This window comes from Miscanthus floridulus, chromosome 3, assembly GCF_019320115.1.
Source record: "Miscanthus floridulus cultivar M001 chromosome 3, ASM1932011v1, whole genome shotgun sequence".
Taxonomy (NCBI): Eukaryota; Viridiplantae; Streptophyta; class Magnoliopsida; order Poales; family Poaceae; genus Miscanthus; species Miscanthus floridulus.
In genome coordinates, this window is record NC_089582.1 from 122,520,281 (window position 1) to 122,590,375 (window position 70,095).

At 45.9% G+C, this 70,095-nt stretch overlaps 6 protein-coding genes and 1 pseudogene across 15 annotated transcripts in view; 3 read left to right on the forward strand and 4 right to left on the reverse strand.

Annotated features, from left to right (window-relative positions):
• Positions 1-8,953: 8,953 nt before the first annotated feature.
• Positions 8,954-11,314, forward strand: LOC136546738 (ALA-interacting subunit 5-like). The gene is made up of 7 exons (XM_066538710.1): positions 8,954-9,098; positions 9,581-9,639; positions 9,759-9,833; positions 9,935-10,051; positions 10,147-10,217; positions 10,287-10,587; positions 10,707-11,314. The coding sequence occupies exons 1-7, from the start codon at positions 9,008-9,010 to the stop codon at positions 11,010-11,012; spliced, it is 1,020 nt and encodes a 339-aa protein (XP_066394807.1). The 5' UTR covers positions 8,954-9,007; the 3' UTR covers positions 11,013-11,314.
• Positions 11,315-22,546: 11,232 nt separating this feature from the next.
• LOC136546739 (uncharacterized) lies at positions 22,547-25,884 on the forward strand (annotated as a pseudogene).
• A 2,697-nt stretch (positions 25,885-28,581) lies between these two features.
• Positions 28,582-31,451, forward strand: LOC136546741 (uncharacterized). Its single transcript, XM_066538713.1, has 8 exons — positions 28,582-28,864; positions 28,984-29,133; positions 29,541-29,717; positions 29,821-29,909; positions 30,010-30,074; positions 30,192-30,294; positions 30,734-30,844; positions 30,969-31,451. Exons 1-8 carry the CDS (start codon positions 28,717-28,719, stop codon positions 31,095-31,097), a joined length of 972 nt encoding a protein of 323 aa, XP_066394810.1. The 5' UTR covers positions 28,582-28,716; the 3' UTR covers positions 31,098-31,451.
• A 19-nt stretch (positions 31,452-31,470) lies between these two features.
• Positions 31,471-34,089, reverse strand: LOC136546740 (extensin-like). Of its 2 annotated transcripts, none has more exons than XM_066538711.1 (3): positions 33,424-34,087; positions 31,775-33,199; positions 31,471-31,610 (listed from the first exon to the last, which is right to left on the reverse strand). In XM_066538711.1, the coding sequence occupies exons 1-3, from the start codon at positions 33,542-33,544 to the stop codon at positions 31,579-31,581; spliced, it is 1,578 nt and encodes a 525-aa protein (XP_066394808.1). In that variant the 5' UTR covers positions 33,545-34,087; the 3' UTR covers positions 31,471-31,578. The 2 variants fall into 2 exon arrangements, with proteins under 2 accessions (XP_066394808.1, XP_066394809.1); XM_066538712.1 differs by having other exon boundaries at positions 31,546-31,654; positions 33,424-34,089.
• A 325-nt stretch (positions 34,090-34,414) lies between these two features.
• Positions 34,415-38,834, reverse strand: LOC136542282 (protein SUPPRESSOR OF FRI 4-like). 7 transcript variants are annotated; one of them, XR_010780641.1, is made up of 8 exons: positions 38,439-38,834; positions 37,715-37,812; positions 37,259-37,379; positions 36,724-37,136; positions 36,256-36,371; positions 35,119-36,151; positions 34,957-35,044; positions 34,415-34,846 (listed from the first exon to the last, which is right to left on the reverse strand). XR_010780641.1 is itself a non-coding variant. In XM_066534644.1 (7 exons), the coding sequence occupies exons 1-7, from the start codon at positions 38,627-38,629 to the stop codon at positions 34,775-34,777; spliced, it is 1,065 nt and encodes a 354-aa protein (XP_066390741.1). In that variant the 5' UTR covers positions 38,630-38,834; the 3' UTR covers positions 34,415-34,774. The 7 variants fall into 7 exon arrangements, 2 of the variants coding, with proteins under 2 accessions (XP_066390741.1, XP_066390740.1); XR_010780642.1 differs by having other exon boundaries at positions 34,938-35,044; XR_010780638.1 differs by having other exon boundaries at positions 34,415-35,044.
• Positions 38,835-67,223: 28,389 nt separating this feature from the next.
• LOC136542285 (protein CURVATURE THYLAKOID 1B, chloroplastic-like) lies at positions 67,224-69,327 on the reverse strand. The gene is made up of 6 exons (XM_066534649.1): positions 68,920-69,327; positions 68,695-68,792; positions 68,484-68,570; positions 68,310-68,372; positions 68,173-68,210; positions 67,224-67,624 (listed from the first exon to the last, which is right to left on the reverse strand). The coding sequence occupies exons 1-6, from the start codon at positions 69,011-69,013 to the stop codon at positions 67,564-67,566; spliced, it is 441 nt and encodes a 146-aa protein (XP_066390746.1). The 5' UTR covers positions 69,014-69,327; the 3' UTR covers positions 67,224-67,563.
• A 594-nt stretch (positions 69,328-69,921) lies between these two features.
• LOC136542284 (tetratricopeptide repeat domain-containing protein PYG7, chloroplastic-like) overlaps positions 69,922-70,095 on the reverse strand; it is a 3,747-nt gene continuing 3,573 nt past the window's right edge. For all 3 annotated transcript variants that reach the window (XM_066534645.1, XM_066534648.1, XM_066534646.1), the window contains exon 5: positions 69,922-70,095. This exon is cut by the window's right edge and continues 286 nt beyond it. The gene's annotated coding sequence lies outside the window, so the exon portion shown is untranslated.

Consider the following 70,095-nt stretch of genomic DNA (forward strand, 5'->3'; position numbering starts at 1 on the left):
AATGATACAGGAATCCATCTGTGCTCACCAGAAAAATCCTCCACACAAGAGTTACTCCTCAAGCTACACCTGCAATAGGGGTAAAATAAACCCTGAGTACACAATGTACTCGCAAGACTTACCCGACTAGTGGGAATTGTTTCCCGACTCTCAAGGATATGATAGGTAATGTGGGTTTGCTATTTTCTTTTTGTTTGCGAAAGACATTACTAGAAGTACGTCCTTAAGATCAAGTTTAATTAGTAGTCATGATTACTTCATTAGCTAACCATTCTAGGTAAGCACCTATTCTACTTTCAAGCAAGGGTTAAACAATCAGAACCATTTCATCATCTTTCATCTTCCAGTTCTTACTACGGTGCTAGGCCGTAGCAAAGTCATACCGCCTCACCAAAACGGTGATTCACGAACCAATGTATCCTAGCTAGGTACCCCAAAACACATGCCCCATTTGTACCCAGGCACAAACAAGACCAACCCATTCCACTCCTGTCATGGGGTCTAGGTCCCCATCTAAACTTAGACTCCAAGCCCCCACACTTGAGACCTGGTCTCAGTATGGTGCTTAGACCTCCACCTTTCCTTGCATCCAACTAGTCGGTCCGGAAAGAGCCAGAACCCACAACAAGAGTGTAACGAGCCTTCCCACTTCTATAACCAAGTATGTGCTTAGGATAATAAGTCTGTGACCTAACTACCATCCACAGCAACGAACGGTCCTTAATCGACATGAACAGGGAAAACAGTGTAACCAAGCTAAGCCCCGTTGGCCGTGAGACACAACCTATTACACCCATCAATACCCATACCATATCCCTATCCTATCTCCATTTTTTCTTTCATCATTTTATTATGAGAGTAATAATAATCCCCTATTGTGAGTAATGGCAGGTTACTTACGCTACCAAAAACCTAAGCATAGCAGCTACTCGAACCCGCACCAGGACTTACATAGAATTCCTATAACGTAAATGCATGTGATTTCCATAGAATTCCTGTAACGTAAATGCACAACACACATATATACGGTGAATTATAAAATAGAGGTTATGCACCGGGGCTTGCCTTGGGCAGGCACGGTGCTAGCTGAGTCAGTCAGTGGTGGCTCCGGGACCTCCTCCACATACTCCTCGATGATCTCCTCAAACTCATGATCACCGGTGGTCACGATCTCCCCAAACTCGTTCTTGAAAGCTCTAGTTTGGTTTTGGTGAATTGATGAAACCCTAAGTGCTAACCTAGTTTATCAAAGTGATTATGAGATAGGTGGCACATTCCAAGTGGTGGAGCAAATGAAGATCATGACATGATGATGGTGATGCCATGGTGATGATCAAGTGCTTGGACTTGAAAGAAGAAAGAGAAAAACAAAAGGCTCAAGGTAAAGGTATAAGTGGTAGGAGCCATTTTGTTTCGGTGATCAAGACACTTAGCAAGTGTGATCACATTTAGGTTTGATAGCCGTACTATTAAGAGGGGTGAAACTCGTTGCATATGCATTTAGAATATAGTGGAGTGCTAACACCCTTGAAAATGCATTTAGGATATAGTGGAGTGCTAACACCCTTGAAAATATTTGTGAAAATATGCTAACACACATGCACAAAGGTGATACACATTGTGTTTAGCAATTGGAAGCAAGGGTTCAAAACTTCATCGGTGGAGTGTCCGCCCGTATAGAAAAGACAGGGTTTCACAGAGTGGACCGGATGTTGGCCTCAACTGGACCGGTGCGTCCGATTAGTGGAAGCAGTGAAGACGCTGGCATCGGTCTTTGACCGGACGCTGGGTCACTTCATGACCGGAGGCGGAGTGGATGCGTCCGGTCCGGCTAACATGGCAGCGCAGAGAAGAGGAGAAGGACCGGACGCTGTTGCTGCGTCCGATCATGACCGACCGAACACGTTCGATCATAGTTGAGCAGCTCTGAGAGCTCTCTGGACTTGACCGGACGCTGCCCCTCCTAAGTCCAATCATGATCGAACTGACACATCTAATCGTGACTGGAACCTTACTAGAAGTGACTGGATGGTGGGGTCCTATGTTTGGTCCTACACTATAGAGCGTCCGGTCATAACTTAAGTGCACTGATGACCGTTAAGATCGGGCGATCAACATTTAAAGCAGGGGCCATGTGGTGTGCATCACACAATCAGACGCTAGGGTCCTACGTTCGATCAATCTGACCGGCGCATCCGGTCGCCCCAACTTTTTAGGGTATAGAGAGCCAACGGCTCTATTCGTGGGGGCTCTCTATTTAAGCCCCATTGCCAGCTCTAGCTCACTCTCTTGGCCATTTGCATTGACATAGCAACCTTATGAGCTTAGCCAAAGCCCTCCCACTCATCTCCATCATAGATTCATCATCTTTGTGAGATTGTGAGTGAATCCAAGTGCATTGCTTGAGTGTTTGCATCTGGAGGCACTTGATGTTCATGTTTCACAGCAGGATTCTCTTGTTACTCTTGGTGGTTGCCGCCACCTAGATGGCTTGGAGCAGCGAGGATCATCAAGCGGAGATTGGTGATTGTCTTCGGCTTTGATCATGGTGATTGTGAGGTGTTCTTGACCTTTCCCCGGCAGAGAACCAAAAGGTACTCTAGTAAATTGCTCGTGGCTTGTGTGGTCCTCATCTTGTGTTGGTTGTGCACCCTATTGAGGGTTTGGTGTGTGATGCCAATTAGTGTGTGAACCTCCAAGTGAGTGAATCATCACAATGAGGACTAGCTTGTCGGCGAGCAAGTGAACCTCGGTAAAAAATTATTGTGTCATCTTGCTCTCTCTTTACATTACCACAAACTAGTTGTCAAGCTCTTTAGTGTAGCTAGTTGTGAGAGCTTGTTAGTTTGGTTAGTGTGGCTCTTTAATTAGCCTTTGAGAGCACACTAACTTAGTGTAGTGACATAGCCATTGTGTGGATAGAGACTATATAGACTAGAATTATGATAGGTGGCTTACGTTTTTAGTAGGCTAGCGCAACACTCACTTCACCTCATATTTGTCTAACCAGTTTGCTAAGTGTTGTTGTAGAAATTTTTATAGGCTATTCACCCCCACTCTAGCCATTAGGACCTTTCAGTTCTTTACATGCATGCGATGATGATGCAACACTCAGCATTTATGCAACAACAACTCTTAAACTAAGAATACGCATACTAAGCTACTAAGCTAGCTCTAATGACTAAGGTACTAAGCTAACTATCACCTTTACCAAACAAAGTGTTGAGTTCAACTAACAAACACCTAGCTTTACAAATGAAGGATATATCTTTATTTCTACTAATGATTTAATGTATATTGAAACAAAGAGCATTTAACTACCCTATTGCTTAGTCTATTCTAAAGCTACTAAAATTACAGTAAGCACATAATAATACAATGATGCTACCATAAAAATTTCAAGACTAAATTATCACCAATTTACCATGAAAATTCCTACAATGATTCATTTTAATAATATGAAGCACTTTTAAACGATTTAATAGCTCCTAGTATCAACATGTATATATATAAACTAAATACGCTAATAGATAGATCACAATTTTAGAAACTTAACAAATTTTGTTTCACAATTTTTGGACACCTACATGATTAGAAAACCATTCACATTCCTAGAAAAAGAAAAACCAATCTCCCGCGTGGCCCACACGTGCGGCCCACGTGACGCGGCGCGCGCGCACATAGCGGCCCGCTTTCGCGGCCCACGCGAGGCTGGCCCATGGCGGAGAAGCCCGCACGCGCTAGCGCTTTTGTAGAAACACCCCCGTGCTATCCTCTATTAACACGATGACTATGCACACTATTTCTATAGACAACTTTTATGCAAGAAGGCCCTCGTATTAACCCATCTTTGCATCGGGAGGTCCCTGACGCTTCCACGCTCACCAGCATGGCATTGACCGGCACTGGGCCGCTATGCTCACCAACTCAGGACTCCCTCGACCCATCTAGAGGACCAATGCTCACCTACGGGCCAATGCGCAACAATGGGCGGCGATTCAGAGACCAGAGATGAAGTAGGGTGACTTCTCCAGGTCTGCGGGCAACCTGCGGTGGCGACAACAACGTTCCAGTGAGCCACGACGCTAAGGGAGCAGTAGAGATAGCGGGTGAGCATCAGCGACTCACCAAGGACCTGGTCGAGGCGATGGTTCGGTCGAAGATGACCCAAGCAAGGCTAGCCGTGTACACACGGCGAGCTCGGCGACGAGCCATGGTGGACACGACCGCGTCAATAGCGTTGGAACAACGGTGGGGGTATGGCTCAGGTGCGCATGGCGAGGAGGGGTTCGAGATGAGTCTAGCGGTGCAGCCAATTTAGCCCGAGGTGGTCAGATGGAAGCTGCCCTCGGTGATGGGCGGACTCGGCCTTATCGGCACGATGGTGGGGAAAAGCTCCAAAATTGAAGCTCGACCGGGTGCCATTCAAGGCGGGGTGGGGGTGTGTAGCTAGGCAGCTAGGTGACGGAGCCAGCAACGCGATGAATCGGGCGATGGTGACTTCTCCCTGCTTGTTTTAATGGCGCGGCTCAGTCCACCATGGCAGCAGCGAAGAGAGAGGGGAGGGGGTAGGTCAGAGCTCAGCTCGTCCTCACCTTGGCGGGACACGAGTGGTGCGATCAGGACACACACGTGCAGGAGCTACGGACAAGGCATGCGCGAGTCCGCGACCGACACGGCACGAGCGGCTGCCGCGCCTTTATGGGTGAGGCGACAGCAAGTCTGGCCATGTGCCGATGCCATGGATACGCCAAGCGCGCGTAGCAGCGGTAGGGCCAACGATAGGGCGGACAGCGGTGCAGAGCCGCAGGGGAGTGCGGATGCGACGGCGAGGCGACGGCAGTGAAGCATGACCGTGGTAGCACCAATGGCGGCCGCGCGAGGCAGGGCAGCAGGGCATGGGGCTAGTGGCTCGCTGCGCCTGGCCTCGGACATGCCTAGGCGGGCTTGACCGACCAAGCATGGCGACATGGGGTGACCACACGCACGGTGAGTTCACCAACTATGGTTACCAAAATCACGCATTATAGCAATTTAACCATGAGGCTTTCCTTGTGGTCTGTCAATCCCTATAGCGCACAGTGAACACTGGCCTGAAACAACAGAATCTACTATCTAGCAAACCCATCAAATAATTAGAACAAGATTCAAATATGAAATCTAGACACTCTTCTAATCTTTCTAGCCAAAATTAAACGTCCATCCATGTTTGAACCGTCTTTAGCAGCAGTTGTAGCAGGATGTGGCATCAGGATATCAGGTGCCCCCCTAGATATTACTACATGTTCGGATCACAATGAATGTTGTTGTTCTATATATGAAACCTGACAAAGTGAGCTAACATATGAAACCTGACAAAGTGAAAGTTGCTGTTCCATATATCCAAAGGAGGCCTTAGGAGAATTACCAATCGGTGATCTGAAATGAAGTTGGTCATGGGCCGACCATAAGATAGCAGCTTATTATGCCTTCTCTCTGATCCTCTGTTGTAGCTAGCTAGCAATTCCTTTTCTATTTAGGCATGTATCATTCCAATCTTGCAGTACAACTAAATACTAACCTGATAGGGCTACTACCGGTAGGTATAGAGCTAGATAACAGTGAGTTGTAGATCATTTCGTTGTGGTATTCTACCACAAGATACAATTGTGTAAACAAGATTCTGGTAGTTTCTACCCACTCTGGCCATGTTTGGAATACATGAATTTCTTGTCAATTTCTTTGTTGGCATCTAGATAGAGAAAAAGGCAACGGGTTCTCATGTATATGCATGCTTCTGATCTACAAAATTTGCAAATGATGGACACTAGCTTTCAGTTTACAGATACAGAAGAACAGCTAGTTCGACCAACATAGTCTCAGCAACCCAGGTGCCACGTGAAGGAACATCCAATGCTACAATGCTACAAAAATGCAACGAAACAGAATAGCAGAGCAGCGTGGACCTTGAATGGGAGAAGTGATGCCTCTTGTTGCAAGATCTGGGCGACGTGGGCGCCGACAGCGCCTGCAGTAGCGGCAGACGGTGGTGCTTCCTGCTGAGGGGCTGGCGCGGGGGGCAGCGTCAAGGGGGTAGGGCGTCGGCGTCTGGCAGTGGGGCCGAGGGCACAGCGGCCGCCGCGATGAGCGAGTGAGAGGGCAAGGCCGCCTGCGCGACGCCGTGCGAGGACGGTGGTGGCTACAGTAGGGCGAGCACGCGAGCCAGGGATTTTTAACTTTTTGCCGACACTCATTCGTTTGCCACTTTTATACGCGCTCCTACACAATTGCCATCGCAAATAGTGAACCTCCTACATTTTTGCCATTTTTGCTGACATGGCACGCCAGCGTGGCAGTGAACTTGAGAAGGCCTACAGAGCATGCGAAATGACCTATTTACCCCGTTGCTTCTCTCTCTCTACTCGCTGACGCATGGGCCCCACATGTTAGCTTTGTCTTCAACCTCCAGCGACGGATGGGAGCATGGCACCTCCAGCTTCATCTCACACCTCCAGCACCTGGATGGGAGCCAGGCACCTCCGGCTTCGTCATCACTCCATGGCTACCGAGCAGCCGAGGACGACGAGCAAGGCACCGCGCACGAAGTCGATGGAGGAGTATTGCGGCAAAGAGGGGCTGGTGGCAGCCAGCAACGGGTAGAAGCGAGGCTCTCCGGCGGAGTGCTTCGGTTGAGGTGAAAGACGCCACTGCGGCCATGGATTGACGCTGAGATGTGGATAGACGGCCGCCGTGGGTCCTTGCGGTGCCAACGAAGGAGATGGGGAGGCAAGAGCTGCTGTGTATGCGGAGATCGGTGAGCTCGACCTCGGGACGACAATGGCGGCGACGACGGTGGTTCACGGCGATGGGGCGGGGGTTGCCAAACGACGAGTAGCGGGGTGAAGTTGTCATGCCACTGCGAACTCGCAGAGCCTGTTGGGGGTAGCAGAGACGGCTGGATGGGGTAGATCGATGGTGACGATGGAGCTCCAGTCATGGCCGCAGCTCCGTGCAAGCTCCAGTCTTCTACCCTGCCTCCATGGAAGCTGCAAATAGGAGCAAGCGCAGGGAGCTTTTATGAGGCAGCAGCTCTGTAGCAGCACGGCCTAGGTGCCAGCGCGTCGCTTCTCCTCCCTCCACCGCCAAAGCCCGCTCGCCGTTGAGCCGCTCGGCTTCGGGTGATGGCTGGAGGTTAAAGACAAAGCTGACGTGTGGGGCCCACACGTCATCGAGTAGAGGGAGAGAAGCAACTGGGGTAAATAGGTCATTTCGCATGCTCTATAGGCCTTTTCAGGCTCACTGCTATGCTGGCGTGCCCACCTGGTGTGCCATGTCAGCAAAAATGATAAAAACGTAGGAGGTTCACTGTTTGCGATGATAATTTTATAGAAGCACATATAAAAGTGGCAAACGAAGGAGTATCATCCGTAAGGATGGCAAAAAGTTAAAAATCCCCGCGAGCGAGGTGCGTGCGATTGGGGGAGACCGGCGAGTTCGACGTGGGGTCCTGGGGCGGGGGCGGGGGTGAGCCGGTGGGGAGTGAGAGGGCCGCGCGCAATGACGATATTGCCCTTCGACGAATAAAATCGACAAAAATGGTTATTTTGCGGAGGCGGTGAGAGGCGATAGATCTCTATTTACTTTCCTAGTCCGCCGATCAACGTTCTTTACTTTGAAAGCAACAACGTATGAGATCCCATTTCTCAGCTCCTGCACCGGTTGTTTCAGATTTCTAACATTGATCAAGAAAAGGCAATCCCTGGCACTGAACCAAATGAAACTCTACGCACATTTCGGTCTGGTGAAGTGCTGCGTCCAAGCCACAAAAATAAACGGCAGGTAACTTGCAAAGTGTCTTTCTTCTCAGCGGCCTTCCTACTTCAAGATGTTCCGTACTATAAGTAGTAAGGTTCATAACAGCCAAACTCACTGAAGACTCACCCAGCCACCATATCACTTTATCGATTTTTGTAGGTGTACTTTGGGCAAAATCTTGTCTGCAAAGAGTCCCTGTCAGCTGAAGGCAAAGGAAAGGCCATCAAGGTTGGCGATCCGGTTTATGTTGTGCAGTCATTCTCTTCTCATGATGAAGCTCCAGCCTGAGTCATGGCTATGTAATAGCTAGGACTAGGAGTATATGTAACAACCGGTTTCCTACTTCCTGACATACACTCATACTGTGTGTGGAACGGACTACCAACTAGATGGATTATTGGTGTTAGTAACAGCTATGTACTGCTTATTCCAAACAGAGACCATATATATATATATATATATATATATATATATATATATATATATATATGGCAGGAGCTCTGCCTTTAACAGAGACCATAATAACGCGCATGTGTGCTGTTGTCTGTCCAACATTCAGACATGTTGGCTGCTCAGAGAAATTCAGATATTCTAGGTTGTTAGGTTGCCTTGCGGATGCACACGGCCGGCTCCACCATTTTTAGGTTGCCACTGCGAAATTCAGACATGTTGACGAATGTATTAGCGGGATGCTCTAGGTTTGTCATACGGGATATCATGCTCTGGCTTGTCGTCGGTTTCTCTCTAATAAATTGTGTGGTTATTAGATTTTCAGGACCAGTTTTACTTATAAACCGTTTCAACTCTTTTCTTCTTGAGTGAAATAGAAAGAGCTCTGTCTACCCTCTTCAAAGTTCAAACATGTTTCTTTAACAAAATATTTACATAGAACACCCAAATATTTTTTTTTGCAAAGCAGTCCCCTTTATGCAGATTGATCCTTACCTTACCAGGATAGTTTCCCAAGGCTCAGAAGGACAGGACGACAGGTTGTCTCTCTATCCCTTTATATATATTCCTTGCTTCATCTATGCTCGGCTGCTCCTAAACCTGCTTGATGCTTTCCCTCCTTTTGAACTCTCCTGTCCTGTGAAGCTTTTCTGAAACTAATACATAACCATTTGCTTAGGTCTAACGTTTTTGGGGGTGGGTTCAGTTCTTCAAGTCTGCAGGACTGGTTCATCGAGACCAGCTATCTTCACCACCGACAGCTATGCTGCCGATGAATGTTGATGCGGCCGTATCAAGCTCTTCACAGCAGGCTGCTCTAGCAGCCACCACGGATAAGCGCAACAAGCCTCGGTGTAATTTCTCCTCAAATAAAGAAGCAAAATTTTGTATTTCTTTCTCCAGCTTGTATTTTTCTGATCAGCAGCAACTGCAGTTACTTGATTCTAGTAGCATTGTATATGAATGATCTCTTTTATAGCTTTTGCAATTTTTCTGTTTGCAAAGGCTTGCAGAATTTGGGAGAACATCTTAGCTCAATGCTGCTAGGCTCACCAACTTTTTTAATGGACTGGAATGTTCGCTCCCATTCTCTGCTTAACAGACTGTAGAAGCATACCTTGTTCTGTTATAGATTATCAATAATATTAAATATATGACTTGATGTGCTGCAGATTAAATTTAAAAAAATATATATTTCCTATTTTCCAAATTAGAGGAGTGTGATTCACAAAGCTAGCATAAAGTAATCTATTCAATGGGATACTTTGGTGTTGCCTTAACTTTGTGGTATACATTTTGAAAAGTACTTACCGCTATCTTTTCTGTTGATGTTAAGACCATCCATTTACTCAGCAGCAGCTTCCAGTATGCCATTGTATACTTAAACCTCCGACTGTGAGTTCAATTTCTTATTCGTATAGATTTCATTACTTTTTTGTTCTATCACAGCACAGATATGGTTTAGTAATTCAGTATGTGATGACCATCTGTAACTTGTGTTTGCGGGTGATCAGGCGATTGCTGCAATTGCGTTGGTGGGCATAGTTTTTATTCCGATAGGTCTTGCCTGCATGGCAGCCTCAAACAAGGTATGTTTGCGCTGTGATGTGAGTTACATAAATCTGTAGCAGAGATCCAGTTCCAAAAATCGAAGTTTGGAGTGACTTCATTTCTGATATGAAATATACAGGTTGTTGAAGTGGTGGATCAATATGAAACCGCATGCATACCGGAGAATATGCGTGACAACAAAGTTGCTTATATCCAGAATCCTTCAACGGACAAGTCCTGCCCAAGGTTGCTCAAGGTAGTAAAACAGTTGTTGACGAATGTCTTGTCCTGTTTTCAGTTGGCGGTGAAAGTTTCCATAAGATTTGGCTATATATGTTCTTCTCTTTGCAGGTTCATGCGCACATGAAGGCGCCAATTTACGTATATTATAAACTCGACAAATTCTACCAGAACCATAGGAGGTAAATAAAGTCACTTCTGCTGACGAACTTCCATATATGGAAGCTAAACTACGGCTGTTCACTTCACAGGTATGCAAGGAGCCGTAGCATCAGCCAGCTGGGGTCCCCAAAGATGGCCAAGGACACAAAGACCTGCAGCCCTGAAGCCACCGCGAACGGAGGAGGCCCCATCGTCCCCTGCGGGCTCGTCGCATGGAGCCTGTTCAACGACACCTACTGCTTCGCCCGTGGAAACGAGACGCTGGCGGTGAACAGGCAGGGCATCTCGTGGAGGAGTGACAGAGGCCACCTGTTCGGCAACCGTGTGTACCCAAGGAACTTCCAGATCGGCGCTCTGGTTGGCGGCGGGACGCTTGATCCGAACAAATCCGTAAGCACTTTTTTAATTTCCTGGAAAGATCGGTGATACGTACCAAATGCTTTATGAGATTTCTTCGGTTTGGGTTTTGCTTTACCTTGGGCATTGCAATATATGCAAATTTGCGACAGCTGAGTGAGCAGGAGGATCTGATGGTGTGGATGCGAACGGCGGCGCTGCCGGCGTTCCGGAAGCTGTACGGGAGGATCGAGGTGGACCTCTACGCCGGCGACCAGATCGCGGTGATGGTTCAGAACAACTACAACACGTACAGCTTCGGCGGGAAGAAGGCGCTGGTGCTGTCCACCGCCGGCGTGCTGGGCGGCAGGAGCAGCTTCCTCGGCCGAGCGTACCTGGCCGGCGGCATAGCCTGCCTCGCCCTGGCGCTGCTTCTCACGCTGCTCTTTCTCCTCCCGGTGCGAGCGCCCGCGTCGTAGAAAGTCAGGCGTCGCTGCAAGTGCAAGGCCACCAACCTTGTTCTCACCTCAACCTGTTGCTCCATCAGAGTTTCAGATTCTTCCGTCTGACTAGGTTGCAGACTTGCAGTTTTCCTGTTGGTTTTGCTCGCAGCAAAGTGGAATCTCCTTCGCCCGGGGCTGCGACTGCAAGATGATGATTCCAATGATCCAATCCAATCGTATATATATATATGTATGTGCTACATTGAGATACAGATATATAGATGTTCTGTTCGTGTCAATTTCTAGTGGTTGCACACATGTACATGTATCACAACCACTCGCGGGTCATCCTTTTGCTGTGCCAGTTAAGCTGTAACCTGCTTCCTGTTCCAGTTGTTTGGCTTCAAATCAAATAGATAATATGCTTGCTAATGTAAATTTCAAATAAATGTGCTCTTGCGCGTGTTCTGTTGGATATATTTATATTTTTTTACAAAGACTTCTGTTGGATATTATGGAAGTCACAACCGGTGATGTCGTGGCGCACGATTTCTCTCGAAAGAATGAACTAAATCTCTTATATATTTTTTTGCAAAGGTCCTCTTGTATTTTTTAATATGATAATGCTCCCACGTGGGTGTCTGTCCGTCTCGACGCCGCGTGGCACACTTCGCCTCGCCGCTTCTGCCCGTGCTGCTCGCTCCCACCTATGACGCGTGCCTCATTCGTGACCGTTGCTCCCTCCCGTCGCTCGCCCCGCCCATCGCGCGCCTGGTCCACGCAGATTCGACCTCCGTGTCGTGCGTCGCGCAGCCCGCCTGTCGCACGGCCCGCCTTCCGTGGCCATCCCTCGCCGTGCCCCATCCCGCATGCGCTGCCTCTGCTCTACCCATCTCTCGCTTTCTATCTCGCATCCGCTGATAGCAGTGCGCCTCCCCAGCCTCTTCCCCAACCCCCAACGCCGTCAGGATGCCTCGCCGCCGCTCGCCGCCCGACGGCCAAAATCGATCGGCCCAGGCCTCCCCTCCTCTATGTTGCAAATGCATGTTTCAAGTATTTCAAACGTTTTAGAGTTATGTTGTGTGGTAGAACCGTCCGAAATAACACGCTTTTAGAGACGCTCGTCTTCCATTAGATACTAAGTGCCCTGAAAGTTAGCTACACCGGACAGTTCCATTGAGCGCACCCCACGGGAGAACTCGAAACAATCCACGTTTTACATCCAGAATCCAATAATGAGTACGAGCTTACAATACTTAGTCCATTTCATACAACAAGAGTTCTTGAAAATTATTTATTACAATACCAGAGTTTAGAGTGCGATAATTAAACATTAGAATAAAAATAAACATCTAGCGAAAACGATACAATGATCTGTTTGTGTCCACCAGAAAAATCCTCCACACGAGAGCTACTCCTCAAGCTACACCTGCAACAGGGGTAAAATAAACCCTGAGTACACAATGTACTCGCAAGACTTATCCGACTTGTGGGAATAGTTTTCCGACTCTCAAATATATGGTAGGCAATATGGGTTTGTTGTTTTCTTTTTATTTACGAAAAACATTACTAGAAGTACGTCCTTAAGATCAAGTTTAATTAGCAGTCATGATTAAATCATTAGCTAACCATTTTAGGTAAGCATTTGTTCTACTTTCAAGTAAGGGTTGAGCAATCAGAACCATTTTATCATCTTTCGTCTTCTAGTTCTTACTACGGTGATATACCATAGTCAAGTCATACCGTCTCACAGAAATGACGATTCATGAACCAATGTATCCTAGCTGGGTACCCAAAACACATGCCCGGTTTGTACCCTAGGCACAAACATGACCAACTCATTTCACTCCTGTCAAGGGGTCCAGATTCCTGTCCAGACTTGGACTCCAAGCCCCCACACTTGAGACCCGGTCTCAATATGGTGCTTAGACCTCCACCTTTTCTCGCCTCCAAGCAGTCGGTCCGGAAAGAGCTAGAACCCACGACAAGAACGTAACGAGCCTTTCCGCTCCCATAAGAAAGTATTTGCTCAGGATAATAAGTCTGTGACCTGACTACCACCCACATTAATGGACAGTCCTTAATCGACACGGATAGAGAAAACAGTGTAACCAAGCTAAGCCCCGTGGCCGTAGGACACAACTCGTCAAACCCACCCATACCCATACCATATCCCTGTCCGGACTCCATTTTCTTTCCTTTCATCATTTTATCATGAGCGTAGATATAATAATCACTTATTGTGAGTAACGACAGGTTACTCACGCTACCAAAAATCTAAGCATAGCATCTACTCGAACCTACACTAGTAAGATTCATAGGATAAATATATCTATGCATGTGGTTTTCATAAAAAATCCTGTAACGTAAATGCACATCACATATATATATTCAGTGATTATAAAAAATAAGGGTTGTGCATCGGGGTTTGCCTTGAGCAGGCGCAGTGTCGGCTGAGTAAGTCGTCGATGGCTCTAGGACTTCCTCCCTCACGAGGATCTCCTCCTCATATTCCTCGACGATCTCCTCAAACTCACAATCGTTGGTGGTCACTATCTCCACCAACTCGTTCTCTACATGCATACGATGATGATGCAATACTTAGCATTTAGATAACAACAACTCTTAAAATAAGAATATGCATACTAAGCTACTAAGCTAGCTCTAATGACTAAGATACTAAGCAAACTATCATCTTCATCAAGCAGGGTGTTGGTTTAAACTAACAAACCCTTAGCTTCGTAAATTAAGGATATATCTTTATTTCTTCGAGTGATTTAATGTATATTTAAACAAAGAGCATTTAACTACCCTAATACTTAGTCTTTCCTAAGGCTACAAAAATTACAGTGAGCACGTAATAATACCATGAAGCTACTATAAAAATTTTAGGACCAAAGCTAGCACCAATTTACCACAAAAATTCCTACAATAATTAATTTAATAATATAAAACATTCTCAAACGATTTAATAGCTCTTGGTATCAACATATATAGATATGAAATAAATACACCAATAGATAGAGCACAATTTTATAAACCTAACAAAATTTGTTTCACAATTTTTGGACACCTACATGATTTTATATTAACTGCCAAAAATCAGCTCAAAAATTAAATTAGAAAACTATTTCTAATTTCTTATGAAAAAGAAAAACAAATTCTCCCACGCGGCCCACATGCGTGGCCCACGCGACGCAGCACGCAGCGGCGAGCGCGTAGCGGCCCGCGGTGCGTCCCACGCGCGGCCAGCCTGCAGCGCAACACGGCCCGCGGTGGGAGGATCCCATGCACGCTGGTGATTTTGTAAAAGAGACCTCAAACTTCTCTTGAATTACAACTAAGTACTAACACTATTTTCCCCTCTCTCAAACCTTTTTCACTTAACCCCCTAGCTTTCTTGGTATTCCCCTACGCACACTCCCAGCGACTCAGCGCATGGCGACGCGCCAGCCGGTGACACAGCGCGACTGCGCCAGCTACCTAGGACCTACGGTAGACCACCTAACGGGCCGATCACCAGCTCCAACCCGAGCGGCTACGCTAAGCGGCGGTGCGGGGTGACACGACTTGCTGGGGAAGGCTGCAGTGGCACGTGGGCATCCACGATGTCGGTGCCACTATTTTAGTGAGCTGGGTAGCTATAGACCTAATTGATTAGCGTGTAAGCATCAGGAGGCTACCATGGATCAGGGCGGGATGATGGTTGGGGTGGAGGATAACGGAGGAGGGTTGGTCACGTGCGACCGAGCCATGCGGTGGCGCACCGCGGTGGCACTATAGCGTCAGTAACAACGGGGAGGCGGTAGTGGTTCCACTAGCATTTGTAAGGTAGAGAGGGAGGCAAGGCGAAGCTAGTGATGCATGCGAATTGACTCGGGAGGGACGGTAGGAGGGCTACCCTCAACCATGGTCGAGCGTGGCTTTAATGGCACGACGGTAGGGAAATCTCCAAATTAGAGCTTGGTCGTACTCGCTTCAAGGCTGGGTAGGGTCGGGGGGTCAAGTGGCTTAATGGAGAAGTCAGGGACATGATGAATCGGGCGATGGTGACTCAACCATGCCTAATTAAGTGAGCGGGGTCAGCCGGTCGCGGTGGCAGAGAGAGAGGAGCAGGTCTAGCTCAGCTCGTCCTCGCCTTAGCGGCAAGTGGTTGGCTAGACCCGAGGCAGCATCTGCATACCCGCTACATGACAACATGGCCAGACCACATGTGCACACACGGAGGTAGGTTGGGGTGCAGCATGCGCGAACGCAGCGCCATTAAGGCAAGGCATGCCGGGATAGCCTACGTGCGCGCGGGGACAAGGCGAGCGGTAGCGTAGCACAACGTCGTAGTGGTGTCGGTAGCGGCAATGTGAGGCATAGCAGTAGTATAGACGCGACAACAAGGTGATGGCATCGGCATTGGCTCCGTTGTGGCATGGGGCGGTGCAAGCGGCAGCAACAGTGGCTCCGCGCGGCGGGGCTAGCGGCGGCTGAGCCACAGCTAGGACAGAGGTAGCCACGACCGGGCATGCACGGCAGCACGTGCACCCACGACTAGTGCAGTGACGTTAGGCGCCCAAGCTTGGTGACCGCGTTCACCCGGTGAGCCAGCCCGAGAACATGTCGTGCTCGAATTTTAAAGCGTCGATAGCAACTAAACGGTTGAGGTTGACACTAAATCGCCTGCACTATGCTAAAGAGGGTCTATTAAGCTACCAATTCGAGCTAAAACACAACATCACCTCTTAACTCAATTTCACAAAATAAATCCCCAAACCTGGCATTGTCTAGCTGTCAATAAACTTAAAGCATCTTCTAAGTCTTGGCTGAATTCAATTTCAAGTTCTATTTCCAAGCTACTAGAATTACTAGCTAGCATTGTTATTTCTCTATAGCAAAATTTGCATTGTCATCTACAAAGTTTGTACTTCAAACTTTATTTAAGTATCACACACTGTTCTATAGTATTTTTGCTTAATAAAAATTGGTTTTCAACCCTACTTGATATACACGAGCTATTGAATCAACTTTCATTTAACATTTTTATTTATCATTTTAAGTTACAAGAAATTATTTCTACACATTCTATCACATGCATTATCACATAAACATAATGCTCTTGACATGTTTTAGTAGTTGGTTTAAGGTGTAACACCGAGCGTGTTACAGCTCTTCCCCCTTAAACAAAGTCTCATCTCGAGATTTCATGTGTGTGCCTAGTGTGGGAAAATGGATAAGAATAAACTTTTACTTAACCCATTACCTCGATACTTCAGGGAGAAGATGGGGATAATGCTCCAGAATATAACTCTCTTGTTCTCAAGTTGCTTCATCCTCCGAATGGTTTTGCCACTGGACTCTATAAAATTTCATCACTTTGTTCCTTGTGACTCTATCTTTTTCATCCAAGATTTTAACGGGATGCCCAATATAAGAAAGATCAGGTTGGAGAGGGAGTCCTTCAATTTCCACCACTTTCTCTAGAACTCGTAAACACTTCTTTAATTGAAAAACATGAAATACATTATGTACTACTAATAAAATATCCGGAAGTTAGAGATGATAAGCAACAATAACACACCGTTCCAAAACTTTATAAGGTCTGACACAACGAGGAGCTAATTTTCCTCGGACTCTAAACCAATGCACTCCTCTCATTGGGGATACCTTTAGGTACACATGGTCACCAACTTCAAACTGCAAAGGTCTTCTCCTCTTATCCGCATAAGCTTTCTGATGATTCTAAGCCGCTTTCAAGTGACTCTAAAGAACACTGACCTGTTCTCTTGCTTCTTTAATAAAATCAGGTCCAAAGTAACCACGGTCACCCACTTCCACCCAGTTAAGAGGTGTTCTACATTTCTTGCCATATATGGCCTCAAAAGGTGCCATTCGAATGCTCTCTTGATAGCTATTGTTATAAGAAAACTCAGCTAGAGTCAAGCATTCGTCCCACTTTTCTGGATAAGAAATGACATAAGTTCTCAACATGTCTTCAAATACTTGGTTAACCCTTTCTGTCTAACCATCAATTTGCGGGTGATAAGCTGAACTTCTGAGGAGACTAGTACTAAGACATTTCTGGAGTTGCTCCTAGAAATGAGAGAGAAAGACTGACCCTCTATTGGAAACAATGGTAAGAGGAACTCCATGTAGGATCACAACCCGATCAAAATACAACTTGGCATACTTCTTGGCTGAATACCTTGTATCCACTGGGAGGAAATGAGCGGACTTGGTAAGGCGATCTACAATGACCCAAATAGAGTCATACCCCTTTATTGTGTGGGGCAAACCCACAACAAAGTCCATGGAAATATCCTCCCATTTCCAAACAGGATAGGCAAGGGCTGTAGAAATCTAGGCATACGCATATGGTCTGCCTTAACCCTTCCACAAATATCACATTCTGAGATGTATTTAGTAATATCCTATTTTATATTTGGCCACCAATACAAGTGACGCAAATTAAGATACATCTTGTTACTTCTCGGATGAATGGATAATTTGGAGTTGTGAGCTTCATCCAAAATTTTTCTCCTAAGCTCATCACTTGAGGGAACCACCAATCGGTTCTTAAACTTCACCACACCTTGATCATCAATACTAAAATGAGGACCACGCCCTTCGGCGATTAGTTTCTTGATATGTGGAATTTTTTAAACATCTTGCTTTTACTCTATAATAATTTGCTCAAGTAGATCTGAGACTAGAGCAATATGGGCTAACACCTCTGAATAGTTGAGAGACAAAGATTCTTCTTCAACTTGATGTGACTTCTGACTTAAGGCATCAGCTACCATGTTAGCTTTTCCAGGGTGATAATGAACTTCTAAATTGTAATCCTTGATTAACTTGAGCTACCTCCGTTGCCTCATATTCAACTCGTATTGAGTGAAAATATATTTGAGACTCTTGTGATCCATGTAGATATGCACTTTATTTCCAAATAGGTAATGTCTCCAAATTTTTAGTGCGTGCACAACTGCAACCAGTTCTAAATCATGAGTGGGATAATTCAACTCATGCTTTTTCAGCTGACATGAAGCATAAGCGATCATACGTCTGTCTTGCATAAGCGCACATCCCAGTCCAGTCCTAGAGGCATCATAGTACACATCAAATGGCCTATCAATATCTGGTTGGGCAAGAATAGGAGCAGAGATAAGAAACTTCTTCAGGGCTTGGAAAGCTTCTTCACAATCTGGACTCCATACAAACTTGACATCCTTCTAGAGTAACTTGGTCATTAGTTGAGCTACCTTAGAAAACTTAGGGATGAAGCACCGATAATAACCAGCAAGACCAAGGAACTGACGAATCTGATACACTGACTTTGGAGATTTTCAATTAAACACATCATGCACCTTGCCAGGATCCACAGAGATGCCTTCAGGTGTGAGGACATGTCCCAAAAACTGCACTCGATCCAACCAAAACTCACACTTCATGAATTTGACATACAACTTTTGTTCCCGCAATTGAGTCAGGACTATGTGAAGATATTGTGCATGCTTTTCATTGTTCTTAGAATATATCAATATGTCATCAATGAACGCCACTATAAACTTGTCTAACTCCAGCATGAAGACTAAATTCATGAGATACATGAAGAATGCAGGAGCATTGGTGAGACCAAAAGACATAACTAGGTATTCATAGAGGTCATACCTAGTAGAGAAAGTTGTCTTTGGTATATCTTGTGGCCGGATCTTAATTTGGTGATACCCAGAACGAATATCAATCTTTGAAAACACCTTGGCACTAGCCAACTGATCGAACAAAGTATCAATACGAGGTAAAGGATACTTGTTCTTAATAGTTTCCACATTGAGAGGGCGATAATCCACACACATTCGAAGAGTGTCGTCCTTCTTCTTTACAAAAATAGCTGGGCAACCCCATGGTGAAGAACTTGGATGGATGAATCCCTTTTCCAACAATTCCTCTAACTGTTTCTTTATCTCGGCCAATTCTTTTGGAGCCATGCGGTAAGGACGCCACAAAATAGGAGCAGTTCTAGGTTCTAACTCAATGGAAAACTCCACATCCCTATCCGGTGGTAACCTAGTTAGATCTTCAGGAAAGACATCCAGAAACTCACAAACCACATGAATAGACGCAAGATCAGGAGAAGCTTCAGTATGAGCAATAACTGGTAGGGCGGAAACTAAAGGCATAAGGAGAGACATTCTATCCTCAGAAGAAGGAAGCTTCAACTCAACAATTCTTTGTCTAAGGTTCAAGACTACCCCATAGTTTCTCAACCAGTTCATTCTCATAATTGCATCTATGCCTTACGTAGGCAGCACCATGAACTAGAGACAATAAGAGTGAGTGGCTAGCACAAGCCTCACTGTGTCCGTCCGAGTTTTAACACACAATTGCACACCCAGGGTTCTGATTCTATAGACAATAGGAATAGCCATAGTAGATATATTGTGCCTTTGTGCAAACTCCATACTCATGAATGAATGTGTTGCAACAGAATCAAATAATACATATGATGGGTGGGAATCAATGGTAAACATACCCAGCCATCATAGGATCTCCCTGTTGTATCTCCTCAGCCTCGGTGAAGTTAACCTGTCCCGAGCGGCTCACGGGCACCATCTCCAACCCAAGCGACTACGCTAAGCGGTGGTGCGGGGTGACATGACTTGATGGGGAAGGCTACAGCGGCACGCGGCCATCCGCGACTACGGCGCCACTGTTCCGATGAGCTAGGGTAGCTATAGACCTAATTGGTTAGCACGTGAGCATTAAGAGGCTACCATGGATCAGGGCGAGGCGGCGCACCATGGCAGCACGGTCGCATCAGCGACGATGGGGAGGCAATAGCGGTTCCACTATCATGCGCAAGGTGGAGAGGGAGGCAAGGCAAAGCTAGTGGTGTAGGCAAATTGGCTCAGGACGAACGGTAGGAGGGCTACCCTCAACCATGGCCAAGCGTGGCCTTAATGGCACAGCGGCGGGGAAAACTCTAAATTGGAGCTTGGCCGTGCTTGCTTCAAGGCTGGGTAGGGTCGAGGGGTCAGGTGGCTTAACGGAGACGTCAGGGATGTGATGAATCGGTCGATGGTGACTCAACCATGCTGAATTAAGCGAGCAGGGTTGGCCGATCACAGTGGCAGAGAGAGAGGAGCAGGTCTAGCTTGTCTCGTCCTCGCCTTAGCGGTAAGCGATCAGCCACACCCGAGGCAGCGTCTGCGCACCCGCTAGGCGACAATGCGGCCAGACCACATGCACACGCGGAGGCAGGTGGGGGAGCGGCATGCACGGCCACAGTGCCATAAAGGTGAGGCGACCGTGCGAGACAGCCGAGACAACATACGTGCGTGTGGAGACAAGACGAGCGGCATCACAGCACAACGTTGTAGTGGCGTCGGTAGCGGCAACGCGAGACAGGGCAGCAGTGCGGACGCGATGACAAGGTGATGGCGCCGGCAGCGGCTCCGTCGCAGCACGGGGAGGGCCAGGCGGCAGCAGCGGCGACTCCGCGTGGCGGGGCTAGCAGCGACCGGGCCACAGCCAAGCCAGAGGAAGCCATAGCCGACCACACGCGGCAGCACGTGCATGCACGACCAGCGTGGTGACGCCAGGCGCCCGAGCTTGGTGACCACGTCCACCCGGCGAGCCATCCTGAGAAGGTGTCGTGCATGAATTTTAAAGCATCGATAGCAACTAAACGGTTGAGGTTGACACTAAACTGCCTTTACTATGCTAAAGAGGGTTTATTAGGCTACCAATCCGAGATAAAAACACGACACCACCTCGTAACTCAATTTCACAAAATAAATCTCCAAACCTGGCATTGTCTAGCTGTCAATAAACTTAAAGAATCTTCTAAGTCCTGGCTGAATTTAATTTCAAGTTCTATTTCCAAGCTACTAGAATTACTAGCTAGCAATGTTATTTCTCTACAGCAAAAGTTGCATTGTCATCTATAAAGTTTATACTTTAAACTTTATTTAAGTATCACACACATGTTTTATAGTATTTTTGCTTAATAAAAATTGATTTTCAACCCAACTTGATATACATGAGTTATTGAATCAACTTTCATTTAACATTTTTATTGATCATTTTAAGTTATAAAAAATTTATCTACACATTTTATCACATGCATTATCACATAAATATGATGCTCTTGACATGTTTTAGTAGTTGGTGTAAGGCGTAACACCGAGGGTGTTACATGTTGCAATTGTTTTATATGGATGTTGCAAAAGTAGATTGGGGATGTTTGCACATGTTGCATATGTTGCAATTGTTTCAGAGGCATGTTGCAAGCGTTTGTTCATAACGTTTCATCTATTCCAGACATACGTTGCAAGCGTTCTAATCTGAATGTTGCATATGTTTTACACATACGTTGCAACAATATGTTCTAAATGTTTCAATTTTATGTTGTAGTAAGTGTTTTCATGAGTGTTTAATCTGAATGTTGCATATGTTTCACACATATATTGCATGCATATGTTTCAAATATTTTATCTCTTTCAGACGTATGTTGCATCAAATGTTTTTATGTTGCAAGTGTTTCATGTTTTAGAGATATGTTTAGAGAGTCGTGAAGGCACGGCCCAGGCACCAGGAGATGGGGCGTGACGAGCCGGGGGGCCTGCGGAAGGGGCGCTAGTGCCAGGAGATGTGGCGCGCGACGTACTGAGGGCTGCAGACGGGGCAGGCTGAGGGCCAGCACGCGCTACGCTTGTGGACGGGCAGGCGCTATGGAAAGGCCGAGGTGAGTTGCTCGTTTCGAACAGGCTCTATGGGTGGGTAGCTGCGTCCGGACGCGCTGCTGGGGTCGGACGTCTGGGTGCTAGTGCCTCCGTTTTAATAAAAAGGAAACGAGAATAAATAAACATGTTTCCCGTGCCTGCGACACCCGTGGCCTACGCCCGATCGCGCCTGCGCTACTACCGCAACCCCACGCACGCGCGTAGCCGCACCCCACCAGAGACGAAGACGACGACGACGACGGCCTCCCTTTCTGGCCTCTCCCCCCACTTTCCTCTCTAAATCTGGTGGGCAGGCCAGGCGGTGGGGACGGGGGCAGGCGGCTTCGGGTCCTGGCTGCAGTGGAGGCGGCGGGGGTCAGGCTAGGGTGTTGGTGTCGCGGCCGTGCTCGCTGGAGTTAGAGAAGATAGCGGCGACGAGAGGGGAGAGGGGAAGAAGGTGGTCGCGCGGGCACGGTAGGGTCTCGTTTGCGCCGCAAAGGCAAGGACGAAGAAAGCGTGCGGACACAACACGAAGAAGAAGAATAGTGCGCGAGCTACTCCAGCCACACGGTGAAGATCTGACGGCTGTGAATCGTCACATGAAAGGTGGAGAAAAATCAGACGCCTCAACGTTAGCAAATCCCATCAATATAAACTAACAAATGCACGAGGCGAATAAGACACGCGCTGCGCAGCACAAGGCTGAACCTCAACCGCTCAAGCCTTGACGTTGACGTGTTGCGATTGCGACTGCAAAGAAATCTTCTCGTCTACGACAGCGGAGCTGATCTCTTTGACCTCCACTGCAACTGCACTTGCCTGCAGCACTCTGCTGCGCCTGCCGTGCCGCGCAGCCCAATGGAGAGGGCCGCCTCATTCCTCTCCTCGCTCCTCGGCGGCGGCGGCGGCTCCGGGGCACCGGTAGCAACGGTGAAGTCCGTCCTCGTGTAGGGGGATGTCCGTGCCCCAAGCCCCCATCACCGCCACTGGTACCTCGCCTCTGCTAGCTGCTCCTGTTCCATCCGCCGCGCCCTCTTCGCTCCCTCGCTCGAAAAGATGCGTTTTTCCCTCACTTGGCTTGAAATATAAAATCTTGGCAAGCAGGGTTCAGGTGGGATCTCCAGTGGATGCTCGTCAACTCCAAAGGGAGAGCATACACGCAGAGGGTGGAGCCAGGCTTGCTCTGGTTGAGGTCCAGTTGCCGCCGGAGACCTTTGACGAGGACTGGCAATCCACGCCCGACGACCACATGGGTATTGTTCGTTGGATTGCTGCTCATTTCTCTGATTCTCTCTGTGTGACTGCAATTATTCTGCCAATTGTAACAACAAATATTTTTTTAAAGAAATCACCGCACAACATTAGTAGAAGAAATTGTACTACGACCTTGCTGCCTGAAATTGAAACGTCTATGCAAAAAAATGAGAACAGAAACTATGGCTAATTTTACTTGTGAGATGTCCTGTTACCTTTCTAATAATTCAAGTATTCCTCTTGTTGCCAGTTAATTGGTTATTGGTCAAGCAGTGTGAGCCAATGAGCCATTTTATTTGTTTTCAGAGAACTGTTCTAAAGTTGCGATTTATGTTCAACCCACTACATGGTGCAGTTATCAGAGCACCTGGAATGGAACCACCGAAGATCCCTCTTTCTGTGGAATGTGCCACGATCAATGATGTCTCTGTGTGGGAGTGGGCTGGCTCTGCTTATGATGAAGGACCTGAAGCAGCTGAATGGTTTTCCACTTTTTTGGGGTGCCCAACTCGACTGGTGCGCTTTAACGAAGGTGCACACCTTTTGTTTCTTACATGCCTTTCCATTTACCTGGAATATATTGCTAGATGAGATCTTCTGCATTACTTGTGGAGAACATTGATTTTACTATATGTTTTAACAGATTCGGAAACTAGGCTGACTGACCCTGACTACGCACGGGGTTACAAAACCATGTTTTCTGATGGCTTCCCTTATCTGATAGTCTCTCAGGTGTTGTCTTGCATATATTCCATGGTTTTCAGATAAATGCTATCTGCAAATGTTGCTAAACAAAAATCTTTACCTAATGCAAAGCTGTTTTCAGGGCTCATTGGATGCACTAAATGAGATACTCAAAGAGCCTATACCAATTAACCGCTTCAGACCAAAGTGAGCTGCGCATACTGTGCGCTTGTGTTTGACTACTTTCTGAATGACTTATTTTGGGTTGGTTATTGTGGTCGTGGACTTGTGGTTGATAATAACAACTACAGTTGCTTAGCGGGAGCTTTCACCTGCCAATAGTGTAATTGTTGTGCTCGCTTTAGTTCTTACAAGAGTAATTTCTTTCGACAGTATTTTAGTGGAGGGGTGCCACCCATATGCAGAGGATCTGTGGAAATCAGTGAAGATAAACAAGTTAACATTTCAAGGTGTGAAGTTATGTGGCCGTTAGCAAGGTAAAAATACAAGGCCAGGGTCCCAGGATCTGATTTCAAGGGTCCCAGGATCTGATTTCAAATATGTTCTTTGCTGTGTGGTTAGATTTATGTGATAAACTGATAATAAAGTTAATTGGTAGTTTACAATGGTTAGTCAGCTTAGTTCTGCTCATGAAGTAATCTTCATAAATTGTCATATAATTCATGGAAACTATAATTTCCAGGGACATTGAAACCAAATAAATTCAGTACTATGATGTGCACTGTTAACTTCAGCAAGCCAGTATGGATAGGAAAAAAAATCTTAACTATTCACTTTGTGCTGGCCGATTCAGGTGCCTACAATTAATCAAGACACTGGAATACCTAGCCCTACTGAACCAACTGAGACTCTGCAGACATATCGGTCTGGTGAAGTGCTAATTCCTAGCCACAAAAACAAACGGCAGGTGACTGTTGCTTGCATCTTATCTGTGGAACTTGGTACTCCAAATGGTGGCGAAATAGATTCATAATGGCCTAAATCATTGGAACTCATGCTTTTCTCGATTTTTCTAGGGTCCAGTTTAGTTTCCTCCCAAAATGCCAAATTTTTCAAGATTTCCCGTCACATCGAATCTTTGGACGCATGCATGAAGTATTAAATATAAATAAAAAATAAAACTAATTACACAGTTTAGACGAAATCCACGAGACGAATCTTTTAAGCCTAATTAGACTATGATTGGACACTAATTGTCAAATAACAACGAAACTGCTACAGTGTTATTTTGTCAAATTTTTCGCCATCTAAACAGGCCCTAGGTGTACTTTGGGCAAAATGCAGTCTGCAGGGAATATCTGTCACTGAATAGCAAAGGAAGGATCGCCAAGGTCGGTGATCCGGTTTATGTTACACAGTCGTTCTCTTCGTCTGATGAAGTGCCAGCCTGAGTGACTGAATCAGGGCCGGCTATGTAACAGCTACTTGTTCTATGTTGAGCGTGCAGAGACCATGAACTGTTTGGGGGAATTGTCGGTATCAACAGCTGTGCTTACCCAATACGGATCATACTGATGTACTACTCAAAGAAGTTCAGATGATTACCTTTTATGGAGTCGAGCAAAACACGAGATATCGGCGGTAACTCAATAGGAGTATTGTGACAAACAAAAGAGAGAAATCACTGTGTTTGTGCTGGACAGCGTCTGAGCTCGCTAAAATCATTAGTTTCTAGAGTGTCTTTGGGCTAGGACGTCGCTAAAATCGATTTCTAAAATCATTAATTTTAGAGTATAGGTTTCCTCTATGAATAAGAGCCTCTTTGACACGGATCCTACCGGCTCCAGCTCCTACATGCAAATCTACTGGAGGTCACCGTTCACTCATGCCAGATTTCTCTCTCCTTCTCCCTCTTACCGAGCTGGTAGGAGCTTTTTTTTTTTTTTTTTTTCCTTCACCAGCTCGTACCGAATCTGTGACAGGGAGAGGAAGTAGAGAGAGAAATCTGACTTCAGTAAACAGTGCTCAACAGTGGATTTGCAGATGAGAGTGGAGCCGTTCGAATCCGTGCCAAAAGGGACCAGGATCGCATGCAGTAGCTACTACTACTGCAAGTTAAGCAGTAGAAGCATCTAAGCCCTCCAAGGAAGCATCAAAGGCTAGGATGAAAGACCTTTTTTCTTTCTCATTTTCCCTCCCCCACGTGCTATCGATCTCACTTTTTGGAGGGATGGAGTACTCAGCATAAGAGGGTTGGCATTATTTTTGTGAGTCACCGACAGTGTAAAAACTCAAGTCAAGTATGAAAATTACAGAAATAAACACTATGGAGCATATATTTTGAAAAATACAAAAATATATCTAGAGCAACTAAAGCTCAAATATATATATACTCCCTCCGTCCACAAATAATTGCACGTCTCGTTTTTTAGGTAGTCAAACCATTCTAACTTTGACTAAGTGTACATAAAAAAGTAATCATATTTATGATGTGTAACAAATATTATTAGATTGATATTAGAATATACTTTCATAATAGATTTATTTGAAAATATAAACATTGATAGTATTTTCTATATACCTGTTTAAAGTTAAAAGAGTTTGACTCTTCGAAAAATAAGACATGCAATTATTTGTGGACGGAGGGAATAATAGTACCGCAGCTTTTTTTTTTGTCCCACGAGCAGCAGATGAAGCAGTCTACGCCTCCTCCTTGGGTCTTGTTTAGATTGAGGTTAGGAATCAGTATTTGGCACTGTAGCACTTTCATTTGTATTTGACAATTATTGTCCAATCATAGCCTAACTAGGCTCAAAAGATTCGTCTCGTAATTTACAATCAAACTGTGTAATTAGTTATTTTTTTATCTACATTTAATACTCTATGTATGTGTCTAAAGATTTGATGTGATGAAGAAAGAGTGAAAAAACTTGCAATCTAAACAAGACCTAGGGTCGTCATGCTGCCGCATTCTTCCAAGCTGACACCACCGTGTCCGTGTTGTTCTCATGCTCGGCCATGTTTGCTAGTAATACGAAGTCATCTATTGGTAGAACGATTTTTCGAAAATTATTCCACCAAAAAATGACTTTAGGTAAAACCACTTGGGAAAAATAATTCTATTTTCACTTAAGCTTGTATATTGAGAAATTATTTGAATGGATCAAAATTATTTTTGAGATTTAGTTGTTCTAGGTAATTTTTTGTATTTTTCAACATATATACACCGTAGTGGTATATTTTTATATTTTTGTACTTGAGTTTGGCACTTCTGGTGACTCATAAATAGCGCCACTCTTTCTGTGCTGACTGTGCTTTCTAAAAAAAAAAAAGAGATCGATAACACAAGGGGGAGAAAAAACTGAGAGAGAAAATGGTCTTTCATCCTAGCCTTTGATGCTTCTTTGGAGGGCTGAGATGCTTCACTGCTTAACTTGCAGTACTAGTAGGTACTGCACGGGATCCTGGTCCTGCCAAAAGAGGCCCTAAAATCTGAACTTCAACAAAAATAGTGGGCTTTTGTCCTGGAGCGTGGGATGCTGCCCAGCCAGGCGTCACCGACTCGAAAGCATTTTGACGCATCAAGACACAAGCCCGCTATTTTTTTTTCTCTGAATGTTATTGGTGTTGTCATCTACCCACCCCTTGTGTCGTGTAAGCGGTGTAGCCGAGGATGTGGACAGCCTATTGATGCGTCACCGCGAAAGCCACAGGTCGGGCAAACTTCTTTAATAGCATATAAATTATAATATGGATAGCACAGTATAAAAGCCTTACATGATCTTAAAGTGTGTATAAAACTCGCTCTAGGTCTTTATCAAATAATAATGTTTTTCTCTTTAGTAAAATTGGAAACCACATTAGAGGAGCCCTAAGGAATGTCGACTTCATCAGTGACATTGATGACTGACCACACCATCTTATCTTATTTAACTGATACTCGGATCATCTAGGATTTTGTGTAGATCAAACTTCAAATTTAATTAAATTTATAAAAATAGAAAAAATATTAGTAATAATTATATCTATATTTTTAATATTAAAACATATTTCATAATTAACTATTGATACTTATTATATACCATAAATATTAATAATTTTTACATATATTTGATTAAATTTAAAAATGATTGACTCGTCAATAATTTAAAATATAGATTCGCAAAAAAAAAGATAGACGCTCCTTGTCTGACCGGGCGTATTCTCGACCGGCGACTCGGGGTACTCCTTTATTTACCTTTTTCATAAAAAAGAGAGTTTGTCTATACAAAAACCAAGTGTTTCTCTCCTCTCCCACACTCGACTTCATCCCCACATGCTCGCCCCCCCCCCCTCCCCCTGTGCCCGTGCCCCCCACCCTTGCTGAGCTCCGGCGGCAGCCATGGCGGATCGGGTAGGCCTCCTCGCAGATCCAGCCGTCCGCGCCCCTCCTCCGCCGCTCCCTCCCTCGCCGTCGAGCACCCTGCCCTTCTCCTCCTCGTCACCCCCGCCGCCGACCACCGCCCGCTCTGGCGAACCCTAGCGCCCGCGGCGGTCGGCTCCTTCCCCTCTCCCACTGTCGCCATCTTCTCCAGCTCCGGCGAGCCTCTCCCGCTCCGACCTGGCCTGACCGCCGATACCACCGCCAGCACCCTAGACCGCCCGGCCACCATCCCCACCGTCTGGCCTACCTACCTCCCTCGGCCGGCCCCTTCTATACACACCAGAGTGAGAGAAGAAAGAGAGGAAGAGCTTGTCGGAACCCTAGCCGCCACGCCGAAGCTGAGAAGAATACGGCGGGCACGGGTGCAGGGAGGAAGAAGGCAACAGCGGCAGGGGGAGATCTAGCCATCCGCGTCCCTCCACACTCGGATCCAGCGGCTGTAAAATCGCGTGTGAAATCCGGGTAAAACACTAAGTTGTTGTTTAGCGTTTAAAAAAATGCTACACATTTTTATCGTTTAGTAGCCGAGCAAAACAAATGCCGCCACGCCCATGCCTGTCAGGCAGCCAGGCAGGGGTAGGTTTCATCAGCTCCCTCGTCATCTGCCGCTGCCGCAGCACTGCTTCACTACCAGCCAGTCAGTACACTCCGCGAGTACTACTCAGTACTCACGCCATCTTCCACTCCACCGAGGCAGCTCCAAGCCATGGCCATGGAGAAGGCCGCCTCCTTCCTCTCCTCCCTCCTAGGCGGCGGCGGCGGGGAGCCGGCGGCGACTGTCAAGTCTATCTTCATATACCCCATCAAGTCCTGCAGGGGCCTCGCCGTGCCACAGGCACCCATCGCCCCCACTGGTGCCATACCGTGCCTCCGCTCCGCGACCTGCTCTTCTCCATCCTCCATCCTCCATCCATGGCGTTCTTTTCCTCCCTGGGACGATGCCCGTGTGTCTAATCTGATGTTCCGTCGGCAGGGTTCCGGTGGGATCGGCAGTGGGTGGTGGTGAACGCCAAAGGGAGAGCATACACCCAGAGGGTGGAGCCCAAGCTCGCTCTGGTCCAGGTGGAGCTGCCGCTGGAGGCCTTCGCCGAGGACTGGCAGCCCACGCCCGACGACCACATGGGTATTGTTCGTTGGATTCATTTCTGATTATTCTCTCCGCGCCATTTTGCTACCTGTAATGGAATTAACTGTACAACCTGAATGGAACCAATTGATTATTGATGCCAAAAGGGAGAGCAGATTCTGCAGCTACTTTCCCTTGCCATTTGTTCATGTACCAATTTCAGTGCCTCTCGCTCTTCATTGGGAATTCATGCTGATCGATCAGCAATTGTTAGCATTCATGTGCTGGAAAAGGTTCTTGCTCTGTTACATGCTTCCCAAGAATTTATCGGCTCATCCGCTCATGGATATGACATGGCAAGCACAGCCTCAGGATGTGCACGATTTGCACTTTGGTTTCTATGTTTCTGTTTCAGAGGACACTCCGAAAGACAATTCTTATTCCCACTTCTCAAAATCTTGCAGTTATCAGAGCACCCGGAATGGACACGCTGAAGATACCTCTAGCAGCGGAACACACCACAATCGACGACGTCTCTGTGTGGGAGTGGTCTGGCTCTGCATATGACGAAGGGGCTGAAGCGGCCGAATGGTTCTCAACTTACTTTAGGAAGCCAAGTCGACTAGTGCGCTTCAAAGAAGGTTCAGACATACATTTCGTCATTTCCCCTGGAATAGGTTTGCACGGTTACATGATCTTCTCTGTTGCTTATGGACAACGCTTGTTTTGCTGCGTTTGTTACAGCATCGGAAACTAGACCAACCGATCCAGATTTCGCCCAAGGTTACAAGATCACGTTTACCGATTGCTTCCCATTTCTGATAGCCTCTCAGGTCACTTCATACTTCTATTCGGTTTTGTGACAAATGCCCTGTGTGAATGTTGCCAAACACAAAACTTGCACCTCATAATGCACATTTCGTTGTACTGCAGGGCTCACTGGATGCACTAAATGAGATTCTTAAAGAACCTGTACCAATGAACCGCTTCAGACCAAAGTGAGCATCACGATTGTGCACCTGTAGTTATGTTTCCTGAGTAGATTTTTTTTTTCTACAGTTAGTTGCTTACTACTTGTGTCCTTACCTTCTTACTAAGCTGATTCCTTTTGACAGTATTTTAGTGGATGGATGCCACCCATACTCAGAGGACCTGTGGAAAACCATAAAGATAAACAACCTAACATTCCTAGGTGTGAAGTTATGCAACCGCTGCAAGGTAAGATACCCCCTCGGATTGCTACTCTTCTAGCTTCAAAGGTGATCATGCAGTTTATATCTGAAAGGGAACATGATAGCTGATGAAAATAAATTAGTTGTTCAACAAGCTGGCTGTATGGTTTGATGTTTAACTACTTACTTGTGTTATAATCTAATACTGATCAACTTTAATGTCTCATCATTGTCTATTAAGTACTTATCCTGTAAGTCGATTTATCCTAGCTGTAGACTTTAGTACGGTTATTAGTTTATTTATTATTTGTGGACTTGAAGTGACCATTATAAAAATGAAAAATAATTTGTTGCAGTGATGTTCTTTTCCTGGAACATAGAATTGACAAAATGGATACAAATCATACAGTGATGTGCTTGTTTACTTCAGCAAGCCAATACATACAAAATTATCATTTGCTTAGCTATTGTGTTGGCTAATTCAGGTGCCAACCATTAATCAAGAGAATGGAATACCTGGCACTGAACCAACTGAAACTCTACTGACATTTCGGTCCGACCAAGTGCTTCGTCCAAGCCACAAAAATAAACGACAGGTATTTGTCTTATGCAGCCCATCCTCATATTATCTGCTTAGTCTGTTAAGGAATTGTCTGTGGCCTTGGAAGTTGCTAAGGTGCAGGATCGCTGACAACGGAACGTTTTTATTGATTTTTCTAGGTGTACTTTGGGCAGAATTTAGTCTGCAAGGAATCTCTATCAGGTAAGTGCAAAGGAAAGATCATCAAGGTTGGCGATCCAGTTTATGTTCTGCAGGCGTTCGCTTCTTCTAATGAAGCCCCAGCCTGATTCAGGGCTAAAACTAGTGACAGTGTGTTCAAGAGAAGTGAGTTTGTTATGTGCCCTGGAGAAACAAAATCAGTAGGCTGTTAAAACTATCAGATGAGACAATAAAACACTTCCCACTGCACACTAGTTATAATTAGCTGTACCTTCATCAAGGACTTATTTACCACTATGATATTACATACCTTATTCATCAGAATAATACAAAACAATAAGAAGTACCAAAAAAAGGGTGTTAGAAGACTCTGTCTAAATAGGATGGAATGGATGGCTGATGGAGTCTTTTATACCCTATACAAAATCAGTGATCCACTGCAAGTTCCTTCAGTAACATCAGAACAGCATGTACCTCTAGTTCGTCGGATCTTCAGTAAATGTTTTATCCTACTTCGAAAGCTTTTCAGGGCTTTAGGCCACAGTTGATAGGTAAAGAAATTGTCACAGGAACAGTGCAGTCGCTGCCTTGTAGGTGGGACTGGCCTGATCACATCAAAATGTAGTGGCAGCCACCATAGCCTGAAAAGGAGAATGCATACATGTTTTACATTACATGCATTGAGCTGAAGAATTTGTGAATTTGTTATTGAATTTAGACGCACATATGCATTGCAAGTAGAAGTAATTATCTAGTACGGTGTACTACTGATTACTGAACAACGTTGGAGTAGGAGATGACTTACTGGGGTCCTTGGGGATGAGCATGGCGGTGCCGCCGAAGTCGCAGGTGGCGCCGTTGGCCTTGGTGCGCTGCCAGTGGCTGTTGAAGGCGAAGGAGGCATGCGCCAGCATGGTGTTCGGCCGGAAGCACAGGCCCGACGGCAGGATCGAGTCGCAGTCCACCCCCGAGCCGCAGGCGTAGTCCATGGCCTGCTGCACGATGGGGCCCGGCACCGACGGCTTCGCCACGCACCACTCCGAGCCCGTCGTCCCCGGCGACGGCGTCGCGAACGGGGGCGGGAACACCACCGGCGGCAGGAAGCCGCCTCCCGGGGAGGGGACGGCCGGGGCCCCCGGCGGCTCCGTCGCGAACTCTGGCGGGCCAGGCACGACCGCCGGCGGCTCCGGCGCGTACTCCGGCGGGCTCGGGACGGACCCAGGTGGTTCCGGCGCGTACTCCGGCGGGCTCGGGACGATCCCAGGCGGTTCCGGCGCGTACTCCGGAGGGCTGGGGATGATCCCGGGCGGATACGGCGAGTAGATTGGCGGGCTCGGCACGTACGTCGGCGGCTCCGGCGCGTTGTACGCCGGTGGGCTCGGCACGTAGGTCGGTGGCTCCGGTGCGTACTCCGGCGGGCTTGGGACGTAGGTTGGTGGCTCCGGTGCGTACTCCGGCGGGCTTGGGACGTAGGTTGGTGGCTCTGGCGCGTACTCCGGCGGGCCTGGGACGTAGGTTGGTGGCTCTGGCGCGTACTCCGGTGGGCTCGGCACAATGCTCGGCGGCGTTGGGTTCGGTGAGATCTCCGGTGGACTCGGTGCGATTTCCGGCGGGCTCGGTGAGCTCTCCGGTGGGCTTGGCGTGATCTCTGGTGGGCTCGGCGAGATTTCAGGTGGGCTAGGATATGGAGCGACCTCTGGTGGGCTGGGCGTGACTTCTGGTGGGCTTGGGTAAATGATGGGCGGGAGCGGCGTAACCGTGGGCGGTGGGCTCGGCGCGATCTCTGGTGGGGTCGGTGATATCTCTGGTGGGCTAGGTGAGATTTCGGGCGGGCTCGGTGATATCTCTGGCGGGCTCGGTGAGATTTCGGGTGGGCTGGGACTGGGATACGGCGCGACCTCTGGTGGGCTAGGAGTGACTTCTGGTGGGCTTGGGTAAACGACGGGCGGGAGCGGCGCAACCGTGGGCGGCGGGCTTGGGCTGATGTACGGCGGAGGGTATTCTATCTCCGGTGGCGGCGGGGATGAGTAGACGAAGGCCGGCGCCGGGACGGTGGTCGCCTTCGGAGGAGGCGGCGGCGCGTCCGGAGTGAGGACACATTTGGGAGAGCCGGGAGGAGGAGGAGGGGGCTTTGATGGTGTGAACACCTCGGCGTAGGGAGGCATGACCGGCGTGCTGTAGTAAGAGTAGTGGCCAAGCAGCATCTTCTCTGGCCTCAGCACTCTTGCACCTGCCCAATCAAATTTACTGTTAGTCACCTGGTCATCTGATAATCCATACTCCTTGTCACCAAATCAAAGAGAAGAAAACGTATGGAACGAGCAAGCAATGGCTGAAGCTTGCTTACTCAAGGAGTGATACTAACGAACGAATCTTTTAACGGTCATGTCACAGTAGGCAGTGCAACAAGATACAGTAGCATGGAAGAAGAAGAAGAAGATGGAGCCTACATACCACCGCATTGCGCGAGGAAGGCGAAGGCGGCGAAGAAGACGAAGAGCAGCCGCAACGGGGGCAGCAGGTACGCGGTGCTCTCCTCCATGGCGTACATGGGGCTCTCAACGGATGGACGCATGGCGGCCGTAGCTCCGGAGTTGTTATAGTGGCCATGCCCCAGACCCGGTTAAACAGCGGCGACAAAAAAAGCGTAAAGCAGAGCAAGATGCGAGTGAAGCGAGCAGTGAAACAGTGACCGGAGACTGAGGCGTGTGTGAGCTTTGGAGCAAGCGTAGCTCGCCGAGGGCTGGGTAAAAGCGTCGTCCTAAAGGAGTGATTCGACTGCCGGCCGGTCGCCCTTTTCTCCTTTGGCAATCTTGGCACAAATGCTTGCTTCGTGCTCGTGCCCAGAGAACTGCAGATTGGGAGGCCTTGCTACCCCTTTCCATTTGCTTGGGTCTCACTCAAGATAGGCCCCACTCAGAACTGAGCACAGCATGCGGGGTGTAAACGTTGTGACCTGCGAGTCTCTAGGGCCACATGTTTAGTTTCCCAAATTCTAGAATTTGGCATTATGTAAAAAAAAGATTCTCCGTCACATCAAACTTGCGGTACATGCATGGAGTACTAAATGTTGACGAAATCAAAAACTAATTGCACAGTTTGGTTGTACTTTACGAGACGAACGTTTTGAGTCTAATTAGTCAACGATGAGATAATTATTACCAAATAAAAACAAAATGCTACAGTACACAACGGTGTGGCTACAGTACCTGGGATTTCCGCCGGCGCCGAATCAGGGCCGAACTAAACGCGGCCTAGGATGTATAACTTTCACATTCTTGAAAGGTACCTGGAGCCATTAATCAATCAAATAAATAACTAGCATATGCCACTGGGGGGAAAAATTGTTCCGCCATGTTAACGGTTGAAGAACGAATAACCAAAGTAGTGGAAGGATATTCCAAGATCGCATCATACTCAATACTGTAGGGACAAAAATATTAAATCCGGTAACATTTTTAAGTTTGCTTTCCTGACAATGCACACCGTTAGGGTTCAATTGGCAATAACACATCACCAGGTTGCAATCGTGCAGAAATTGCTGTGCTCATCAGCAGATTCCCAATGAGGTGACAATTGGACCAAAATAACTCCTAAGGGCTACAAATTCATTTTCTTCTCGCTGTTGGAAACATAGAAGAACAAACGCTGGACACTCCAAGTCAGAAACAACACATTGCTTTTAACTGCAGCAACTCCATTCGCTAACTAAATGAACAGGACCGACTGCTGCACAGCGATACGAGCACAGACGAGTCCTTTGGTGACTGCAAGGGGGGTAATCTACCAACAAAGCCCAGCTTCTTCATAGGGCCATGCGTCCTGCCAGCCGACTCTCTGATATTCTTCGATCAATTGCTGCGTCAACAGAGTTCATCTGTTCATAGAAATTGTGAAACAACAAACTTGGTGTTAGATATGGTTGGTGCCTCTGGAACAAAGATTCAAGCAGAGCATCTCAGACTCACTAGCCAAATGAAAGCTGACCTGGAGCAAAACTCTTGCCACATTCTCGACCAAACTTAAGCTACAATAAATGCTACCGTATTGGCAGAACCTCAGCCACCTAGTTTTGCTACAAACCCATATTTGCATGCAGTGAATTGGCAATGAATAAAATTAATGCTTCAATTGAAATTAAATACATACATATTTGCCAGCTGTCCAGGGCTTGGTCGATAACCCTCAAGCCATTAGCATAGCACCACGAAATTAGTCAGATTATAGAAAACTTACTAGGAAGAACGATGTAAATACCTACTTGGAACTCCTGATGTGCGCGAAATCAGCAGGATATAGGTGACCAATCGACACAACAGAGACATTGTGAAAATGTAAAAAAGTGGCATAGAATATGAACCGTCTCAGACTCACATATGCTATGACTGGATGAGACTATTTCATATTTCCCCTAAAACATTCAAGAATTACATGCCCTCGAGTCATTGACAAGTTCACAATTCAGTACATTGTGAGCGTGCTAAAAATTTAAAGTGAAAAATGAAAGGGGCAATTGTATACATGGAAGTATGGAACACAAGAGAATTGGTTGTGAGGTACTGTTTTAATTTGCATTTAAGTAATTGGCTAAAAAGAATTGTTTATATTATCAAATGCATCAATTATGTCCATAGCAGATACCAATGAAAAGAAATGGGCAAGTTCATATATCACAAACAAATCAAGAGTAGCAAAAACCTTCCAAGATGTTTGCTCACTCCTTATGCACAAGTATATAACGCAAAATGCATGGTTCATAGCATCACTAAATGTCTAAATGCAACAAACTGAGGTGAGCCACCACCACTCCAGAACACAAAATCTATGATCCCAAGCATGTTGGGCCAAAACAAACAATGAAGGCAGCCGCTCAAAGTCCATGTTCAGGATAACAAAAATGCCTTTGAATTCTGCAACAACCTAATATTAGAAATCATCCTACTACCCCTACAATGAACTGCCCATATGAGTACAGCACCAAAGAAGATACAATCATGCATAGGTAAGAATTGGTTGGACGCGTCAAAATACCATCTCACTATTGCTCAGCAACTGCAGATTGAGCAATTGAACCCCCTTCTGTTTGAGAAACTACAATAATAGTAGAAACATAAAAAACACAACTTACCTGGCTAGTTTCATCATGCACCTGATACTTGGGTAACGCCAACCTTCTTTCCTCCTACAGAAGCATTTGAGATTATTCACATTTCAGTCATATATCACCATAATGCACCAAAAGCACAAGTAACCTAAAAGACCAAGAGATACCAGTTAGAAGCATACCATTGACATTGCTTCATCATCCCACACCAGATAGACCTCATTCGTAGCTGGTTGGGCACCGGACGCCTTATTGTTGGACACTGCAGGTGCAGATCCAACTGCTGGACCTCCAGTGCCTGAGCAGATGGATGCACATGTAAGTTTACTGAGAGCATACCTTGCACCATGGGCAAAAACACATACGAGATAGACAAGCATCATTCACCTTAAGTCTCAAATGACAATATCGAAATTATAAAGTAACAAGGACAACATAAAGTACATTTGCTGTTGAACTAATTTTTCTTTCAGGAACAGAAAAATCAAAGGCATTTTAAGATAACATAGGAACATATTTATGTTCATTTTTTATTTCTTCTGCACAAATTCAACAATCCCTGGGTGGAAGTCACAATATTTGCAGACAACAAATGAAAATATACCACATTGCAGTGCATTGACATAGGAATGGTTTTAAGATCAACATACCTTGGTTGTTGGCTCCATATCCAATTCCTGCAGCACCAACTGCTGCTGGAGAACTTGCCGGGATGGTTCCAGGTGCCACAGATGCTAAAAATGGGGAATTTGCAGCTCCATTGACAGCTGAAGTGTTAACAGGAAACAAAGGCTGGGAAACCTGAGGAGCAACAGGTGAAGGTACTCCTGGAGGGGCCATAGGAAACGATGTTTGAAGTACATTAGCAGGTGCTGATGTCATAGGAGTAGGCACATTCTGAATAGGAAATAGTGGCTGTTGTGGCGGGAGCCCAGCAACCACTGGAGCAACTGAAACTGCTGGTTGTTGTGGATATGCTGGTTGTTGCGGATACCAAGCTTGTGCTGGTGGACCAGGCCAAATTGGAGGCCGAGCCATCAAAGGATTAAGTGCAGGATTATAGCTGCCAGCAAATGTGAAAGATTTAGAACATTTCCAAAGTGAGTGCACACAATGGTTACATACAGAATGGGGAACAGAAACATTAAATTGGTGCAAGTAGGCAGGAGGAAATAGAGACCATACATTGGAGGTGCCACACCATAAGCTGGTCGCGGAGGAAATGCCATGCCTAGCGAATTAGGCATAATAACAGGCCTTACCTGTGGCACTTCTACTTTGGCTACCTTTGCTGAAGGATCCTCCTCTGCACGTGAAACAGATGTCAGGTGAAGGGGAAAATTTATAATGCTCTTTCTGGAATGATACATAATAGCAAGTTCAGCTCTTAAATTCAATTTATTTCCCGTGCATGTATAATTTAATTATATTTTCTCTATCTGAGCCTTATATGCAGCTAGGGTAGTCCAGAAACGTACAATTTGTAGTGATTTCCTAGTGGTAAGGAGAACAAAACAACTGCTACTATGAAAAAAAATTAAACTACAGAAACGGTGCCCTTCTAGATTCATCACAGTTTTCAGCACTCTCCGGTCATCCAAAAACGTAAGGAAACATTTTACAGCAGAGAAATCGCCATACCTTCTCCGTAATGAGCAGCCAATACATGTGCAGGAATTCCCTGCATTCCAAATATCTCTATCTCTGTTGATTCCCTATCAGGCTTTGCATTAGGAACCCTGTAGCAAAAAATAAGTAACAGGTTAGAATTGTTACCAGTGCAAAGGTTGTACTTGAAAATAGAACTGCACTGTTGTCAGAGTAGCAATTAATCGATATATACCAACACACTAGCATATTCATAAATAACAACACGCTAGAATGAAATATGACATTAATCAATAAAACAAGCAAAACATCAAAGTATAACACCCTATGCTCACAAGTATTCAATCATGAAAACCATGAGCATGATGGGATCCTAACACAAGCATATCATCCAGGTTCCAGAATCACACTCTACCTTTCTCGGTAAGAAGCCTCTCAGGCCATAATAAAAGTTAAAAGGGATAGCTGACAAGCATTAATATCGTAATAATACTAGGAATTTCTGGATGCACAGACGTTATTTTTTTTCAAAATTCAACTGTCAGTAAGGCGCACGTGCAATCCATCCACTACACTACACCCCGCCAACAACAAGGGGATACCAATAGATCAAAACAAGCTACGCAGCACCGTTATGGGGCGGCGTGCTGGGGATTAGCAGAGCTAGCTCCCCTATCTAATCAGCCGCGCCGGATCGAGGCGGGCGCAGATCGAGGAGGGGAAGAGCAGAAGAGGGGGACGGGGAGGCAGTTCTCACTTGGTCACGGACTCCTTGTGGACCTGGAGGACGTGTATGGACATGCCCGAGGCGGTAGAGAGCTTCTTGTGGCAGACGTGGCACTTGAAGTGCTTGGCCTTCTGGTGCTGGACGAGGATCTTCTCGTCGTCGAACTCGCGGTCGCAGTAGTAGCAGAAGACCTTGTCGACGCGCTTCTTCTTCTTCCCCATCGGACGCCCTTCGATGTGTGAGTCCCCCTCTCCCTCCCTCCCTTGGGCGGTGGCGGGCGGCGGCGCGTCGGGGTCTAAGGTAGGTTAGGGTTTCGGCGAGAAGTTGCGGGCGGCAGCGGTCAGGGAGGGGAGGAAGAAGGCGAGGGCGAGACGTCTCGGTCTCGGCTCTCGGCTCTCGGCTCTCGGCTCGTGCGGGCTTGGTTGGTGTGGGTCGGTCGGTGCGAAATTGGAGAGGGGTTGTTTGCAAATATCATGCGGAGGGTGGGGTCCCGGTCGGTTACGGGACCTGACGTGTGGGGCAGCACGTGAGCTTTTCCTATCATTTTTATGGTGCGGCTCTTGAGAGAAAAATCCTTACATTTCTGATGATGATTATATAAAAAAGTTAAATGCCTTTCTAGTCTAGTTTTGGGACCTCCTGAGGAGGCTCTGTTTAATTACACAGGACCAGAATGGACACTAGTCCTTTTAAATACTGTCAACAAAGAGGCAAGAGCTAAATTGATCTTCTTTTTTGGAGAACCTGGCACCTCAGAAAATGATATCATCTTCGGGAAAAGAGAAAGTCATATATCTGCTTCAGTAGAATTCCTTCAGAATTATATCGCTCTGATGAAACCAAACAACAATCTGCCAGCACTTGGAAAGGGCAAAGAAATCAGTAATACAGGGCATGTAGAACACTACTCTGTTCCTCGGTATGACATAAAAGATAAAGTTCCTTGGTCGCCACCTTCCCCGATTGGATAAAACTAAATGTGGATGCAGGTTTCGACCCCCTCTCCGGTCATGCCGGCCTTGGTTTCATTACAAGGAACCATATGGGCGAGGTTATTCTTTGGATGGTCAAGCGATCAACTATGCAAGCCGGCTGAAGAAGCGGAATGTCTAGCTGCGTGGATGGGTCTAAAACACACACTACCTTTGTGGAAAGGGTGCCTCTGGTTGGAATCGAACCCGAATTTTTTACATTTTAGCTCTTTTTTGAAAGTTTCTCACAAATAGACCCCTGGAGGAAAGATTTCAGAATATGGACCCTTAGCTCGGCGCCATTGATGCTGGCGCTGAGCTCTTGGGCTCGACGCGAACGCGGAGGGTGACATGGCAGGGAGCTCGGCGCCAGTCACTCTCTTCCTCTCCCTCTCTCGCCGACTGGTGCCGAGCCTTTATTACCTATGGGCCCCGCCCCTCTCTTCCTCTCCCTCTCTCGCCCTAGCAGAGCCGAGCGTCGCCGCCGCCGCCGCCCGCGCCCGCGCCTCCACCGCCCGCCCTTGCCCGTGACGCGCCCACGCCTTGAGGCCGCCCCGCGACGCGCCACCGTGAACGGCCCGCGCCCCGCTGCTGTCGCGCCTCGACGTGCAGGAGCGTCGCGCCCTGCGGCCGCACCGCCCCCCGACCACGCGCGTTGCCTGTGGCTGGCAGCCCGCGCTGCGGCCAGCGCCCCTCCGCCCGGGCCCCGGTCCCCTCGCCGGTTCCTGCGCCCGCGCCACGCCCTCTCCTCACCTTGGCCTCGCCCCGCCTTACCGCCCTCCACCACTGGCCTCGGCCGCGGCCGTCGTGCCTCCCGTGCCCGTCGAGCCGGACTCGCCGCGCGCCACCGCGGACCCCGCCACCTGCAGCGGCCGGCCGTGCCACCGCCAACCTGGATCGTCGACCTGACCCACGCCCATCTTCCGCTGCGACTCCGTCAACGTCCGTGGATCAGTCGTTGGAAAGGCAAAAATTATGAATATGCAATGTACCTACTTAGTTGGCATTTGTTATTTACTAATTAATGTGATGACTCGGGTAGTTGATTTAGTTAGTGGTCTAGTGAGATATATATATAGATAGATAGAAACATAGATACATTGGTACATAGATATAGTTAGATAGCTACTTAGATATGTAGTTACATATTTAGTTAACTAAATATGATCTAGCTATTTAGTGAGTACACTGTATATATATACGTAGTTATTATCTTATTTACTTAGTTTGTAGTTAGAAAGTACTTGTTAGGTACTATCTATCGTCTAATTTGAACTAAAGAACATGTGTTTCGTTGCATATTTAAACTAGATGGACAACCTAGTGACCATATATCATGGAGACACCGTTGAAAGCGATCGCTATGGATATGTTGAGTTTGTTGACATGCAAAGCGTGCATGTGTTATTCAATGATAGACCTTCATTTAGTGAGATGGTTGCAAGGGCTCAGGAGGAGCTGCATTGTCTTTGAGATGATGGCATTACAGTTGATGGTGTACTACACCTAGGTTCTCCTCCCAATATCTTCAGGCGAATGATCTCAATTGGTTGTGCAGATCAGTGGGAGAACTATATGAGATCGGCTATGAAGAGCCAGCTACAGTCTAGACGTGGTTGTGCGTCGAGTGTTAGTTGATCCCACCCTCATGGATTTTCCCCAGCAATGGATCAGCAGGCACACATTGACCCTCCCATTCTAGAACCTTATATGCATGTGGAGATTGCACCTACAGTTCTCGATGCCCAATCTGCCCCCATTGCGGTAGTTAGAGATAGTTGTCAGACTTATGTTTCCATGGCAGATCCTCCTCATGAGATCCCTTTGACACAGAATCATCCGAGTAAGTGTCTTAATCGCATGGTTTTTGGGAGCTTACCCCATTCCTTACATCTATTTCTTTCATTCTTTCCTTATTTCTCTACTTATGTTGTAGGAGACATTCTTGAGAATGTGGATGTGCCCCCTGTTCCTGCGTAAGTGCACTTTGGAGATGGATTTTGTGGCTCTAATAGTGTTGAAATTATATATGATTTAGAGCCATATGAGATGGCTAGGCCTCTTGATTCTGATGATGATCGCCCTATTGGAGAGCTGACTGAGAGTGATGTTGAGATGATGAGGCGTATCTTTCTCGGTCGACGTGATCCTAGAGTTCACGAGTTCAGCGATCTTGCTCATTTCGATCAAGCGTTTGCAGAAGGACGTGATGATGAGCTCCTATAAGCTCCTGAGGCCGGTCCTAACATGGTAATTGAGAATGCGAGGGTATTCAATGACCTCCCTGCTTTGAAGAGGTGGTTGCAGGCTTTTGCAGTGATACGAAAGAGACCTTATAAGGTATTGCATTCATATGTGGAGCGTCATTACATAGTTGTGTGTGACAAGGAACGCTGCCCATGAAGGGTTTGTGCAAGGAAGCAATAGGTCACCGGAAAATGCAAGATCATAAAAATTGTCAGGCCACACAATTATGCTGACCATGAGCTGACACTGATGAAAGCTCTAGTTTGGTTTTGGTGAATTGATGAAACCCTAAGTGCTAACCTAGTTTATCAAGTGATCATGACATAGGTAGCACACTTCAAGTAGAAGAAGCTAATGAAGATCATAGCATGACAATGGTGATGGCATGGCGATGATCAAGGGCTTAAACTTAAAATGAAGAAAGAGAAAAACAAAAAGCTCAAGGCAAAGGTATAAACCATAGGAGCTATTTTGTTTTGGTGATCAAGACACTTAGAGAGTGTGATCACATTTAGGTTTGATAGCCGTACTATTAAGAGGGGTGAAACTCGTATCGGAATGCGGTTATCAAAGTGCCACTAGATGCTCTAACTTATTGCATATGCATTTAGGATCTAGTGGAGTGCTAACACCCTTGATAACATTTGTGAAAATATGCTAACACATGTGCACAAGGTGTTTGTAGGGTTGAGATGGGTTTGGGTCCCTCTCTCCCTCCCGCCGAGCTTGCGAGGCGGGATTCGGCGCTTTTGGAAAAATGAAATATCTATTTTCTATTGCGCCGGATGCAAAATTCTTGGTGATTGGCTCATTTGAGCAAGGGTGAAAAAGTTAGAAGTGAAAACGAGTTGGTCGCAAAGATGCCAGCGTCGGTCAACTGACCGGACGCTGGATCTGAATGCACCGGACGCTGGCAGGCTGCGTCCGGTCGCGCTGACGTACAGTGACACAGTAGCTGGAATGTGACCGGACGCTGGCTGCGTCCGATCGCATTCGACCGGACGCGTCCGGTCATGCTCGGGAGCTTACTGGAAACGACCGGACACTGGGGCTTCAGCGTCCGGTCAGTTTTGATCGGAGCGTCCGGTCAGCTTCGTAGCCGTTGGAATCTGACGAACAGCGTTTGAAGCTGGTGACGCGTGGCGTCCATCGGGCGACCGGACGCTGAGGGCCAGCGTCCGGTCAGTATGACCGGAGCGTCCGGTCATAGCGCGTTTTGCCCAGTGAAGGGGTATAACGGCTCTATTTGATGGGGGCTCTATTTATAGCCCCATGGCCGGCTCAAGGGATAGCTCTTGCACATTTTCATTGACATAGCAACCTTGTGAGCCTAGCCAAAGGACTCCCACTCATCTACATCATTGATTCATCATCATAGTGAGATTGGGAGTGATCCAAGTGCATTGCTTGAGTGATTGCATCTAGAGGCACTTGGTGTTCGTGTTTCGCTGCAGATTTCTCTTGTTACTCTTAGTGGTTGCCGCCACCTAGATGGCTTGGAGCAGCGAGGATCGTCGAGCGGAGGTGGTGATTGTCTCTGGCTCCGATCGTGGTGATTGTGAGGGGTTCTTGACCTTTCCCCGGCGGAGCGCCAAAAGGTACTTTAGTGAATTGCTCGTGGCTTGTGTGATCCTCATCTTGTGTTGGTTGTGCGGCACCCTATTGAGGGTTTGGCGTGTGAAGCCAATTAGCGCGTGAACCTCCAAGTGAGTGAATCGCCACAACGAGGACTAGCTTGCCGGCAAGCAAGTGAACCTCGGTAAAAATCATTGTGTTCATCCTTTGATTCCGAGGTGATTGGTCTCCATTATTATTCATCTTTGTGATTGATTGGTACTTCATCTACACGGCGGTATAACTATCCTAATCACTCTCTTTACTTTACCGCAAACTAGTTGACAAGCTCTTTAGTGTAGCTAGTTGTGAGAGCTTGCTTGCTTGGTTGGTGTGGCTCTTTAGTTAGTCTTTGAGAGCACACTAACATAGGATAGTGTCTTTGCTATTGTGTGAATAGACACTATCTAAACTAGAATTGTGGTAGGTGGCTTGCATTTTAAGTAGGCTAGCGCAACACTCGCTTCGCCTCATAATTGTCTAACCACTTTGTTAAGTGTTGTTGTAGAAATTTTATTAGGCTATTCACCCCCCTCTAGCCATTAGGACCTTTCAACTGAGACATCGGTAGTTGATATCTACCCTCATTGCCAAACGGTTGATGGGAATTTTACAGAGAGAACCCAACATGAAGGTGAGGACAACTATCAGGATCGTTGAGGTATTGTATGGAGGTTATGTGACAACTTATGGTAAAGCATGGAGGGCTAAGTAGCGAGCATGGAAGATGATATATGAGGACTAGGAGGATGGGTATGAGCAGCTGCCAGTTCTTTTCAATGCAATCAAAGTGGTGAATCCAGACATGCATTATGAGTACATCCCAAAACTAAATGCATGGAAGGATGGGAGGCAGATATTCTTCCGTGCTTTCTGGTGCTTCCCTCAATGTGTCGAGGCCTTTAGGCACTATCGTCCCATCTTCTCCATTGATGGTATGTTCTTGATTGGCAAATACTAGGGTACACTTCTTATAGCCATATCCTGTGACATGAACAACAAGTTGGTTCCTTTGGCATTTGCTTTGGTTGAGAAGGAGAACAATGACAGTTGGGGATGGTTCTTGAGGCTAGTCCGAATATACGTGGTTGGTGAAAGGATCAAGATGCCCAAGAGGGGGGGTGAATTAGGCTAATTCTAAAATTTCTTGCAATAATCAAATCCTACGGATAGCCCAATTAACCCCTTGTGCCTAGAAAAGTGTTTCTATCAAACTAACGCACAAAAGACTTATAACCTATGTTCCAAACTTACTCTAGCATGGCAATTCTATGAATGTAACAACAAGTATTGAATTGCACAAAGTAAATACTCAAAGTAAATGATCAAAGTAAAGAGAGAGAGGAGCGCGGCGATGTTTTGCCGAGGTATCGGAGAGTCGCCACTCCCCACTAGTCCTCGTTGGAGCACCCACGCAAGGGTGTAGCTCCCCCTTGATCCGTGCAAGGATCAAGTGCTCTCTACGGATTGATTCTTCGACACTCCATCACGGCGAATCACCCAAAGCCGCTCACAACTTGAGTTGGGTCACCCACAAGCTCCGCCGGGTGATCACCAAGCTCCCAACCATCACCAAGCCGTCTAGGTGATGGCAATCACCAAGAGTAATAAGCATGAACTCTCACTTGACCACGCAAAGCGTAATGAGAAGATGGATGCACACTTGGCTACTCTTGATTCACTAATGAGGCTACTCTCTTGGATTCTCAAATCTCAATTACCTCACTAGGACCTTGCTCTTCTTGGCACTCATAAACATGTTTCTCAGCTGTTGGAATGAGCAAAAGTGACTCCACACATGAGTGGAGCTTCTATTTATAAGGTAGCCTAAAAAATAAACCGTTATGAGCTTCTATGGGGTGACCGGACGCTCCGGTCGTATTGATCGGATGCTCTGGTCAGTTCAACCTGCGAACCAGTAAAAATGAGTTGACCGGACGCTGGCAGGGTCCGGTCAGCACTGACCGGACGCGTCCGATCACATGAAACCCTTACTGGACCCTTACTGGACTCGACCAGACGTTGAACCCTCAGGGTCCGGTCAGTACTGACCGGACGCATCCGGTCACAGATTCCCTTCTCTGGAACCTTACTGGAGTCGACCGGACGCTACCTTTCAGCGTCTGGTCACATGACCCCTTTAGCGTCCGATCGCACCGAACGTAGACAGCTGATCAAATGAACTGACCGGACCCTGCGGCCAGCGTCCGATCGCACCAGGGCCAGCGTCCGATCAGCATTTGACCCTCCATTCACTTCCAACTCTCGATCATATGTGAATGAAGTTTGCTCCAAAGGATCTTAGGCATTCATAGGAGCTACCTAGTGCTAGTTTTAATAAGTGTGCACCACACCTAACTCACTAGACTCAACTAGGTCAAGCTACCCGTCCATACCTCCCTTAATAGTACGACCAAAGGAAAAACAAAGTCCTAAACTACTATAAGTGTCACTCCAACTCCAATCGACACTTAGAACTAGTCATCCTTAACCTTGTCGTGCATCCTTTGAAAACCGAAACAATTTCCATCGTAGGGGCATGACAACTTTGATTGCCCAATCGATCTCCATTACTATGACCTAACTTAATTGCCTCTGCAAAACACACGTTAGTCATAGTAATCATGTATTGTCATTAATCACCAAAACCCAACTAGGGGCCTAGATGCTTTCAATCTCTCCCTTTTTGGTGATTGATGATAATACAACCTTGAGTATGTAAAAGAGTGAGGTTTTTGATGGGCTTGGTTCATATAAGCTTTTGTCGGTAAGAACAAAAGTGTTAGTCAAGCTTATATGACCTAAGCCAACACAATGTACTCAAAGAATATGAATTAAGCATGAGTACAAGTAACAAAGTTCATTTGCATCGGAGTATAAGCGCGGAAGCAAAGGCAAATGAGCATAACACAAGTGATATGACATATACATAATGTAACATAGAGAGCACATATGTCATAAATCACAATCACGTAGATAGCACTATCACATAGATATAATAATGTGCACGAAAGTAGACACACAAATGCATAAGTAATAGTGTATCACACAAATAAAACTCCAAATGTATAAGCTAATACTATATAACTAGCTCCTCCTAGATCATGCTCCCCCTGAGTCTATATACTATCACAATCACGTAGATAGCACTATCACATAGATATAATAATATGCACGAAAGTAGACACACAAATGCATAAGTAATAGTGTATCACACAAATAAAACTCCAAATGTATAAGCTAATACTATATAACTAGCTCCTCCTAGATCACGCTCTCCCTAAGTCTACATACTCGAACCCTCTCTCCCTTTGGCGTCAAACACCAAAACCTAAGGGTCGGTCGACGGGGCTGCAGCGGATGAGTCGGGTGCTGAAGTACGTGGGCCAAGCTGAAACTAGGCACTATCATCATCTGACCCTGAGCTCTATACTGACTGACCCTCTATGGCAGGAAGTGTCGCTGAAGCGGTCTGGGTCTGAGCTAGGGCTGGTGCTGCCTATGAAGCTACTAGTATGTCTGTCGTAGGATCTAAAGAGGCGACAGACGAGGGGAGCCTCTGAGTAGTCACTGTGACTAGAACTGCTGTAGAAGGACCGGCGGTATGCATATGAGGTGGTGTAGGCATGCCGGTCAGCTCACTGAAAGATGCTCTAAGACTCCTAGAGACTGACGTGTCAGGCACAAACAGTGAGGGTGACTACTCTGGTGAGAAGCCCGTGTGATATGGAGTGAACTACGGGGCAACCACCGGTGAGGACAACCACTAGGACATCTGAACTGTAGGTGAAGCAAACTGAGCTGGAGGCTGTCCCTGACTCTAAAGCCCGCTGGGCTGTATAGCTAGAGTCATCGTGGTGGAGGCAGGCTGAGCAAGCTAGGGCAAAGGCTGTGGCAGTGGGGCCCCAAGTGCTGTCACTACATGCTGCATAAAACCCATAAGCTGCTGCTGCATGAGTATCTACTGGTGATGCATCTACTACTGCTGCTACTGGAGAAGCTGCTGCTGCCTCTGGAACTTATCCTGACGAGCCTAGAACTGTGCGAAGTTGGCAGTGGTCTCCTGTGCCTATCGTGCCTGGTCCTGCTATATCCGCTCAAGAATAGCAATCAATGCGGGGTCCGTCTATGGTGCTGGTGGAGCTAAGCTAGAACTGCCGACCTCTGCATCATGTCTGTGTGGAGGCATCTGAGGAATCGACAGATAGTCATCATCTGAGCTATCACTGGACTCGGTCATCTCCTACTATGCCTCAAGCTACTCCTCCTCTGTAGCGGCTATGCCTCTAATGATCTCATCCTGCTGAGCTACTGACTTGGGAACATCTAGACGACGGCTGGGCCGAGCTGGTGCATGTGGAGTGCTGTGCCTAATCCTCTGTGCCATGTTGTATGCTGGAAACTCTATGGTGGCAGCCCTATACTCGGCAACTAACTCAGGAGTCCTGACCTACACACACTTGAGCATCAAGAATGTGACCCAATGTGCATAAGGAAGCTGTCGGCGACCCTTGAAGCCCTCAGCAATAGTATCCTCCATCTCTGATAGAAGGAGGTCCCAAATGTCAAATATGGTCTGCTGCATCAGGGCATTAAGGAGCCAGAGCTGTAAGCGAGTCAGACCCTCCCTGTATCCCAACCTAGGAAGCAATATCCTCCTGATAATGGCCTCTAGCACTCTCGTTGTAGGAGTCAAGTCACTAGGGTTCCTGCTCGACCCCTCACCAAATGGCTCCTTGAAGCAATGTCACACCAGATCTATCGGGGGCACCATCCCTCCATGAGGACACCTAGGAGGCTCCTGCTATCCATAGCATACCTCATGTAGCTTGACAGGCTGATCCTATAGTCGTAGTATCTCCTGGGCTCTGAAGCTCATCACCCTGTAATCTCTGCCATTGAATGCAAAATGAATGAAGTTGTGATGCGGATCAACGTAGAGTGAAGCATAGAACTGTCGGACCTAAGATGGTACATATACTCCTGTCTGGCCAATCAGATCTACAAGCCCTGGCAAATATGACAAGTAGGGGTGGATGTGCTCTCCGGCTGCTGCCACAATAGACTCCAAACTACAGACCCTATAAGATTTGAACACTGCCCCACTGTTCAGATATGCGTTGTAGAAGTCCTCCTGGAGCAGTGTATAGAACCCCTCAGCTGCTCTCTCATCCCTCCTCGGAGGGAACCACATGTCGAACTCAACAAAACACAGCTGGCGAACCTGTCTGGCTGTGGCGGCCCTCAAGTCGAGATGAACCATTGGAGGCGGACCCTGAGGTCTGGGCGGAGGGCGTGAACCCCTGCGCTATGTAGCTGGCCTCGGTGGAACTATAGCACTGGTACGACCCGAGTGGCGTAGCTGAGGTGCTAGCTCAGTCTCCTCGGTCTACTGACCCTCCTGAGTCTCCTAGGCTGGCTGAGGCTCTGCTAGTGGAGGCTGCTGCTGTGCCTCCTGCTGGGACTCCCCCTGAGGTCGAGCATCCTCAATAGCCAATCGATGTCCTGCCATCATGATAGTCCTAGGTGGACCACCATGATGATGCTCAGCCTCCTTAAGTGCTGCCCTTTGAACTGGTGTGAGTTGTGGATCTGCTATGACAACACCACTACGAGCGCCTCCTCTCTCGGCACGCTCTATGGCCTCTGCAACAGCTGCTACTCTCGCTGTCTCTATGTCGGGGTACTTGTGCTTCTTGGATGTCACCTGCTTTGTTGACTTGCCTTTCGATCCTACAGGCTAGCGAGGCAGGGGCCTCCGATGATCATCACTTGGGCCACCACCAATGTTCTTGGTGCGAGCCATCTAAACTGATAGGAGGGTGAACTGCCGTTGATGAAGATCAACTGTCAAACTGACACTCCCGAGGCTTGGCCTTGATTCGTACTCGTGAGCTTGGCCCCGAGTTGACTGCCAACTGCCACAAGAACCACAACAGCATTGACTCGCTGCACGATGGAATAGATGGATATACAAATAAATACAATATATCTAATAGATGCAAAAACCTAGGAAGCAAGCAATGTAGGTACAAAATTGAGACAACGGGCAAGCTACCTGACGAATCGGTGATCCGAGAATAGAAAAGACATCATGCGGGGGAACCTCAGAACCGGCTAGGGTTAGGTCGAAAGCCCTGAATGCGATTGGGAATTAGTGCACTACAATTTGATCTAGGTCACAATTGAAAAGATTAAGATTGAAACTGTCTTGCCTTACCAATCAAGGAGGTAGGGTAAGGGTTGGATCAATGGCCTTGAGAGCCCCTCGGTCTTGACTCTGGCGTCGCAGACACGTGAGAGGCAGGTGGTGAGGCTCGACAGAGTTCCTCAGTGATGGCACGGTGGCGAGCAAGGCTGGCGCAAGGAGCACGTCACGGGGGTTGCGGTGGCGTGGCGAGCTTAGGCGTAGGAGCGGCGGCGCTGGCACGGGTTCGGCGGTGTGGCGGCTTGGGTGCGGGAGTCAGGCACAGAGGATGCGGTGGCGTGGTTAGGTCAAGAAAACAATCGATGGCTGTGGTTATATGAGGGTCCCCAAGCGCAACAGATAAGGAAACGGAAAAGAGTCCTGAAGCCACGCGAGATCCACTGACCGGACGCTCCGGTGGTAGCGACCGGACGCTACCACCCAGCGTCCGGTCGATTCTAGAGAGGTCCAATTCCTCTGGAATCAGGACCGGACGTGTCCAGTGGTCCATGACCGGATGCAGGCAGGGTTCAGTCAGTACAGCTTGTTCTACCTTCAATCGACCGGACGCTGGATCCCCTTCTGACCGGACGCACAAATGCAGCGTTCGGTCACTCTTTCAGCAGCAGTTCACCTCCTGTGAACTGACCGGACGCTGGACAGCAGCGTCTGGTGCACCTTTTCCAGCAAATCTTCAAAGTTCCTCCACGCTGCCTGTTCCCAATCAAGTCCCAACTTGAATAAGATCCAAATAAACATCAATTGGGACTGATGTGAGTGACCTCTCTCAAACCCTTATATTTTTTAAAATATTTTGCCTTAGGCTATAATTCTATTTAAGAAAATAGGCAACAAGAGGGCAAATGGAACAAAACGACAAAACAACATTCATGCATATGCAATACTTGTAAGTAAATTTAGTTGCTTGTTAAGTTTGATCCAAGGTTAAGCTTCTTCACACGCTTTTCGGCGGCTATCTTAACCATGTTAGATAAGCCCTATATGCATTGCCATAATTTAAACATGTTGTATATTACAATGAATGCACAGGACAACACAAGTTCAATTTTTAGTGAAGTTACTAAAATCAAGCATATTGAGCTCATTCCGCAATCTACAAAATGTAGCCTCATCTAGCGGTTTAGTGAAGATATCCGCTAATTGATCTTCGGTTCTTACACCTTCTAGTGATATATCATTTTTAGCAACATGATCTCTTAGAAAGTGATGGCGGATATCTATATGCTTGGTGCGAGAGTGTTGAACCAGATTATTTACAAGTTTTACCGCACTTTTATTGTTGCACAAAAGAGGTACTTTTTCTAGAACTACACCATAGTCTAGCAAAGTTTGTTTCATGTATAAAATTTGTGCACAACAAGCACCCGCGGCAATGTATTCCGCTTCGGCGGTGGACAAAGCCACACTATTTTGTTTCTTGGAGGACCAAGACACAAGTGATCTACCAAGCAAATGGCACCCTTCGGATGTGCTTTTTCTATCAACTTTGCATCCGGTGTAATCTGAATCGGAATAGCCAACTAACTCAAAAATAGCTCCTTTGGGATACCAAAGGCCAATGCTTGGTGTGTGCTTAAGATACCTAAGGATTCTTTTTACGGCAATTAAATGAGTTTCCTTAGGACTAGCTTGAAATCTAGCATACACACACACACACTAAACATGATGTCGGGCCTAGATGCGGTTAAATATAACAAGCTACCAATCATAGAACGGTAGAGAGTTTGATCAATCGGGTTATCTCTCTCATCTAGATCGAGATGTCCATTGGTAGGCATTGGTGTCTTGATTGGCTTACATTCATCCATCTTGAATCTCTTGAGAAGATCTTTTGTGTATTTCTCTTGAGAGATAAAGATGCCTTCTTTCATTTGCTTGACTTGAAAACCAAGAAAGAATATAATCTCACCAATCATGGACATCTCGAACTCCTTCGACATCAATTCACCAAATTCTTTGCATAAGTCTTCATTTGATGATCCAAAGATGATATCATCAACATATACTTGACAAATGAAGATATGCCCATCAAGCTTCTTGGTGAATAGTGTGGTGTCGACCTTCCCAATGGTGAAACCCTTCTCAATTAGGAAGTCCTAAAGGCGCTCATACCAAGCTCTTGGGGCTTGCTTAAGCCCATATAGTGCCTTAGACAACCTATAAACATGATTAGGATATCTAGGGTCCTCAAACCCGAGAGGTTGATCAACATAGGCTAGTTCATTAATAAAGCCATTTAAGAATGCACTTTTCACATCCATTTGATATAGTTTCATTTTATGATATGATGCATATGCAAGAAGGATACGGATGGCTTCTAATCTTGCAACCGGTGCAAAGGTCTCTCCAAAATCCAAACCTTCAACTTGAGAGAACCCCTTTGCAACTAGTCTTGCCTTGTTCCTCATAACAACACCTTGATCGTCTTGCTTGTTGCGGAACACCCACTTCGTTCCAATGACTCTTGTACCTTTTAGTCGCTCTTCAAGAGTCCAAGCTTTATTGCGAGTGAAGTTGTTCAACTCTTCATGCATGGCATTGATCCAATCCAGATCTTTTAGAGCTTCTTCTACCTTGGTAGGCTCATAGCAAGAGACAAAAGAGTGATGAGCAATAAAAGAAGCAAGTTTTTGAGATCAAGTCATTACTCCCTTTGATGGACTCCCTATGATGAGATCTTGTGGATGATCTTGTAGGAGAGGTGTATTTCTTCTATTGACCACTTGAGGAGGAGGTTGTGGAGCATCAACATCTTGTGCTTGTACCACCATTTGCTCATGGGAGATATGAGTATCTTTATTTTCTACTCTCTCATCTTTTTCACCATCTTGTGGCACACTTAATGAATGAGGTTGGTTAATGACTTGTACATCATCTTCATCATCTTTTGGCTTGATGTCTCCCACTAGAATATTCTTCATAGCCTCTCTCAATGGTTCATCACCTATATCATCAAGATTCTCATGTGCTCCTTGGGAGCCGTTAGATTCATCAAATTCCATATCATATGTTTCTTCAACCAAGCCGGTGGCATGATTAAATACTCTATATGCGTTGGACTTTGATGAGTAACCAACAAGAAAGCTAATATCACAACGTCTTTGGAACTTCCCTAGGTGTTGCCGCTTCTTGTAGATATAGCATTTGCAACCAAACACCCTAAAGAAGGAGACGTCTGGCTTCTTTCCATTGAGCAACTCATAAGGTGTCTTGCCAAGGAATTTTTGAAGAAATAGGCGATTTAATGCATAGCATGTGGTGTTGATTGCTTCCGCCCATAGAGCTTTGGGGGTGTTGTACTCATCTAGCATTGTTCTTGCAAGAGTGATCAAAGTCCAGTTCTTTCTCTCAACTACACCATTTTGTTGAGGAGTATAAGTTGCGGAGACTTCATGCTTGATCCTAACTTCATCACAATAAGCTTCAATATTTGTGTTGTCAAATTCTTTCCCATTGTCACTTCTAATCTTTTTTAGCTTCACTTCAAATTCATTTTGAGCTCTCTTGGCAAACTTCTTGAAGCAAGATGCGACTTCAGATTTGTCATGAAGGAAGAACACCCATGTATACCTTGAATAGTCATCCACGATCACAAGACAATAGAGATTTTCTCCCAAACTCTTATATGTTGTTGGTCCAAATAAATCCATGTGTAGGAGTTCTAGCACTCTTGTGGTTGACATGAAAGCTTTGGTTGGATGAGTGTTTGCAACTTGCTTGCCGGCTTGAAATGCACTACAAAGCTTGTCCTTTTCAAACTTCATATCCTTCAACCCTCTCACCAAATCATTCTTCATAAGCTTCTTGAGTGAGCTCATCCCAACATGAGTAAGTCTTCTATGCCATAGCCACCCAAGTGTTGTTTTGGTGAATAGACAAGTCTTCAAATTAGCATCTTCGAAGGTGAAGTCAACTAGATATAAGTTGTTATATCTAAATCCATTGAATATCACTTGATTGTCATCTACCTTGGATACAACAACCTCTTTCTCGGTGAACAAGCATTGAAAGCCAAGATCACACAATTGCCCAATGGATAGCAAGTTGAAGCTCAATGAAGCAACATAGAGCATATTGGAGATGGAATGATCATTTGATATTGCTACTTTGCCCAATCCTTTAACCTTGCCCTTTGAATTATCTCCAAATGTTATTTTCTCTCGTCCATCTACCTCTTTATCTAGTGAGGTGAACATACGAGGATCATCGGTCATATGTTGAGTGCAACCACTATCAATAACTCAATGACTTCCACCTATCTTGTAGTTCACCTACACACATGAAATTCAAACTTTAGGAATCCAAACTTGTTGAGGGCCCTTCACCTTCTCAACAAGTGACTTAGCCACCCAAATCTTAGGCCTACTCTTGTTGGGGGGTCCTAAGAACATGACTTTTATCTTTCCACTAGAATCTTTTCTAAGCATGTAGTGAGCATTGAAAGCAAAGGGTCTAGCATGCTTGGGCAAGGGTTTTGGCGGTGGAGTTTGACATTCATGAGTAAAGTGGCCTTCTTGTCCACACTCAAAACATCTCTTTGGCTTTGGCTTTGGCTTTGATTGTTGTTGTTGAGATTGAGCCTTCTTCTTCTCTACACTTGCCACATATCCAATACCACTTCTATCCATCTTCATGACGGTGTTCATGAGTAGCTCACTTTGGAGATGCTTGCCTCTAGCAAACTTGCTCAATCCCACCTTGAGATGCTCTTTCTCTATCTTGAGCTTCTTGTTCTTTTCCTTGAGAACATTATTATTGTTCTCTTCCTTGAGCTTCTTGTTTTCTTCTTTGAGCTTCTCATTCTCAAGAATCAACTCTTTGTCATGATCAAGAGTTTCTAGCACAATGGTTTTGTGGCTTTTTATCTCTTCAAGATCTTTTATGAGCTTCTCATTATCACTCTTGAGCTTGACATACTCATCATAGTCATTGCACTCAACCATTTGCTTGTCTTTGCTACTAGATTCATGCTCAATACTCTCATCAATTAAATCATCACATGAAGTAGCTATATCAATCTTAACAACATGGTTAGTAGCATCATGTGGCTCATTTGGTAAAAATTCTTGAGCGATAACAAGAGTATCATGATTAATCTTAAGAGTAGTGTATTCATCTTTTAGCTTGTTGTGGCTAGTGATGAGTTCATTGTGCACCCACTCAAGTTTATCATGTTTATCTTTAAGTTCTTTCTTAGAAGATTTTAACTCCTTGAGTTTGGATGATATAGCATCATTAGTTTCTCTAAGCTCATCATTAGCCTTTTCCAATGTATCACACTTAGCTAAGAGTGAATCATTTTTAGCATCAAGCTTTTCATTGGTAGCTCTACTCTTTCTAATGATCTTAGTGTATTTTCTTAATATTTTGACAAGATCATCATATGTAGGTGAATCATCATCATCGCTATCGCTATCATCATCACTAGCATGCTCATCATCACTACGATCATCACTCTTAGTTACCTTGCATTCACCCTTGGCCATAAGGCATAGGTGTGTAGAGGATGATGGCGATGGTGGCGGTGAAGATGTAAGATCAATAGCAATGGCGGCCACCTTTTCATCATCACTATCTTCATCGGATGATCCACTTGATGAATCAATGTCCGTGAGCCAATCACCGACAATGTAGGCCTTTCCACTCTTCTTCTTCTTGTGGAAGTCCCTCTTCTTGCCATCTCTCTTCTTGTATGGCTTGTTCTTTTTCTTCTCATCTTTATCTTCATTGCTTGAGTCATCTTTCTTGCCCTTATTCTTGTTCTTGAACTTGTCTTTCTTGGGCTTTGTGCATTGATGAGCTAGATGACCAAGTTCACCACAATTGTAGTAATCCATCTCGGAGATTGACTTTCTTCTTGAGCTAGTGAAGAACTTCTTTTTCTTGCCATAAAACTTGATGCCACTCTTGTTTAGCTTCTTTAGCATCTTGGTGGTCTTCTTCACCATGAGAGCAAGACTTTCTTCATCATCTTCATCACTTGAGCTCTCATACTTAAGTCTTGCTTTGCCCTTATCTTAGCTAGCTTTGAATGCTAAGTCCTTCTCTTTCTTCTTTGTAGAGGATGAGCCATCTTGTGGCGTGATGTGCATGTACATCTCATGAGTATTGATCTTTCCCAAGATTTGTGTCGGTGTAGCGGCAGAAAGATCACCTTGATGTAGCACGGTCACAATGTGCCCATATTTGTCAATGGGGAGGACACTCAAGATCTTTCTCACAACATCGGATGATGACATTTGAGTAAGTCCAAGCCCATTGACTTCCTCTACAAGAATATTTAAACGAGAATACATCTCATTAGCACTTTCTTTGGGAAGCATTTCAAATGAATTTAGCTTTTTAATCACAAGATGATAGCGTTCCTCACGCTCACTCTTGGTTCCCTCATGGAGCGCACAAACGTCCGATCATAGTGCATGGGCGTCTTTATGGTTCCTTACACGGTTAAACACATCTTTGCAAAGGCCTCTAAAGATGGTGTTTCGAGCCTTTGTATTCTATTTTTCATAGTTAACCTCATCGCCTTATAGGTTTGTAGCATCCCGAGGTTTTGGGAAGCCTTGTGAGGCAGCTCTAAGAATTCCAACGTCTAGAGCTTCTAAGTACGCCTCCATGCGAATTTTCCAATAAGGAAAGTCATCTCCCTCAAAGATAGGAGGAGGTCCATCCTCGTGAGACATCTTGCTCTAAGCGGTTAGGCTTAAAAATGTGAGCATGATGCTCTGATACCAATTGAAAGGATCAAGATGCCCAAGAGGGAGGGGGGGTGAATTGGGCTAATTCTAAAATTTCTTGTAATAATCAAATCCTACGGATAGCCCAATTAACCCCTTGTGCCTAGAAAAGTGTTTCTATCAAACTAACGCACAAAAGACTTACAACCTATGTTCCAAACTTACTCTAGCATGGCAATTCTATGAATGTAACAACAAGTATTGAATTGCACAAAGTAAATACTCAAAGTAAATGCTTAAAGTAAAAAGAGAGAGGAACGCGGCGATGTTTTGCCGAGGTATCGAAGAGTCGCCACTCCCCACTAGTCCTCGTTGGAGCACTCACATAAGGGTGTAGCTCCCCCTTGATCCACGCAAGGATCAAGTGCCCTCTATGGGTTGATTCTTCAACACTCCGTCACGGTGAATCACCCAAAGCTGCTCACAACTTGAGTTGGGTCACCCACAAGCTCCGATAGGTGATCACCAAGCTCCCAACCACCACCAAGCCATCTAGGTGATGGTGATCACCAAAAGTAACAAGCACGAACTCTCACTTGACCAAGCGAAGCCTAATGAGAAGATGGATGCACACTTGGCTACTCTTGATTCACTAATGAGGTTACTCTCTTGGATTCTCAAATCTCAATCACCTCACTAGGACCTTGTTCTTCTTGGCACTCACAAATGTGTTTCTCAGTTGTTGGAATGAGCAAAAGTGACTCCACACACGAGTGGAGCTTCTATTTATAAGGCAGCCTGAAAAACAAACCATTATGAGCTTCTGTAGGGTGACCGGACGCTCCGGTCGTATTGACCGGACGCTCCGGTCAGTTCAACCCGCGAACCAGTAAAAATGAGTTGACCGGACGCTGGCAGGGTCTGGTCAGCACTGACCAGACGCGTCCGGTCGCATGAAACCCTTACTAGACTCGACCGGACACTGAACCCTCAGGGTCCGGTCAGTACTAACTGGACGTGTCCGGTCGCAGATTCCCTTCTCTAGAACCTTACTGGAGTTGACCGGACGCTGCCTTTCAGCGTCCGATCACATGACCCCTTCAGCGTCCGGTCACACTGAACATAGACAGCTGATCAAATGAACTGACCGAACCCTATGGCCAGCGTCCGGTCGCACTGGGGCCAGCGTCCGGTCAGCATTTGACCCTCCATTCACTTCCAACTCTCGATCATATGTGAATGAAGTTTGCTCCAAAGGATCTTAGGCATTCATAGGAGCTACCTAGTGCTAGTTTTAATAAGTGTGCACCACACCTAACTCACTAGACTCAACTAGGTCAAGCTACCCATCCATACCCCCCTTAATAGTACGACCAAAGGAAAAACAAAGTCCTAAACTACTCTAAGTGTCACTCCAACTCCAATCGACACTTAGAACTAGTCATCCTTAATCTTGTCATCCATCCTTTGAAAACCGAAATGATTTCCATCGTAGGGGCATGACAACTTTGATTGCCCAATCAATCTCCATTACCATGACCTAACTTAATTATCTCTACAAAATATACGTTAGTCATAGTAATCTTGTATTATCATTAATCACCGAAACCCAACTAGGGGCCTAGATGCTTTTAGTTGGGCTTGACAGGGAGGTTGGCGTCATATCTGATAAGCACCAGGGCATACTTAATGCCGTGCGAGAGTAGATAGAGGGGTATGCACCTTTACACCATCGTTGGTGTACTTGGCACCTTACCGAGAATCTACTCCGGAAGGATGGTGTGAAGGGTAACTTTGATCTGTTCTAGGAGGCTGCTCGATAGCTTGAGGACAAGTACTTTTAGGAAAAGTTAGAGCAGGTTAGAACCGTATCAAATGCAGAAAGTAGACAATGGCACATAGGTTTGATGAGGGATTTGGAGAAATGGGCAAGAGCTCACGACATCGGTGGATGGAGGTACGAGTTTTAGTACAGCAACTTAACAGAGTCATTCAATAAGTTACTATTGGGGATACGTGGTATGCTCGTGAATGCAATCGTTTAATTCACCTTCTATAAGCTTGTTGCCTGGTTCAACGATAGACACACCCATGTATTGCAGTTGTGGAGTGATGGAGAGATATGGGCTCTGAAACCAAAGGCACACCTAGAGAAGGCAAGAGAGAGGGCTAGCACACATGAGGTTACATGCTTTGACCATGCTACAGGGACTTATCAGGTTGAGCATAGGGGCGGTACAATGTTCGATGGTGAGGTCCGAGACTCGAGGATACATGTGGTTATCCTCCAAGATTTCAAATGCACTTATGGTAAACCAAGGCAGTACCACTTTCTATGTTCTCATTTGGTGGCAGCAGCTAGGCATCGCAACTATAATATTGAGAGGAGGATACCTCATGAGTTTAGTGTCGACACGCTTATGCACACATGGAGCCCCCGCTTTGTGCCTTTTTTGAGACCCTAGAGAGTGACCTCCATATGATGGGCCGAAGTACATTGCGGATCCAGCTTACCATTGGAACAAGCGTGGATCAAGGCAGAGGACTAGGCACAGGATGGTTATGGATTAGATACCCAGAAGAACAAGGCGTGGGAGAGGAACTTCATTTGTTACTGACCCCAAGCAGTACGAGTGCGGCAAGTGCGGTAGACTTGGCTATAATTCACGAAGTTGCCATTAGCAGATTAGTGAGGTGCGACTATTGGTTGATTTTATTATTTTATATTTGTCATATTCATTTAATTAATTATGCATGTCTCAATTTATGCTTGTATATGTGTCAATTACTTATATATTTTTAAGTTCATGTTTCATTGTATATTGAAATTCTAATTCATTCACTTTTTTCTAGGATGGCGCAATTCCACCTGCTCAACCCAACGTACGAGGCAACCCACCGAGGATGTCTCATAGCGCTGGAGCAGGTAATAATCTATAAGTTTTGTTCAAAATTTGGTGAGCATACATGTGTTCATGAAGTAACAGGAGACTATATTTTATTCAATGCAGGACCTTCCGCTCCTTCATCCTAGAACCCACAGTGGGTTCTTGGACATGCGGTACGATGACAGGTATACTCCTTTCCTACAAAGAGCTAGTCTGGATGTCATCTCTTTTTAGGTTCGTCGTGGGTTGTCCAAGTTTAACTCAGTGGCCATAACTGCGTTGGTTGACAGATATTAAATTGAATCGTTGCCTCCATTCATGGCCATTTGTTCATGCGGTTGACTTTATGACAAGTAATCTTACTTTGTCTTAAATATAGGTGGCGGCCGAAGACTCATAGCTTCCACCTACCTTTCGGGGAGATGACAGTCACGCTCTAGGACTGTCAGAAGATGCTAGGCCTAAGGATTCACGACAACCCAGTCACCGAGCAGTGTAGGTCAAAGGGTTGGAGAGCATGAGTGGAGGCCTTCCTTGGGTGTGAGCTTGGTGAGCAAAGGGCTCGCACTTCTAGAGTTCCCATCTCCTAGCTACGGGAAGAGTTTGCAAGTGCCCCGAGGAGGCAAATGAGGAGACAGTTGGGTACTACTGTAGGGCATGGATCCTACACCTGTTTGCCTATGTTCTCTTCCCCGATGCCATGGGTGACAGTGCATCCTAGATGTGGATCCACTGCCTCAGTGATTGGGACCAGGAGGGTCACTACAGCTGGGGCTCTGTAGTCTTGTGTTTTCTATAGCGGCAGCTGTGTGAGGGGTGTTGTCGGTCTTTGTCCAACATGTCACTTGGTAGATACATGTACTTGTTACAGCTGTGGATGTGGGCTCATCTTCCAGTTGGCCGTCCAGAGGTTCTGGCTCATCATGAGTGGTTCCAAGGTTAGCCTCCAAGTCGGTAGCCGATGTGGGCATACCTTTGGGACCAGGTCAGGGTTCCGTACATGAGGTTAGACCGAGCATACATTGAGTTCACAAACGAGCTAGACACGCTGATGGCATCTAGTATAAGTAAATTTTATTTTCCATGCTGGTTTGAAAAGGATTAGTATACCATCTAACATCTTGTTTGGATATGTTGTAGGTGGAGTGGGAGCTGTACGGTGGAGAGGGCACACTTCCTTTTCAGTTGAGCAACGTTTATGGGTTCGACAACAACTTCTATAGGATGAAGTGCCCTCTAATCTGCTTCTATGCTATCGAGTTTCACCTGCCAGATAGAGTTGCATGCTAATTTGGAGTGAGACAGCTTTGGCCTATGGCTCTGTTCTCGACTGGCGTTGACTTACACAAGTAAGTGTTTTGATATTTCAAATGTCTTGTGATGATCAATTTCTATTAATATGGTGACATGTACATGAATTCAAGTAACGATGACATACGTGCAGGTTGGATCGTTAGAAGAACAAGAAGATTTTTGACTAGGAGAGGCACCACCAGTCCTTCATTGAGTAATGGGAGGAGATGCATGACAACGTGGATGACAATAATGAGCCGCACACGAACCGTGAGTTCAGGTGGTACCAAGCTTGGTACCAGCGTGCGACACATTGTAGGCTGAGGGTACAGTGGACAGAAGATGACTACGCCAACATCGAGTCCTCTGATGATGAAGACACGACGTACGAGCAATCGACTCGTGCAGGAAGGCAGGTGGAGGTAGGACCGATCTTGGACAGAGTGGTAAGCCAATTGCCTTATTTTTCTACGTTAAGTTGCACAACAGTACATTAGGTGTTCTTGAACCGACATTAGGAGTTATCTATTTTAGTTAGTGCCACCTTTGAGCCATATCACCCTTATAATACGTTAGATTCTTGTACAAAAGAAAACAAAACCTATTGCTATCTGTTCAGAAGTATTATTACTGAGAACTTTGTTGTAGGGCAATACACTCAAATGCTCAGTTGAAGAGATTGAGCGTATTTGGCCGAGAGTCAGGGACGACATCATGCTTAGCTTCCTGGGTGTAAGATTAAAAATATTCTTTTAAACATATCATTAATATGTTAGATTCTTTTAGTTAACATAATTTTGTACAACAGAGGCTGTCACGTCGTCTATGCTGTGCGGCTGGTCATTGTGGTTGCAGGACAGACATGACATAAGATATGTATGTTCCTTCCACAGGCAGAGGAGGCTTGGGTTCCTCTAACCAAGCAGCTACAGGGGATGGGGATGAGGACGAGGAAGACGATGATGACATGGACAAGAGGCACGAGGAGCTTGGCCCCTCTCAGCTCTATGACGCTCCCTTGACTCATCCTACACTACCTCTAGGCACTAGGCGACATTGTCCACATGACCCTTACACTCTAGGTACGAGCGCTCTCGATCACAAGGGTAAGGATAAGAGTAGGAGGCAGTGAGGGATGTGGTAGTTGTTAGTATGCACTATTATGGATTTTGTATTTACTTTTCTGTAACTATTTGGGATTGTATGGACATTATGGACTATTTGGACTATGCAAGACATATTATGTTGGTTGTGATGTTTGTTGTGGTTGCATTTTGCTCCTTGGATGATTAAATGTTTGGAATATATAATGACGTCTTTGTTTCTAACTGTGGATGCTTCTAAAACAAGGGAAACTCTTGTGAATTTTTTCTATGAATCATTAATCATACTACACTGCTAAAAAGGCACAAATGTAGTACACAAATTAACTATAAATTTATTAGAACATGTATAATCCAAACATATTGTACATATGCTTTGTAGATGAATCTAGGGTTACTAAGCAACAGTGAACGAATCTATGCTTTTCAGACAATAAAAATAGACTTTTTAGATACAAGGACAGTAGCGATTTATCACATCACTGACATAGTATTGGCATGCAAGGAAGCACAACTCCACCCTATCTCCACGATCCATCTTATTACTGTTTGATCCAAGGGCTGAGGTGAAGAGGCACATGGATCACTGACATGGCACATTGAGAGGCCTCCATTCCTCCTCTCAACCTATAAATAACCACTAACTCTCTCTCATTCACTCACACAACAAGGAAGAAGAACACTCCTCAGCATTTTCTTTCGTTATAGTACCAATGTCTAAAGGGTCGTCCAGAGGGAGAGGAAAGGGGAAGAGAACTACCATTAGGTGGGAGGGTCCTCTTAGTCCTTATTTCTTTGAGGAAGCTCTTTATGAGAGGTTCCTAGTTGAGAGCAAAAGTGATTTCACCAAAGAGGCACTACTGAGAGGATACGATGAAAGGAAAGAAGAGTAGCCAAAATGCATGCATGGTGAGGACTGCCTAGTGCAGATGTTCACCGAGGGAATAGATGGAGGTCATCGTTTCTTCAAATGCCCGCGAGTATGGGTAATTGCTATTACTATTTGTTTCTTCAATATATTTCTCTTCTATATAACTTACACGACATACTTATTGTAGTCTTCCTTGGGTGAAGAAAACTATGGGTTCACTAGGTGGGTCGATCCTCGACCTATTTTATCCGCATGCGGAGTACATCTACTACCTACAGGACTATATCTTCGATCTAGAAAGGGAAGTTAGCAGCGGTTACAAGGACGACGGACAGGATGACAACAACAATGGTGCTGATTCATAGGAGGCACTCTGCAATGATCCATATTGCACCTGCCCTAACCACAAGAACAAGGGGCCTCCCTCGTCACCCCTGCCACCACCACCACCAATAACGGGAGGCTACTATGGAGAAGGTGTAACATAATTTGCTATGTGACCACACTACTAGATGACTTTATCTTATTCACATGCCACATCTATGTGTTTGTTGTTTGGTTTAATTACCTAAGACATGTTAGGTTTAGTCAAAGGAAACTCTGTACCTAGGTTCGGTACATATTCTCATATGCCATTTCATGTGCTTCGTGTGTTGAATTATATAATGTCTTACGTTGTTAGGTTTTATTTGTAGCACGTGTTCACATTTCAATATGTTCATAACATTAAGCGGAATATTGAGACCATAAATAATGAAAACAACCACATAATGAAAAGTTCAATACTATGCCACATTAAACAACATAATAATAATAGAAGTACGTGCCGACACTAGACATAGGGGCAAATGCACTTTCAAATCCTCAGTCTGAAACATACTGAGTAAGTAACTCATCATCCGAGTACTAGTCCTCTACTACAACCCTGTTGCTGTGGCTAGGCTCACATGCGTTGCTCTGACCTGCCTGTCGCCTATAGTAAGCGGCCTCCGCTTCATCTACGACCGTTATGGCCTGAGTGAAGAACGCGTCGTCATCCTCCTCCGCCTATAAGCCCGCCTCTGCTAGACCAAAGAGCTCACTCAGTCTGTCAGTATCTTCCTCAGCCTCCTTCGCCTGCAATCCTGCCTCTGCTAGAGTGATGAGCTCGCTCAGTCTGCCAGTATCATCCTCAGCCTCCTGTGCCTATAAGCTCGCCTCTGCTAGAGCAATGAGCTCACTCAGTCTGCCAGTCTCATCCTTATCCTCGCCCCCCTCATCAGACAACACAATCGGTGATTGAACGATGCGACCAACTCGCGATCTATGCCCATCTAACTTCTTCTCCTCATACCTTGCACGAGCCAGCTCTATGGCATGTTCCTCACTGCAACCAATCCCTTCATGTATGAAATGCAATCAGTTAGCAACACGATTATATTACATTTAAAATCAGGCAACGAAAAAAATACTTTCAAGCACTCATTGGCACATAATGCAACAACATGCTCGTTCAAGACCTGCATCTGTACTCTTGTCTCCTCCCTTGCCTCATTCCTTGCCCTCTCCTCCTCTAATGTCATTCGTCTCTCCAATCCCCATTTGTTAAGCCCAACATCGATCGGGTTACAAATACCGCGTTGTCTAGCAAACTCATGCATCTTTTCTTTGTGATGTTTAACAAATAAGTTGACATAGTCAGGTCCATATCCCCTCTTCCGTGCAATTACTTGCCTCTTCTTCAGTTCATCCAAGAACTTAACTTGACCATCATAACATTCCCACCTGCATTTTCTAGTGCTCTGTTCAAACAAAAAATTATATCATATATGTCTTAGCAAAAGAAACATAATACGATTTCATGTTTACCACAAAAATAACCAACCTCATCATACTACCATATGGCCTATTCCAAGCTCCGAAGGGACTAGGCCATAGTTGGATTTAACACCACATTCGCACATACCAGGAGGTGCTTTGTAAATTACCCTTTCTTTCTTCTTTTCCTTAACCTTTCGTGGTTCTTCCGGCCATTGGTTCTTAGGACCATACAACCACTCCTTGAAACGACACTTTGCCATTGAAAACACCTAAATAAGTAAACATTAGTACATGAACACATATAGCTCAACATTTCAACACATACACTTTGCACTTACTTCATGCTTGTTTGGACACACAAACTCCAATGTATTCTCAAGGTTTATCACAACTCGATCTCCACAATCGCACAGAGGAGGTTCCTTGAGTTGTCTAACTATGGCTAGGTGCTTCTCCTTAGCCGTTATTGGCGGAGGGTTAGGGGGTGGAACCCACCGCTTGAAGTGCTCACGTAGATGTCTCCCTCTAAACCAATCGTCGAAAAGGAGGTACCTAGGATCAAACTTGTCTGCACCATCGATCCACTTAAAGAAAAAGCACCTCTCATGGTCCTACACAATGAGATTCCAACAAAATATTAGTACCATACTTACACAAATAAAGAAAAAGGATAGTGGAAACAATTTCTTACATTAAAACGACTGCATGTGTAGAAGCAACGCGCCACTGTGTCTGGATGTTTCGATTGAAAAACATGGGCCGGGAAACCACAGTCATAGTTAGGGACAGGGAGGTCAGGAGGGACGGGGACATCTTTGCTAGAGACGTCGGGGTATAATTATCGAGGATGACCCCATTTTCGCCAAAACTCCTCCCGAAACATTTCTTGCATCTAACAAAATGGATGTAATTTAACAAACATAAATCAAAACATCACAAATAAATATCAATGAGAACCATAACTACAATACAACCAATTTCTTTCTAAGAACCGAAAGCAATTAACATTAAACCCTAAACCTAGGGCTTCCCATTTGATGCACAACAATGAACCCATAACATAACTACATGACCCTAGGTTTGCTTGCTTTTCCATGCCTTAGCATCATCCTACGTTTGTATAATACATATATTGAGGGATAGAATGAAACCCTAAGTGATGACGATTATTACGTTCAAAAATCCGACTAATATATACCAAATCGATGCGAAAAAACTAAAAGGGGAGTGAGGATACCTTTCTCTCGAAGATCTACGGATCAAATCAAAGTTTCCAAGGTCCAATATGCTGATTCGTGAGGTAGGGTGAAGTGGGGAGAGAAAAAACCTGAGAGGGAGAAGAAAGAAGAGAAAGAACGCTCGGGCACGAAGTTTGGCCTGGGTTAAATGGCAGGGAGCTCGGCGCCAGTCACTCTGGCGCCGAGCTCGGCGCCAGAGTGACTGGAGCCGAGCTCCCTGCCATGTCACCTTCCATGTTCGCGTCGAGTCCAGGAGCTCGGCGCTAGGGACGCTGGCGCCGAGACATGTTAGCTCAGTGCCAGCATCAATGACGTCGAGCTAAGGGTCCATATTCTGAAATATTTCCTCCAGGGGTCTATTTATGAGAAACTTACAAAAAAAAGACCTAAAATGTAAAAAAATCAGGAATCAAACTGCCTCGCAACAGTGCATCATCTAGAAGACAAGTGCAAAAACCGATCTATATAATGCCATATGATAAAAGAAGCGAAGGAAATCCTCAAGAACTTTCAAGAAGTCAGAATCTCCAAGTGTCATCGGAGTGCAAATGAGGTAGCCCATGAGCTATGTCAGTTTGGTAGGAGAGAGCTTGTATATGTTTTTGTTGCTAATGACATCCCGACCTGCGTGTCGGTGGCTTTAGCCCGTGATTGTAATCATGTTGACCGTCTATAATTAAGCTCTCCCATTTCAAAAATAAAAAAGTTAAATGCTTTTCTAGTCTAGTTTTCTTTCTTATTATATATTTATTTAAAACAAAAAATCTAACGCAGGCCGATCATATGTTATACACAGCACAAGCACACACAAAAGAAACACAATTTTCTCACAAAAAAAACACAATTTGCATCGGCTGTTTCTATCGAGCAAACGCGTAGGTGATATTGCCATATGGGCCTTGTGCGTTTGATTCTCGGCCCAACAAGGCAACAGTAAACTACAGAGGTGGTCCTCGCACGACTTCAGTCCGACCGATCGGACCAGAAAATCGGCGGTATTTTACATGCTAATTTGACGAGGAACAAACGGGTGATGATCTATGAATACACTGCTCATCATTTTTACCATAACACGTATGGGCAAAAGCAACGTGGCTGCCAAACACAATTCACACATGTAGAGCTCAAAACCAATGGAGACACAAGGGTGTGTTTGATTGTCTGCATCTTCGTCGTCCTGGCTGAGTGGAAATATATAGTTTGAGAAAGATGCTTGTTTGGTTGGTTATTGACTGGATGCAACCTACACGAGTGAATGAAAAAAATATACCTTTATTCTTGTCCGGTGGATACACTCAAAACAAGCTTCACCAGCCATCCTGACTAGGTGGATGCGGTGCAATTTGTATTGGCCCACATGTCATCCTCTGGTGAAGAGTCCCCGTATCCGTCATACATGCAACCAAACGTCTTGACATAGGATTACTGTATCTACCCATTCAACCAATCAAATAGTATTCTTTCCATACCAATACATCCGCTCAGCCTGCATCCACTGATACAGGATATACGATCTATGGTTGTGAAAGCAACGAAATACATCAAAGAGAAGGGGAAGATATAAGAGAAGATCGATCGCACGGTGAAGGGAAAAAAACACTCATTTGATCGTGGCATTTTACCACATGAGTTCTCTCTCGGAAAAGTATACTACACGTCCTTTCTACAGGGCTTATTTGGAAACCTTCATGATCTGTAGTTTGTTTGTACCACAAAATTTGACCAAAGACTAGTACGGGCATCATAAAGATTGGACAATTTGTATTTTCTTTTGAATTTGTTGTGGTTGCCTTTAACAAGTCAGCATACTCTCATACTGCTAAGCTTCATCTCAAGTTCAATTTCTAGTCATATTTGTTTCCCAGGAAAGGGGAAAAAAACAACGCCCTTTCTTGAGAGAAGAAATAGCAATGCACGTTGGCACAAGAACATTCAACCAAATGAACGTAAGTCTGAGATTGTCCAAAAAACAAAGAGCCAATCGCGTGCTCTCTAAAATCCCAGATTGTGCTTCATAGTAAGCAGTAGTCTGGAAAACGAACTGGAAATATGTCGTAAATATTACATTGAAACAAGTAAAACGGCTTGTTCAACTGCAGAGTTTTTCTCTGACTTTGGTCAGAGGACCAGAAGCAGCTGAGGCTCCAGTCTCGAAAGTTAGCACTTTCACTTGCATAGCAGCTCAGTGCTTACGGATGCAAATTCTACCATCTGCTTAAGAACCCATCTTGTAAATGATGTTTGATCAGCTGCTGCTCCCGGTGATTTCTTTGTAAGTGCTCTTGATTTTGCCAATCAGAGCTTCCCTGTAAGTATATAATCCATCAGTGCACAGAACTTGATAAGGATATGAAAATCAACCAAACTATAGCTAGTTCCTCTTTTATGCAGGCATAGTATCGACATTCATTTTTTTATTTCTAGGTACACAGGGGAAGAGCTGTCTGTCTCTGCGTTAAGAAGATATAATTTGGTTAGGTAGAAGTTTATAACAAAGAAATCGGTACAAGAATATCTAGGAAACAATATTCCTGAAGAGGTTATTTTCAGTAGAATGAAGCATAAATCATTACATCTTTCTTGTGTCATGACATAACGTAAAGCCATATCTGTCCAATGCAAGACATGACATATCTTGCATAACTGAAAAGTGTACTGATTCAGAAGATGAGCTATTTGATACCAGGTCATGAAAAGAAACTCAATAATCCCACAGTTTACTTGGTTCTTGTGATTATTTTTATGTTTCAGGAAAAAGAAAGGAACCATGTGATCTTTGGTACAAGAAGAAAGATAAGGATTACAGGACCAAATTGTAACATATAAAGGGATCGCCAAGAACAGTGTGCCTCACCTGTCTGGCTGGAAGATGAGGTTACGGTATGTGAACCACTGCATCACCAACACATTCCACACGTTGATAAATGATAAGAGAAGTTCATCAGCAACATACAACAGAGTCTCTGCAAGTAGAAATGCTTGAGAACTTACCCCTGTATAGCCAATTCCAACTATCTCAAGAACACCAGGCAGAAGTGGAAGCTTGTCAATGGCCTGAGCGCACAGAAAAGAGGATGCTTGTAACTTTATGTATTTGAACATTGAACTCAAGCGTAGAACAAAGGTAAACAAACATGTGGTATGTGCTTTGTCTTGATCATGTACCTTGATGGCACCTACTACCGTCCAGAGCGCGACGATGGCGGCGACACCGATGGTGGCCACGGCGTACTTGTCCTCAACTTTGTCCCACTGCCTAGAAACAACGCTCACGGTAATGCACATTGCGCAGCAAATTACGGCAGCAGCAACTCAACTCGCAAGGAAATTAATTAAAGATGTGAGGTAATATAAAAGGAAATGTGGGAATGCCGACCGCGTCCTGCGCAGCCTTGACGATCTCCGGCACCTCTTCCGTGGCGCCCTCGCCGCCGGACGTCGCCCTGACAGCAACGCCTCTTGGGATCTTGGAGCCTGACGACCGAGCCAACAAGCAAAGTCGCTAATGGTCAGCAGCTGGCGTAAGCACTAGGAGAAGGAGGAGAAGCGTAGAAGAGCGGGATGCGGCGAGACAGCGGGAGGCAAAGGTGTTCGATCTCACCGCACGGGGCGACGGCCACGACGCCGGCAGAGGTGCGGCCGCGAGGCAACGGGGCGAGGCCGAGCGGCGCGGCGAGGCGGCAGGCGGTGGCCATGGGGAAGGAACGAACAGCGGGAGCAGGCAGAGAGGCACCCTGAGGTCGCGTCTCGCGTGGTGGGCGGCTCGCGTCCGCTCGGAGAGGCCGATGCTTTGTGAGGGGAGGGAGGGGACAGCGCCACAGTGGGAGAGGCGCGAGCGCGAACGGCGGGCCGCGATGTGGTGGAGCGCCGGGGTGGTGGATTTTGGGCGGTGCGCGCACCACACGTTGTGGAGACGGGAATCCGCCTACGGATAGTGTCTAACAGACAACGGACAAGAGTTTGAGAGAAAACAACACCAGACTGGTGCTGGGTGGATAACGGCTGCATCGCGTACTACTACCCTTTTGTATTGTACACCCATCTCCATTTCTAATCCAGTGCCCCCCGCTAACTCGTCTGGACAGAGGTTGCATCGTATACCGGATTTACATAAACAAAATAAAATCTTTGTTCAGTTATGTGAAAAAATAAACAAAACAAAATACGCCAAAGATAAAATAAAAAAAGAAGAGAGAGAACAGACTCTCCCTCGAGTCGCAAATAAATGATGTTTTGAACTTGTCTGAGGTCAGCCATTCTAAACTTTGACTGTTACTTTTTTTTTTCTTTAACGTCTATAAATATAGCTTCCAAACATTGAACTCAACACATAACAATAAATTATAGTCAAGTTTGAAATGGTTGGCTTTAAACCACCCCAAAGTGTCACTTATTATTTGTGATAAGAGGGAGCATGGATGAATGAAAAAACAAAAAGAGAAATATGCCCCGGCGGATACTCCGTACCTCGCAAAACCACTGGCCCCATCCTAGCCTTTTTTAAGACCATAATCGGCAATCTCTCTCTCTCTGTCACCAGCGTTTAGCAGTTAACCTCCCTCCATCAATTTTTGCTCCATCAAGGCAATTGTATTACATCGCGTTTAGCAGTTAACCTCCCTCCATCAATTTTTGCTCCATCAAGGCAATCGTATTACATCCGCCTTTTTTCAGGGACCTTTCCAATGCTACTACAAAGCTCATCATGTTTACAAATGCTACCGTTCAAAAAATAAACAACTGCTATTCTGCACGGGGACTAGACAGATGCATGATT

Excerpts from the sequence above, each read along its gene's own strand:
- LOC136546741 (XM_066538713.1), top strand. The coding sequence starts at position 28,717 with ATGGCCATGGAGAAGGCCGCCTCCTTCCTCTCCTCCCTCCTAGGCGGC. Across the intron at positions 30,075-30,191 it reads ATGAACCGCTTCAGACCAAA|TATTTTAGTGGATGGATGCC; the intron begins GTGAGCATCACG and ends TCCTTTTGACAG. Across the intron at positions 30,295-30,733 it reads AGTTATGCAACCGCTGCAAG|GTGCCAACCATTAATCAAGA; the intron begins GTAAGATACCCC and ends TGGCTAATTCAG.
- LOC136546740 (XM_066538711.1), bottom strand. The coding sequence starts at position 33,544 with ATGCGTCCATCCGTTGAGAGCCCCATGTACGCCATGGAGGAGAGCACC. Across the intron at positions 33,200-33,423 it reads CTTCCTCGCGCAATGCGGTG|GTGCAAGAGTGCTGAGGCCA; the intron begins GTATGTAGGCTC and ends TTGATTGGGCAG. Across the intron at positions 31,611-31,774 it reads GCTCATCCCCAAGGACCCCA|GCTATGGTGGCTGCCACTAC; the intron begins GTAAGTCATCTC and ends TCTCCTTTTCAG.
- LOC136546738 (XM_066538710.1), top strand. The coding sequence starts at position 9,008 with ATGCTGCCGATGAATGTTGATGCGGCCGTATCAAGCTCTTCACAGCAG. Across the intron at positions 9,099-9,580 it reads TAAGCGCAACAAGCCTCGGT|ACCATCCATTTACTCAGCAG; the intron begins GTAATTTCTCCT and ends GTTGATGTTAAG. Across the intron at positions 10,588-10,706 it reads CGCTTGATCCGAACAAATCC|CTGAGTGAGCAGGAGGATCT; the intron begins GTAAGCACTTTT and ends AATTTGCGACAG.
- LOC136542285 (XM_066534649.1), bottom strand. The coding sequence starts at position 69,013 with ATGGCCACCGCCTGCCGCCTCGCCGCGCCGCTCGGCCTCGCCCCGTTG. Across the intron at positions 68,373-68,483 it reads CGGTAGTAGGTGCCATCAAG|GCCATTGACAAGCTTCCACT; the intron begins GTACATGATCAA and ends CTGTGCGCTCAG. Across the intron at positions 67,625-68,172 it reads CTCATCTTCCAGCCAGACAG|GGAAGCTCTGATTGGCAAAA; the intron begins GTGAGGCACACT and ends ATATACTTACAG.
- LOC136542282 (XM_066534643.1), bottom strand. The coding sequence starts at position 38,629 with ATGGGGAAGAAGAAGAAGCGCGTCGACAAGGTCTTCTGCTACTACTGC. Across the intron at positions 37,813-38,438 it reads CACAAGGAGTCCGTGACCAA|GGTTCCTAATGCAAAGCCTG; the intron begins GTGAGAACTGCC and ends TTTTTGCTACAG. Across the intron at positions 37,137-37,258 it reads TATGGTGTGGCACCTCCAAT|CTATAATCCTGCACTTAATC; the intron begins GTATGGTCTCTA and ends ATTTGCTGGCAG.